Source organism: Bos mutus, chromosome 1 (genome assembly GCF_027580195.1).
Source record: "Bos mutus isolate GX-2022 chromosome 1, NWIPB_WYAK_1.1, whole genome shotgun sequence".
Taxonomy (NCBI): Eukaryota; Metazoa; Chordata; class Mammalia; order Artiodactyla; family Bovidae; genus Bos; species Bos mutus.
In genome coordinates, this window is record NC_091617.1 from 13691643 (window position 1) to 13763731 (window position 72089).

At 37.5% G+C, this 72089-nt stretch overlaps 1 protein-coding gene across 1 annotated transcript; it reads right to left on the reverse strand.

The window, feature by feature from the left end:
- Positions 1 to 24453: 24453 nt before the first annotated feature.
- On the reverse strand, positions 24454 to 54885 carry LOC102279862 (G patch domain-containing protein 8-like). The gene is made up of 3 exons (XM_005902738.3): positions 54823 to 54885; positions 53756 to 53998; positions 24454 to 26579 (listed from the first exon to the last, which is right to left on the reverse strand). The coding sequence occupies exons 1-3, from the start codon at positions 54883 to 54885 to the stop codon at positions 25374 to 25376; spliced, it is 1512 nt and encodes a 503-aa protein (XP_005902800.2). The 3' UTR covers positions 24454 to 25373.
- Between the last annotated feature and the right edge of the window lie 17204 nt (positions 54886 to 72089).

Consider the following 72089-nt stretch of genomic DNA (forward strand, 5'->3'; position numbering starts at 1 on the left):
GAGTTTTTAAATCTCCACTATGTTCAACTGGAACAAAGAATAATTATGCCAAGAGAGATAAGGTAATCTCACCGGGCTTACTAGAAGGAAAAGCCCGCACAACGGCATGACACTTACCACCGGATTTACTGTCTGTCAGCAGTTGCTCACAGAAATGAAAATGTTCCCTGAATTCATGTTGTGCCTGTTTTCCTCTACTCCCAGGTGCCTTTCCTCCTCAGGGGATAATAGGGATAAGAATCTTTCTCCCATATAACTAATGTTTAGAGCGCACAAGGCAATGTGTCTTTTGCACCTCTCTAGAAACTCATTTATCTCCTCTTGAAGCATACTTCTATTATTTTGTTTTAAAGAGCAAGGTTTGGGCACACGTAATCCATTCAGTTATCAAGGTCAGATGCAGTTGTTTCTGTCTTCCAGGTGCCTGCTTTTCCCACATGATGAGTGGCTTATAAATGCTGCTCTCTGTGATTTCTGTCTTCGCTACCTGTCCACTTAGAGATAATCATTATTCATTCAAATACATACCACATGCATTACACAAATCCAGCAAAAAATATTCTTATTGACAATATACCAATTAGATAAGCTAGAATGAAACTCATTGAAGAAACAGGGTAGAACTGGTGAATTTTGTAGTCTTCAAGCTTTTGCTGCTACATTTTGTTCAGAACTCATGTCTCAGTCTTTTGAATGTTTGATATCCCCTCTCTCTCACCATTTTGTTTATTCCCTTTTCATTGATGTACCTGTGGATTAGAAAGTGGATTAAAAGCAGAATTGCTTAAATATACTGTGTTAACAATAATATAAATACTTAATCTACTATTATTATAATATAATATTATAATACTACTGGCTTCCCAGGTAGAGTTGGTGGTAAAGAACCCATATGCTAATGCAGGAGATGTAAGAGACACAAGAGATGTGGGTTCAACCCCTGGGTTGGGAAGATTCCCTGGAGAAGGGCATGGCAACCCACTCCAGTACTCTTGCCTGGAGAATCCCATGGACAGAGGAGCTTGGCGGGTTACAGCCCATGGGGTCAGGACTGAAGCAACTTAGCACGCATAATACTATTATAATAGTACTGTTACTACTAGCAAATACTTAGTGTGTATGTGTATATATATATATATATATATATACACACACATATATATAACAAACCTGTGAGGAAGGCAGAAAGTATAGATATTCTTACCTCCAACTCACAGAAGAGAAAAACAAGATTGAAATATTTGCCCAAGGTCACAGTGTGGGAAAGAAGCAGAGATCAGATTTGACTCATTCCTTTGTAACTCAGAAAGCTTCAAAGAGGCTTCCTCCTAGAGACCACTTGCACTGACCAGAATTCCAGAGTGGACAGGAATGTATTCTTTGCCTTATATCCTGAGGTTTGTCACGGCTCTTTTTTGTATTCCCAACGTGCATATAACTTATGAAATATAATACCTAGGAGAGCACATGCTTCATGGTGGGTTCTAAATGCACATTTGTTGAATGGATTCATCAAAGGCATCAACATGCAAAACTCCTTTTGAACATATTCATGGAACATGTAGGGACAGGAGACTGTCCCACAACAGACTGTTGATTAAGGTTGCTTGACTAATTGAATGTTGGTAATCTCTAAAATATATACAGGTTGTTTTCAAAGGAAAAGAGAATGAAAGACAATAAAACATCTTGTAAATACGTTGTTTTTGTATTTCATGTTTTCCCATAGATGTGTTCTAAATTGTAGTTAAATTACCAGGCTAGAAAAGAAGATAGCTTTAAACAAAAAGTACATATTATGATATACACATTACTCTTCCAACTCAGATGTGTGTCTAGATTAATGTTTACTTATTGTGAGGGTTTTATGTGTATGTGTGTATATGTCAGATTATTTTACATTTTCTTTAAGATAAGTCTCTATTCTAAAATAAATATTACCACACAGTTCAATGTTTGGTCTCCAATTCAACTGTATAAAGGGGATGGGAGAGAGGTCCTTACTGTAACTGGATTTATTGTGAGTATTTGTTAAGATTCAGAATACTCCTACTACCTAGGATTATTCACAGAAAGCTAGCATTATTTCAGTGCAAATGTCACCAGGATGCCCTCTTGCCTGGAGGATGAATAATGTAATAATCTGTTTTGCTTATATATCAGAGAATTTGAATTGTTTGCAGAATTGCCACACTTGTACTTAGCAATGCTGACTTGATTATAATCAACCCTTTAACCAAATACTATTACAACATATGGCCCCCCATGGTTAACAGCATTTCGCCAAATGTTTCATTACAATTCTTTTATATATATATATATATATATATATATATATATATGTATACTTTGATTTATTTACCTCTTTATTGTCTGTGCTCGGTCTTCATTGCTGTTGCTGTGCGGGTTTTTCTGCAGTTGCAGTGAGCAAGGGCTATTCTCTATGTGTGGTGCATGGGCTTCTCACTGCAATGGCTTCTCTTGTTGCAGAGCCCAGGCTCTAAGGCACAGGCTCAATTGTGGCTCACCATCTTAGCTGCTTCCTGGCATGTGGGATCTTCTGGAATTAGGACACAAACATGCATCTCTTGCATTGGCAGATGGATTCTGCCACCAGGGGAACCCTTCTATCACAATCCACAGCACAGGAAAAGGTAAATAATTATAACCACACTGAAGAACTTTTTCAGCATGTATGACAGCATGAACACGTGTAGTACAGTTTTTACCATTCTGACAAAATTTTGATCATATGACACTGTTCGCCATGCCTTGTGTTACTTAGAATGCCAGACCTTTTTTAGTAAAGCCACCAATTTCTATTGATGGCCCTGTTACATTCATATGCCTCTGTCAAATCAGTCATAATATGACTTTGTTTTAAATAGTCTTTTTTCCTCAAAGCAATTTAAATTGTCAGAGAATCACACAGAGCTTAGGCAAAATTTGAAAAGAGCCACAAATGGGAATATGAAGGGCCATAAATCATTTGGCTTTCAGTTGACTAAAACTATTAAAGATTAAATATATATATATATATATATATATATATATATATAAAACAATCTTCTTCTGTTCTAGAAATAGCTCTTCAACCACCACACCTCCAACCTGAGAGAAAGTATTCTAGCGTTTTGACAGACAAGAAGTCATAAACTGTCACCAGATTGTTACAAATGTGTAACCAAGCACCACTCCCATAATTGCTGTATCTTCCTTTGTCAGGAATGCTTGAGGCAGAGGAATAATAGACAGCTAGCTACACCAACAGGACTTACAATCTGAAAAGAAAATTAAAATTTACAGATGTAATATCTCTGTTCTTTCTTGTTCTTGCAATGTCTCAGAAATCACTGCCAAAATGACAGAATTTTGTCAAACATAAAACAGTTCTTCAGGATTACCTAAAGGAAGTATAAATCTGTATGGACATCTGCAACTAGCTGTTATCTTATGTTTGTAAATGGTTGCATTTTAAAAAACTCTTTAGTATGCTAACAATTTACTCTCTGACAACATAAAAGTACCTAGATCAGAATCAATCATGTTCTTAATCTGAGTTTCATCCTGGTTCATCTGTACTCTTAAACATCTAAAGTATTTTTTTTTAATTTTAGTTTTTTTTGTTAACTCATCTAAGAAGTTCTCTAACTCAATTTGGCTATAATTTCTGCTACAAAGTTTCATTTTGTTTTGTTTCCTTTAATGACTTTGTGATCAAGGTTGAATTCTTGCAAAGTATTTGTAAAGAGCCTATGGCCTTTATCATTTCATTTCTTGGTTGCTCAATATTAATTATTTTTGTTAGGTAGCAGCTTGTTTATTGCCTGGAAATTATTAATTCTAACTTTCAGCTGAAACTATTTCTTTCTACAAAATCAGCTTAATGCCCTTCTGTTCTAATATATGAGCAAACTATAGTAGCTTCTATGTTTCTTTTTCCATCTCCTTTTCACTGATATCTTACAATGACTACTTCTCTAAAAGTCTGAAAGTTTACTACATGGTTTTCAATAAAGAAGTATGATTATTATTGTATATCACTCCCTTATAACTTGGAATGTTTAAAATACATTTAGATGTGTATTGTTCACATTGGTTATACTTGGAAATATCTAGATTAAGTTTTACACTAGGTGTGTTGATGTGTATATTTTTAATAAAAATACAATGATGGCTTAGTTTGAAAAATATTAGAGAGGGAATTCTTAGAATGTCATTTAGCCTAACAAGCTGATACAGCACAAAGTCGTCCCTACATGACGCCACACTTTTTTTCTTTCTCTGTAGCACTGTAGCTTTTTCATAGAACTGTCCTCATGTGTCCCTAAGCCCCACTCCACAGCTATTACAGTAAGCTTGTTCCCTTGTCTTCAAACCTTGTTCTTTCTCCTTGGGAAGTTAGGCTGAAGACAAAAATAAAACACATTTTTTTAAGTCATTTATACAGCAACCAAGATGTCCTTTGGTAGGTGAATGGATAAATAAACTGTGCTACATCCAGACAATGGAATGTTAGTTGGTGCTAAAAAGAAATGATCTATGAAGCCATGAAAAGTCATGGAAGAACTTTAAATGTATATTACTAAGTGAAATAAAGCAATCTAGAAAGGGTACATACTGTAGGTTCCCAACTACATGACATTCTCCAGAAGATAAAAATATGGAAACAATAAAAAGATTAGTTGTTGCCAGGGGCTGGAATTGGGTGGGGGGCAGGTACAAATGAATAGTAGGCACACAGAGGATTTTTAGGGCAGCAAACTTACTCTGTGATACTATAATGATGGTTACATGTTATAATATATTTGTCCAAATCCATAGAATGTACAACATGAAAAGCGAACCCTAATGTAAACTATGGACTTTGGGTATAATGATGTGTCAGTGTAGATTCATCAGTTACAACAAATGGATCACTCTGATGGAGGGGGTATTGACAATGGGAGAAGCTGAGCACGTGTGGAGGCATAAGGTTATATGGAGAAAAATGTGTACTTTCATTCCAGGTTTTCTGTAATCTAAAACTGCTTTAAAAATTAAATCTTTTAAACAATAACAACAACATATATCACATCAACTAGGTCATTTATACCAGAAGTTCTCAAAGTATAATCCCAGACCAGCAGGATTAAAAACACCTGGGAACTTTTTAGATAAGTAAATTCTCAGGCATCTCTCCAGGCTTACTGGAGTAATTTCTGGAAATTCTGAGAAGTGAGAACCAGTAATCACTGTTTAAGAATGCTTTCTGGGCATTCTGCTGCATGCTAAAATCTGAGCAACACACCACTTTCCATGATGGAATTCTACCTGGACCTACTTGAAAGTCTGAATTCCAAATAGTTCACTTAGTATGCTCCTGATATTGTATCCAGTGCTATGGCTCTTACTTTTTAAGGAAAAGAAATATTACCACGTTTAAAAAAAATAATAATCTTGTATATAGTCTTTGAATTGCACTTTCTTCACTTGCCAGAAAATTGAGTATTAACTCCCAGTATCCTCTCTCAAGTTCATTTAAATTTCACTGTATCAGGTTGATATTTCAAAATGTATGGGATGATGATGGGAGCCTGTCTAGCTTTACTGTAGATGAAGTTTTCATCTCTATTTTATTGTGATTTATATCACTTTTAATGTCTGTCAAACAATTTTGGAAATATGTACCAACTCTCCATCTTTCCTGGAAATCTTTCAGTGCACTGCATATTTATTAGATAGTAACACCTAATGGGATGTAACTTCTTTGCTTTAAAATATAAACTTCCTGGCAGTGTCACGGTTTCAGGTACACCTGAGAGCTATTTCAATGCATCATTATCTCCACTGAAATGGAAAAGTGATCTAGGGGTTATTTCTCTCTAACAGCAGAGAGGTATACCAATCAGGCTGGAAAGTAAAGCAGGTTGGCCCCAAGAATTGACCAACAGTAAACTGGCATTTCAGAAAAAGGCATAGCCCCACAGCATACTGGAGACCCTGAAGAATCATATATTTTTGCTATCTTGCTAAGAATTCAGGTCACATTTTAGATTTTATCAGATACTCTTAATAAGGCAACGTGTGTTAAGGAGAAGCTGGAAAAAGAATCTGCTGATAATTAGGTGAGATAAAGCAAATCCACACAAAACAGTCAGCATGCAAAACGTAAAGGGAGAGCTACCCTCAGTGTTGCAGTTTAGGAAAAACATAAGCCATGGTGGTCAGCAGCCAGCAACCCTCCTTCTTTTCTCACTTTTTTTTTGTCCTTTCCTAACAAGTTGTGCCCTTGGAGTCACTCTCACTATTCTTTGTTTGATTTTGTAAGAGTAGAGTTGATTTACAATGCTGCGTTAGTTTCAGGTGTGCAGCAAAGTGATTCAGTTATAGAAATATCCATTCTTTCAAAAATTCTTTTCTCATATAGGTTATCACAGAATATTGAGTAGAGCTCCCTGTACTATATGGTAGGTCCTTGTTGTTTATCTATCTTACATACAGTAGTGTGTTTATGTTCACACCAAGCTCCTGATTTATCCCTGCCCCCTATTGTCCTGTGCTTCCCTGGTGGCTCGGAAGGTAAAGCGTCTGCCTGCAGTGCTGGAGACCTGGGTATGATCCCTGAGTTGGGAAGATCCCTGGGAGAAGGAAATGGCAACCTACTCCAGTACTCTTCCCTGGAAATCCCGTGGAGGAGTCTGGTTGGCTACAGTTCATGGGATCACAAAGAGTCGGAGACGACTGAGTGACTTCTTCTTATTTTCCTATTTGGTAATCATGAGGTTGTTTTCAATATCTGTAGCCTGTTTGTGTTTTGCAAATAAGTCAATCTGTGTCATTTTTTAAAATTACATGCCACATATGACTGATATCCTATGATATTTGTCTTTGCCTGATTTACTTCACTTAGTATGATTTCTAGGTTCACCCATGTTACTGTTCAGTTCAGTTCAGTCACTCACTCGTGTCCAACTTTTTGCGACCCCATGGACTGCAGCATGCCAGGCCTCCCTGTCCATCATCAACTCCCATAGCTTACTCAAACTCATGTCCATCGAGTCTGTGATGCCATCCAACCATCTCATCCTCTGTTGTCCCCTTGTCCTCGTGCCTTCAATATTTCCCAGCATCAGAGTCTTTTAAACTGAGTCAGTTCTTCGCATCAGGTGGCCAAACTTTTGGAGTTTCAGCTTCAACATCAGTCCTTCCAGTGAACGCCCAGGACTGATCTCCTTTAGGACGGACTGGTTAGAACTCCTTGCAGTCCAAGGGACTCTCAAGAGTCTTCTCCAACACCACAATTCAAAAGCATCAATTATTCGGCGTTCAGCTTTCTTCACAGTCCAACTCTCACATCCATATATGACTACTGGAGAAACCATAGCCTTGACTATAATCCAGTGTAAAATTCCATTTAATGATATAAGATGATATGGTAAAATGAATATGTCCTTATAATATGGCAGAAATGGTCATAAAATTTAGTACTGTGGTTTAATTATGTGACTTCATGCATTTATCTTTCTGGTTTAGTGTTTTCACTGAATGCAAATTGTATATGTGTGTATGCATGCATGTGTGTATATGTGTGTGTGTTAAAGCATATAAAGGAGAGAGGGTTAAATTATATAACCTTTCTGAAAGCACATATGACAATATTTTTTCGTTGGCTACATACATATTTCTTTGTATAAGTTCAAAGACTATAATAAGCTATATGTTAACCACAGTGTTTTCTTATCTTAGATTTCTCCTCATTTCAAGTGTAATGGCACTATTGGCTTGAATTATCCACATGAATCTCTCCAATTTCCATTGTGATTTACATATATATACATGGTTTATATCCAAATGCATTATGCCCCTTGTTTGTCATTTTTATATTGAAAACAAAGCAGCAAACTCATGAAATAATTGGTGTCATAAAAAACAGAGGCACTTGCCATACTTTTTCACTTGAATAAGTACATTTATTTTTCATCTGTGTTAGATAGTGCTCTGCTTATATACCCTTGGGAAACAACAGAGTTATCTGTTTGTACCTAGAGAACAACTAGACTTTGATAAATGGAATGGAGCAGGGCTCATGCACTGTAGATTTGATATATCACTGTTTGCAAGAGGTTTTTCTTTTTTTTTTGGTATTTTGTATATATATATATTTTTTACTTTTTATTATTTAATGTCTTATTAAAGGTATGAATTATTGAAAAAATTTTGGAACAAGCTGATAATTTTTCAGTATAAAAATTTTTAGTTGTAGGAATTTTTCCCAATTAGAGTAAAAAATACTTTTACATGTTACAACCATGTGGCAGGCAAAATATAATAACCCCCCAAAATTCATAATCCATATATAATACTGAAACCTTGTTTTCCACAAATGAGTTACAGGTGTACACAAGTGTGCAAAAAGATTAAAAGTCTGAAAAAACATGTATCCCCTAGGTACCTACTTGGGCTTTTCTAGTGGTCAGATGCTAAAGAATCTGCCTGCAATGCAGGAGACCTAGATTCATTCCCTGGGATGGGAAGATGCCCTGAAGTAGGAAATGGGAACCTACTTCAATATTCAAACTCGGAGAATTTCAGGACAGAGAAGCCTGGTGGGCTACAGTCCATGGGTAGGCAAAGAGTTGGATATGACTGAGCGACTAATACATTCACTTTCACAAGCACCTACTTAGCTAAACAACATTTGAAATATTAGGCCAGCTACCTCCGACATTAATAACTTACTCATTTTTTTTCAATATGTCAAATAATTTTAGCATTTCCTATGGCTCCAAAATAACTGCAGATGGTGACTGCATGAAATTAAAAGATGCTTGCTCCTTGGAAGAAAAGCTATGACCAACCTAGACAGCATATTAAAAAGCAGAGACATTACTTTGCCAACTAATGTCTGTCTAGTCAAAGTTATGGTTTTTCCGTTAGTCATGTATGGATGTAAGAGCTAGACCATAAAGAAAGCTAAACACCAAAAAAATTATGCTTTTGAACTGTGGTGTTGGAGAAGATTCTTGAGAGTCCCTTGGACAGCAAAGAGATCCAACCAGTCCATCCTAAAGGAAATCAGTCCTGAATATTCATTGGAAGGACTGATGCTGAAACTGAAACTCTAGGACTTTGGCCACCTGATGTGAAAAACCAACTCAGCAGAAAAAAAAACTTGATGCTGGGAAAGATTGAAAGTGGGAGAAGGAGACGACAGAGGATGAGATGGTTGGATGGCATAACTGATGCAATGGACATGAGTCTGAGTAGGCTCCAGGAGTTGGTGATGGACAGGGTAGCCTGGCGTGCTGCAGTCCATGGGGTCGCAAAGAGTTGGACATGACTGAGTGACTGAAGTGAACTGATGCATGCAATCATATGAAATATTTGAGAAGTGATTTAATGAAAGCAGCTTTAAAATATAATTAAGCTTTCAGATATCATAGTTTAAAATAATATTTGAAATAATCTATTGATTTTACAAAAATGTAAGGTACTGTGTGAAGTCAGTAATAAAATAAAAGAATGATCCATGGATGGTAAAGAAAGCTCAAAGAGAATGATGTCCTTGTGATTTATGGCAAACCCTGGTGAAATTTAGCCCTTGTAAGTGTTAGTCACTCAGTCCTGTCCAACTCTTTATAATACCATGGGAACACCCAAAAATGTCTGAAAATTGCCCAAATTAATAAAAGCAACTCATATACATTTGGATACCAAAGGAATATACCTTAAGTTTATGTGGATATATCTGTGAAATAGAAGAGAGCCGCAAAAATAATAAAATATTGGCCAAAGTGTTCAGCTGCAATAAAATAAAAATCTTCTCAGAAAGTAAGACAAGTTAGCCCTATATAGATTTTGGACTAAATTCACTCAACTTGAAAATCTGAAAATATTAAGTGAAGAATTAAAAATATTAAGTGATTGCCTCTGGCAACAGGTAGAAACACACCTTCTATTTTAAGGGACAGTATTTTAATTCAGGCCTCAAGTAACTTCTAAAGGTAGGGTTTCAATAAAAAATATAGACAATATGAGTTTTAAAATTACTAAATAAGTAGAATTAATTACCAGAAGATGAAATAGACATCAGAATTAAGCCCATGAAGCTTTTGAATTCAGGCATATTAGAAATAAAATATGAAATAAACAGTTGATTTAAAAAATAAATATGAGGCTTGAACATATGAAGAAATAGCTATCATCCATAAGAATAATGTAACAATTAAAAATTTTAAAAAATAGTAGAATTTTTGAAAGGATAACTGTAAAAATTAAAAGCCAAAATGTAGTGTATTGGTTAATCAGCATATTAAATATTATTGAAGAAATTGTTGAGTTGAAAGATTGATCTACAAATGCAAATGTATCACAAAACCACAGATATGATCTATTTTGCTTATGGAAAATAAGATAAAATTAATTATAAGGATATTTGGGGGCTAAATAAGTTTTAAAACCATGGATAATTTGGTAGGAAGATTAATGAAACTGAATAAAGTAGACTATGTTAAGATAACTAGGTATATCAGCATACAAGATGAATAAAAAAACAAGAAGACACAAGAGCCTGTTAGAGACAAGCCCACATAGGTCACTCATTGCAATAAAATTAATAGACTAAGACTTTAAAAAATCAGAAATCATAATAAATAAACAGAATAGTCAAAGAAAAATATTTTCAGTATGTAAACAAAAAGAAAATTTAACTAAGATTGTGAAGGAAACATTCCAGAATCAAATAATTTTTAAAACCACTACAATATTGTAAAGTAATTAGCCTCCAATTAAATAAATAAATTAAAAAAATAAAATTAAAAAAAAATAAACCAAGTTTTCATGAATAAACCTAGCCTCAGTTCCAGAGAATGGGGAACATTAAACTTGATATTCTTGACATAAAATTTTCAGTTTCTTGTTTATACAAAAGGACAATCAAATACTCACTCCAAAAACTGTCCTCTAGCCAACAGTTGAGAAAGGATTTATGATATTTAGGCAGGAAATGTGAGAACTCTGAGAGCTCACAACACTGTCAGCTCCTGTCTTTACTTAAAGTTTGGATATTTCCTTCATCATAAATGTTTGTATTAATTTTGACTTTTTAAGACATATAGCATGAAAATATTGTCTATCTAGTTAAGTAATTCATCTAAATTTTTGGCACCTTAAGTTTTGCACCCTATGCTTCTGCCTCACTTGATTCACACCACCCACTGCCCTGCTTAGGGATGCAAGTTAGCCCACTCTTTCCTCTAGGCTAAAGCTGCCATAGCTGGTGGCAACATATGTGTGCTACGCAAAGCTCCCACTGTCTCAGGTAGCTTCACTGATGGGCAGAAGAGTCAAGCACATTTTTTGGTGGTGGTGGATCTGATTTGGTTGTGGTGAATGGTCTTCCTAACTCAACCTCAGAATACCAGACAGACTTAAAAGATGAATACCCAAGGTATTCCATTGCAACATATAGTCATGGGTATGCATACTGCTACTGCTGAGTCACTTTAGTCGTGTCCGACTCTGTGTGATCCCATAGATGGCAGCCCACCAGGCTCCCCCGTCCCTGGGATTCTCCAGACAAGAACACTGGAGTGGGTTGCCATTTCCTTCTCCAAGCACGAAAGTGAAAAGTGAAAATGAAGTCGCTGAGTCATGTCCTACCCTCAGCGATTCCATGGACTGTAGCCCACCAGGCTCCTCTGTCTGTGGGATTTTCCAGGCAGGAGTACTGGAGTGGGGTGTCATTGCCGCATAAGACAATGTCAAAGGCTTAGCTCACTTTTTGGCAAGAAGACTACTATATTTTGATGGAATGCCTTTTTTTTTTTTTTAGGAATCAGAAGCTGAAATTTATTTCTTTTTTTTAATTAATTAATTTATTTGGAGGCTAATTACTTTACAATATTGTAGTGGTTTTTGCCATACTTTGACATGAATCTGCCACGGGTGTACATGTGTCCCCCATCCTGAACCCCTGTCCCACTTCCCTCCCAATCCCATCCCTTTGGGTCATCCCAGTGCACCAGCCCTGAGCACCCTGTCTCATGAATCGAACCTGGACTGCTGATCTGTTTTATATATGATGATATACATGTTTCAATCTGAGAAAATAGCATGGAATGCCTTTATATAGATTCAGTTCTATAACACTTAACATTAACATGGAGTCCAGTGTTAGCCTATCAAAGAGAAAATATGCTAAAAAGATTTTGATATTTTGTGATTTCTTGAAAATAAGATATAAGGTTAAGTTGAAATTGGAAAGGGGCATCCAACTTCAGTTTAACTCTGTATGTTATTTGCACAGATTTCTCTTTTTTATTAATTTATGTATTTTTTAATTTTTGTTTGTTTGTTTTTGTTTTTGTTTTTTTCTCCTTTTTTTTAAATTTTATTTTATTTTTAAACTTTACATAATTGTATTAGTTTTGCCAAATATCAAAATGAATCCACCACATGTATACATGTGTTAATTTATGTATTTTTAATTGAAGGATAATTGCCTTACACAATGTTGTATTGATTTCTGCCATACATCAACATGAATCAGTGATAGGTAAACCTATGTCCCCTCCCTCTTAAACCTCCCCACCCACCTCCCTCCTCCCACCCCATCTAACCCCTCTAGTTTCTTACTAGTAGTGTAAGAAAGACACTGCTGGCTCTTACACGTCTGGCTGCTCATGGCTCAAAAGCCAATGAAGAGGCAAGATTGGTGGAAAGGAAACTTTGTTTTATTATGGATGCTGGCAACTGCACAGGGAAGGTAGATTCCCGTCCAAAGGCTAACTCTCCCCCTACCCCACCACTGACAATCAGTGGGTAAGGGCTTTTATAGACACAGAGAGAGGGCGGCATGAAGAAACAGTCAGCTCTGATAGTCATCTTGAAATTGGTCTTGCAGTGGTCTGACCGCATCGTACAGAATATGGCTCAGAATGTTATAGCCCTTGAGAAGGAACTAAAAGACCTTGACTCTGCTTAATGACTAAACTATTATTATTTTGTCCTGTTTGACTGTTTTTCCTTTGTTTCTACATTTTCTCACTTCTCCAATTAAACTTATTCTTTGGCTAAAGTTTTTCTATAGGCAAAAGGCAGGCAAGGGACAAAGTGGGTGGTGGGGAGGACCATAGGGTCTTGCTACATTTTAGTATCACAGAAAGGTAACTTAAATAATATGAATTTCTATTGACTATGAGAGCCACTATCCTCTCTACTATATATTACATAAAGAGCCTCACAACACATGGAAATGAAGAGAAGTTAGACATTGAACACTAAAGTAGGTTATAGCAATCAATTACCAATGTAAAAGAAAAAAAATTCAAGCATATTACTTTTCTCAGAGAGAGTCTTTAAATAATAATAAAATGTTATCAATACCTGATAAAATAATAGAATGTATATTTGTACCTTTTAAAGCTTAAACTGTATTGTTTCTCTTTAAGAGAAACACAACATCAAAATCTACATGAATCCCTAGCTGAATCATAAATCAGCTGTTTAAACCTAGCTTGATTGTGCAGGTTTTCCAGTCTCTTTTAGGTGTACTCATGTAACTCATTGTTGGCTAACTGCCAGATACTCTGTACAGTCTTGCCAGAATGTCTCAAAAAGACCAATGAGGGCATAATCTCAGAAGATGGCACAAAACAGGCAAAATTGATGAAATACTGTTCAAGTTCATGTCATGCGTGCTAAAACTCCATTGACCAAAAAAGACAAAGGCCAGAGTCAAGTGGGAGGGCACTCAGAGGCACAACAAAGAGTGTAGACTCAGAGAGAGGTGAAGATTCAAGGTTACTAATGCATCCAATCTACTATAATTATATGAAGCAACTATAAGGGAAACCAATAAATTTTCCATTATGTACAGATATGTTAACACAGTCCTTTAAGTACTTATTAGATCCAACAGAAGAAAAAATGAAAAGTGAAATATTTGAATGCCAGAGTTGTTGGATATTTATAGAACATAGAAACTCACACATTCTTACTTAGTAAGCATGAAACATGTACGCAAATTCAAATTGTGAGGTCATGAAGCAAATCTAAACAGGATTCAAATAATTGTGTCTATGATAAATTTACAATCAAATTTAAAAATTTACAAAAATAATTAACTATATCAAATAGGTTTAGAGTTTTTTTTTTTTTTTTAAATACCCTTCAACTCATTTATGGTTTAAAGAGAAAAACTCACAATGAAAACTAGACATTACTTGAAACTAGCATTTGAAAAAGTATATCATGTCCAAATGTAGGAGGTGGAGTTAACCTGTACTTAACAGAAAGTTTTATTTAAAGATTTATTTTTTTTTAACCAATTTTGATTTTTTTTTTAATGCAGCACTGATATGACAATGGCCACAATACAATCTAACAAAATTATTTTGTTTTTTTTTTTTTTTCAATTTCACTAATTTTATTTTATTTTTAAACTTTACATAATTGTATTAGTTTTGCCAAATATCAAAATGAATCCGCCACAGGTATACATGTGTTCCCCATCCTGAACCCTCCTCCCTCCTCCCTCCCCATACCATCCCTCTGGGCCTTCCCAGTGCACCAGCCCCAAGCATCTAGCATCATGCATCGAACCTGGACTGGCAACTCGTTTCCTACATGATATTTTACATGTTTCATTGCCATTCTCCCAAATCTTCCCACCCTCTCCCTCTCCCACAGAGTCCATAAGACTGTTCTATACATCAGTGTCTCTTTTGCTGTCTCGTACACCGGGATGAAACTGGAGCCTATTATACAGAGTGAAGTAAGCCAGAAGGAAAAACATAAATACAGTATACTAACGCATATATATGGAATTTAGAAAGATGGTAACAATATTTAAAGATTTAATTTAGAGATGAATCAAAATTAATTAATTGAATAAAAAATTTAAAGTTAGACAAGGATCAAAGTAAATTCTCTAAAGAAGAAAATGAACAACAGAATAAAAAATTTTAAAAAGTGAGGAAGGAAATATTAAAAGGAGAAACATAAATTAACTAACAGAAAGCAAGGAGAAATATAAAACATTAAAATTTGATTATTTGAAAAACTGACAGACTAATCTCTGGATAAATTACTACATAAAAGGAAAATAATATATACAAATAACTTAAAAGTAATATATGCAGCAGAGATTTAACATATAGTGGGCATTATGCAAATTTTATGCAAATATATTTGAAAACATAGGGGAAATACACAGATTCTTAGGAAATTAGAACTCAAAAAATCAGACTGAGTATGAAATAAGTAATGTAAACATATCTGACAACTTGAAAATTCTAAATCCTAAATCTCTAATTTCAGGTATTACCCTGAAATATATTTCAGATATTTCCATACATTTACAGATGTGTTTGCAATTGAGTTTTACTTATTATTCATAGAATTAGATTCTATTCTTAAACAAACACTTCCAGAAATTAGAACAGAGGTTATCTCTAAAACCTGGCATGAGTTGGGCATTAGAAAGGGACTAAGGAAAATTTGTATGTCTTTCCCAAAACACTAATTCAAAGAATAATATACTTTAAGTTAATTTTATTCCAAGCTGAGTGATTTTACCTGAGCATTACTTTCTATTTTTTTTTTTTTTCCAGTTTTCAAGCAAGGAGGGCCTGGTGAAGAGTCTGTCTGGGTATACTTTTCTGAGTTTTCACCATATTGTTGATTCTTTTCTTATGGCCTAGGGGAAAAAGCATAGACATTAAACTGCAATATTTATACTTTATTCTCAGTTCAGTTCAGTTCAGTTGCTCAGTCGTGTGCAGCATGCCAGGCTTCCCTGTCCATCAACAACTCCCGGAGTTCACTCAAACTCATGGCCATCGAGTCTGTGATGCCATCCAGCCATCTCATCCTCTGTCATCCCCTTCTCCTCCTGCCCCCAATCCTTCCCAGCATAACAGTCTTTTCCAATGAGTCAACTCTTATTATGAGGTGGCCAAAGTACTGGAGTTTCTGCTTTAGCATCATTCCTTCCAAAGAACACCCAGGAGTCACCTCCTTTAGAAGGGACTGATTGGAACTCCTTGCAGTTCAAGGACTCTTTAAAAAAAAAAAAAGTCTTCTCCAAAACCACAGTTCAAAAGCATCAATTCTTCGGCACTCAGCTTTCTTCACAGTCCAACTCTAATATCCATACATGACTACTGGAAAAACCATAGGCTTGATTAGATGGACCTTCATTGGCAAAGTAATGCCTCTGGTTTTTAATATGCTGTCTAGGTTGGTCATAACTTTCCTTCCAAGGAGTAAGCATCTTTAATTTCATTGCTGCAATCACCATCTGCAGTGATTTTGGAGCCCAGAAAAATAAAGTCTGACACTGTTTCCAATGTTTCCCCATCTATTTCCCATGAAGTGATGGGACCAGATGCCATGATTTTAGTTTTTTGAATGTTGAGCTTTAAGCCAAATTTTTCACTCTCCACTTTCACTTTCATCAAGAGGCTCTTTAGTTCCTCTCCACTTTCGGCCATAAGGGTGGTGTCATCTGCATATCTGAGGTCATTGATATTTCTCCCGGCAATCTTGATTCCAGTTTGTGTTTCTTCCAGTCCAGCGTTTCTCATGATGTACTCTGCATATAAGTTAAATAAGCAGGGTGACAATATACAGCCTTGATGTACTCCTTTTCCTATTTGGAACCAGTCTGTTGTTCCATGTCCAGTTCTAACTGTTGCTTCCTGACGTGCATATAGTTTTCTCAAGTGGCAGGTGGTCTGGTATGCCCATCTCTTTCAGAATTTTCCACAGTTTATTGTGATCCACACAGTCAAAGCCTTTGGCATAGTCAATAATGCAGAAATATATATTTTTCTGGAACTCTCTTGCTTTTTCCATGATCCAGCAGATGTTGGCAATTTGATCTCTGGTTCCTCTGCCTTTTCTAAAACCAGCTTGAACATCTGGAAGTTCACAGTTCTCATATTGCTGAAGCCTGGCTTGGAGAATTTTGAGCACTACTTTACTAGAATGTGAGAAGAGTGCAATTGTGTGGTAGATTGAGCATTCTTTGGCATTGCCTTTCTTTGGGATTGGAATGAAAACTGACCTTTTACAGTCCTGTTCCACTGCTGAGTTTTCCAAATTTGCTGGTATATTGAGTGCAGCACTTTCACCACATCATTTTTCAGGATTTGAAATAGCTCAACTGGAATTCCATCACCTCCACTAGCTTTGTTTGTAGTGATGCTTTCTAAGGCCCACTTGACTTCACATTCTAGGATGTCTGGCTCTAGGTGAGTGATTACACCATCATGATTATCTGGTTCGTGAAGATCTTTTTTGTACAGTTCTTCTGTGTATTCTTGCCACCTCTTCTTAATACCTTCTGCTTCTGTTAGGTCCATACCATTTCTGTCCTTTATCGATCTCATCTTTGCATGAAATGTTCCTGTGGTATCTCTAATTTTCTTGAAGACATCTCTAGTCTTTCCCATTCTGTTGTTTCCTCTATTTCTTTGCGTTGATCGCTGAGGAAGGCTTTGTTATCTCTTCCAGCTATTCTTTGGAACTCTGCATTCAGATGCTTATATCTTTCCTTTTCTCCTTTGATTTTCACTTCTCTTCTTTTCACAGCCATCTAGTAAGCTTTATATTGTATTGTCAAAATGTATCATTAAGAAGCTGGTAAGTTATCTTTATTATAGTAAGAATTTTATGTATTTTAGTTTTTAAGGTATGGTGACAAATTTTATTATTTTAAAATATATTCAGCTTACATAGTTTAAACTTTATATGTGAACATACATTTGTTTGCAGTATTTTCAGTCTTTACAAATAATTCAGATTCAGCAGTAATTTTATTTTTTAATTTCTACAGAAATGTCCCAATATGAGTAGATTGGGATGCAGTAAATACTGCTATTTTATACATTTTGTTGATTGCATTATGTTGATACTTAGTTTTTACAGTATGTTTTTATTTTTTAGTCACTTAAGTCATTTCCAACTCTACAACTCCACAGACTGCATCACACCAGGATTCCCTTTACTTCATTATCTCTCAAAGTTTGCTCAAACTCAAGTTCCTGGGTCAGTGATTCCCTCTAACTATCTCATCCTGTGCAGCCCCCTTCTTCTCCTGCACTCAATCTTTCCCAGCATCTGGGTTTCTTCTAATGAGATGGCTCTTCGCATCAGGTGGCCAAAGTATTGGAGCTTCAGCATCAGTCCTTCCAGTGAATATTCAGGGTTGATTTACTTTAGTATTTACTAGTTCAATATCCTTGAAGTCCAAGGGACTCAAGAGTCTTCTCCATCACCACTATTTGAAAGCATCAATTCTTCACCATTCAGTCTTTTTTTATAGTCCAACTCTCACATTTGTACATGACTACTAGAAGAACCATAGCTGGAATAATTCTATTTAAATAAAGAGATAATGCAAAGAAATAGATGAAAAACAACAGAATGGGAAAGACTAGAGATCCCATCAAGAAAATAAGAGGTACCAAGAGAACATTTCATGCAAAGATGGTCTCAGTAAAGGACAGAAATGTAATGGACTTAACAGAAGCAGAAGATATTAAGAAGAGGTGGCAAGAATACACAGAAGAACTGTATGAAAAATATCTTCATGACCCAGATAATCACTATGGTGTGATGACTCACCTAGAGCCAGACATCCTGGAATGTGAAGTCAAGTGGACCTTAGAAAGCATCACTATGAACAAAGCTAGTGGAGGTGATGGAATTCCAATTGATCTATTTCAAATCCTGAAAAATGATGCTGTGAAAGTGCTGCACTCAATATGCCAGCAAATTTGGAAAACTCAGCAGTGGCCACAGGACTGGAAAAGGTCAGTTTTCATTCCAATCCCAAAGAAAGGCAATGCCAAAGAATGTTCAAACTACCACACAATTGCACTCATCTCACACGCTAGTAAAGTAGTGCTCAAAATTCTCCAAGCCAGGCTTCAGCAATATGTGAACCATGAACTTCCAGATGTTCAAGCTGGTTTTAGAAAAGGCAGAGGAACCAGAGATCAAATTGCCAACATCTGCTGCATGATGTAAAAGCAAGAGAGTTCAAGAAAAATATCTATTTCTGCATTATTGACTGCCAAAGCCTTTGACTGTGTGAATCACAATAAACTGTGGAAGATCCTGAAAGAAATGAGAATACCAGACCATCTGACCTGCCTCTTGAGAAACCTGGATGCAGGTCAGGAAGCAAAAGTTAGAACTGGACGTGGAACAACAGACTGGCTCCAAATAGCAAAAGGAGTACGTCAAGGCTGTATATTGTCACCCTGCTTATTTAACTTACATGCAGAATACATGATGAGAAACGCTGGGCTGGAAGAAGCACAAGCTGGAATCAAGATTGCCAGGAGAAATATCAATAACCTCAGATATGCAGATGACACCACCCTTATGGCAGAAAGTGAAGAGGAACTAAAGAGCCTCTTCATTAAAGTGAAAGAGGAGAGTGAAAAATTTGGCTTAAAGCTCAACATTCAGAAAACAAAGATCATGGCATCTGGTCCCATCACTTCATGGGAAATAGATGGGGAAACAGTGGAAACAAGTGTCAGACTTTATTTTTTGGGGGGGCTCCAAAATCACTGATGGTGATTGCAGCCACGAAATTAAAAGACACTTACTCCTTGGAAGGAAAGTTATGACCAACCTAGATAGCATATTAAAAAGCAAAGATATTATTTTGCCAACAAAGGTTCATCTAGTCAAGGCTATGGTTTTTCTAGTGATCATGTATAGATGTGAGAGTTGGACTGTGAACAAAGCTGAACGCTGAAGAATTGATGCTTTTGAACTGTGGTGTTGGAGAGGACTCTTGAGAGTCCCTTGGACTGCAAGAAAATCCAACCAGTCCATCGTGAAGGAGATCAGTCCTGGGTGTTCATTGGAAGGACTGACGATAAAGCTAAAATTCCAATACTTTGGACACCTCATGGGAAGAGTTGACTCATTCGAAAAGACTCTGATGCTGGGAGGGATTGAAGGCAGGAGGAGTAGGGGATTACGGAGAATGATATGGCTGGATGGCATAACCAACTCTTTGGACATGAGTTTGGGTAAGCTCCAGGAGTTGGTGATGGACAGTGAGGCCTGGTGTGCTGGGATTCTTGGAGCTGCAAAGAGTCGGATACAACTGAGCAACTGAACTGAACTTAACTGAAAGAGATAATCAGAATGTTTAAACTGATGATAGTCTGCCTATTTGCAATTTGTTAGGTACATCTTTTATTCATTTTAAATAAGTGAAGGTTGCCACTAGGATTATGATTACTCAATAGATACAAAAGTGGGGCTTCCTAATTGTTTGGTTAGCTGACAATCAATAGGCGATTACAAGCACTGAAGTGAATTGAGGGTTAAGGTGATGCTCAATTGTCTGGTTATGGATATTGATCAAGTAAATAACAAAACTGCAGAATCCCTATTTCTTCTCTAGTATACATTCAATTCCAAATGCTTTAGTTCATTTTCTCCTTCAAGAAATGTAAAAAGGCTTATAATGATCACTTTCTCTTCAAAAATATTTGTACGAATCTACTTGTTAAGAGAGACATTATATTTGTTCTGTCCATTGTATCTTTACTTGATTAATTACACTTTGTTCAACACGGCCCCATTTTCCTACTTTTGATTTACTAATTCCTTCTTTGATTCCTTAACCTTGTTTAATTTGATTTCTGTAGTCCTGTCCTCACCATTTTCCTATACCTGAGGTTGGTTTTTATGCCCAGATAATTCCAGATTGGTGGATTTCATCAAGAAAGAAAGGGCCATAAATGTTTTGGCTACTACTAAGACCTGCCACATGGCTTGACTGTCCGTTAAGGGCAATGTTAGCTATTTCTTTGAAGATACAGGTCTCTTCACTTTTGCTATGTTCTTCTCCATTTGTAACATGAAAAGTCAGAAATTCCTTAATATTTTATTAAAATGAAACTCAGTTTCCCAGTGAAAAGAAAACTTCTATGTGACTCATGATTGAATAACTTACTTAACACATGACTTCTGCTATATTATACTCTCTATCTGCTCCATGACTGTGATTTTCAACTCTTTTATGACATTCTTGTTTTCAGATTTTCCCTTTCTGCTTCCCAAACAACCAAGAACAGAAAAGCTTCAGATTTCCTCTGTTTTCTTCATTTTTTTCTTAGAATGTTGATGAATATAATCTTGGGGATATAAAAGCACAGTAAATAGCAAACTCCCTTGGTATGCTTTTGACTTCAGAAGTGTTAATATTTAATGAAATCTTTCCTTTATTCCTACCCCACCAGGTTTAATAGCTGATGTTTCATGTTTACCCACTTGGAATTAGAGCTTAAAATGTTTTAAGAACCTTATACTCTATTTACAGATGTTATGTCAAAACAAGGAAAAGATCTTGCATCTGGTTCATGAGTACATACCTTCTTTTAAAGCAAATTTTAAACATGTGTATTACAATATAAATGACATGTAAATCACACAATTAAGAGAATATGGTGAGTTTTTTTTTTTTTTCATAGAATGACATTCTCGGTCATCTAATCTAACAATGGTATACAGATCTCTAAATCTTCTGGATAGAGTATTCTATTCAAAATGATATATTTAAAAAATCTTTAGATTTTGTTTGTATTAAGGACTTAACTAGTAAAAGCAATATATTAGAGCTTATCTGAACAAATCTTAGCACTTCATAAGATACTTTTCTTGAAGAGAAAGCATAGCAGTGCACAGAATTGGAGATTCTTGAGTTCATTTTTTCCCTTTATATCTTGAAGATGTTATCTTTCTTATGGATTCCATTATAATTCATACATAAATGTATGAGGTTCCCTAAATCCTTATCCACAGCTCTGTTATATGCAATTCTGGTTTTTGCTGCATTAAAACTAGAAAGAAGAAACTGTATCTCTTGGTCTAATTAAAGCCTTGATCATAGTAAGCTGTTAATGTTGCTGCTGCTAAGTTGCTTCAGTCGGGTCCGACTGTGCGACCCCATAGACGGCAGCCTACCAGGCTCCTCCAATACTTTAGTGAAAATTGGCTTCTCCAGTGTCAAGTGTCATTTAACCTTAAAAATGAATTACTTTGTCACTTGCTCCCCAAATTTGCAGTTTCTGATGATGAATGCAACAACTCTTCTCAAGTTGAATCAACTGACAATTGCTGTGGCTTCTTCTATATATCTTTACAGATCCTTCCTTTTACATCATTAAGTAGAGCACAGACATAAACATCCATGGTTTCAAATCACAGTTACTATACTTTTTAGTTATGCTAGCCTGAGAAGTTGACATTTCTTTGACTTCTGTCAGTTTTACAAGTTTAGATATTCTGCAGGAAAAGACAAAATCAACATGATGAAAAATATTTCAATATTCTAAATTTATTCTTTCATTTCTGCAAAGGTTTTACACATGGCCCAAGACTTACCAATCTAAAAGATAATCATGTTCATAGATATCACTTTGTTAAAAATAAAACAAATGAGATACAAGTAATCTCACATTTGGATTCTGATATTTTTCTTAATAATTTTGGAACAAATATCCTTTACAACAATGAGTTCTTATTCTTTGATCTAAGTACATTTTTACTGTCCTGTTGAATCTAGCCTGGCAGCCTTTGTTGATGAAGATGATATATTGTAAATAGTAACAAATACCACAACATACAATGTTCTCCTGGCTTTCTGAAACTGTGTGACATTATGCAAGTTATTCATTCTCTCTAAATCTCAGATTCCACCTAATTAAAAAGAGTATAAAAATTTTACTGATTTTAATAAGATCTTGTGAAGTTGAAATATGATAACACCTGAAAGGTACTTACATGCTGGTGAACAGTAAAACTAAAAGGAGAGGAGGTTAAGAAAGGTTAGCCATTATCCATTACTATTGTGTGTGTGTGTGTGTGTGTGTGTGTGTGTGTGTGTGCAATGACCACTCACTCATGTCCAACTCTTTGTGACCCTTTGGACTATAACACACCAGGCCCCTCTGCCCATGAAGTTTTCCAGGCAAGAATACTAGAGTAGAGGCACCGTTTCCTCCTCTGGGGATCTTCTGGACCCAGGGATCAAACCACATCTCCTGCATCTCTTGCATTAGCTGGTGAATTCTTTTACCACTGGTGCCATCTGGGAGTTATATGAACTCTATACTTATTATTAAAAATGTGGAATGATTAAATTTACAAAACCTAAGTGTTCTTACTCGTGAAGAACTTTTACTTGCCTGTCATAATTTTAATTTATACATTTCAGAGAAGAGACTAGCTTCTTCCAAAAGTACTCCATGGATAACCAGCATCTTTGATTATGAGGACTCATTGCTTCCAAGATAGTTTTGTCATATCTAGGTTTATCTGTTAATGTGAAAGTTACATGCTCTTAATATGAATAGCATTGCAATCAAATTGTGAAAAAATATGTATATATACAGATAGTTTTTTTCATCTCAGTGCATTACTTTAAACTCCTTGAGGGAAGGGAATAAACAAATCGCTAAAAATTTTAAACATGTTACCAGTAAATATAAAGATATGGACCCTTTGGGCAAGTTGATTTTCAGCTGATTCTTGTAAAACAACTTTCACTGTTTGTTCTATTAGCAAGAGAAGCTGAGTCACTGAGACCTAATGGGCTATAACCAGTCAGACTCCTCTGTCCATGGAATTCTCCAGGAAAGAATACTGGAGTGGATGGCCATTCACTTCTACAGGGAACTTTCTCAACCCAGGGATCTAAGACCTCTCAATGGGACATAGAAGAATGAGTCAGATTCCTCTTTACAAACCATCCATGTTACCAGATTCAACAGACCAATCATCTTTCTAATGGGAAAATCAACATGTGAAAACTTGGCAATGTTTGAAATTTGAAAAAAATTATTTTACACTTTATATCCTGAAAACATAACATGAGTACTTTTAATCAGAGAGAACATATAATTTTGTGCTTTGCTTTACTCTGCCTGAAGTTGTACTTAAACATATTTCATATGATATATTACTCAGTTATAATCTTAAATGCCATATAATATTCTATCAGTTTACAAATAGTCATTTAAATAAAGCTATTTTTTCCCAGCATTTCACTATTTCTGAAATGATGGTGATTAGTACATTTGTTCATGTAATTTTTTCTTTCTTAAAATGTCCTTAGGATAACATCTCAGAATTGTAAATGTTAAGGTAGTATAATTTTTAATACTCTTATTAAAATATATTTTCCAAAGTTGATGGGGACTTTCATCACATATTTTATTGTTTGAAAATATTTGTTAATGTTACCAAGTCCTGGAATAAACATATCTCTAGGATTTTATTTTATTCAACCCCAAAGAAGTCCTTAGGCCAGTTGATGCTATTTAAAATTGTCATGTTTGATAGAATTTAGTGGTGACAAAGAACATTTGGGAGGATTACACATCAACCTAGAAAGAAGATTTCTTTTTTTTTTTTTTTTTTTTTAGAAAACAAATACTTTATTTTTTGTTTTGTTTTCATTTGATAACCTTTAAAGTTTCTTAATTCAACTAGGGCAAACATATTTACACAAAGCCACCAGAACAAGGATCACTTAAAGAGCTGGATGTAAAAAATATTATTGCAGTATACTACAAATATGGAACCTTTTTTATATGAGCTACAAAAAGCAGCATTTACGTTTATAGAGTTCAGTGCAATTTTTTACATTAAAAAAATCCTATAAATTAAGAAGGAAACATCAACATGACAGAAGAAAATACACCCTTCGGACACATGAGCTCCTCTCTGTTCCGCAGCTTCTATTCATGATACGATCTTCTTTTCTGGGATATGCAGATGTCTCTTCTGGGATGAGGGACACAAGGACAACAGTGCCAAACGTGTGGCTCTGTTTGTGTGGGAAGTGGATCAAATGACAGCCTGAGTGGCATCTGGTTCCAGGTCAGACTCCCTTTCCACCTCACTCGGGATAAATAAGGTCACCAAGGTCAAAGACACTGAGAAGGCAGGACCGGATGGACAACCCGCCAACCAGAGAGGAGGAAAATGTTTTAAAATTTATACACAGAAGTGCAGAGGATAAAAAGGGAGGGAGGAGGGGAGTATCTAAACTCGACAGTTTGGGGATGTTGCCGAAGAGGGGTGGGTAGCACTTACTGGTGTTCCCTAGCCTAGAAACACAGGAGAGGGAGGGACAAACAGAAAAGGAAAAAGGGAAAAAAAATCCCTGATAGTAAACCCAAAGCAAACCTCAAATCTAAAACCACCCCTGCAAGCCAAAACTCACTTCTTTGGCTGTCAGACACTGCCCATTCCAGCTTCTACTTGCTGGTATTAATGGCTCGACACCCCAAAAGAAGATGCATGGGTTACCTTCCCTGGCCCTGTCTGGGCTCCTGTCCCCTAACTCATGTGCCATGGCTGGGGGGGTGCTGCATGTCCTGACCTGAGAAGATGGGGTGAAGTAGTGGGTGAAGGTGGAGGGCAGTGGCAGCTGCTGCAGCAGGCCAGGGAGCCAGCAGGGTAGGGTAGAGGGCAGCGTGTGGAACAGGGTGGAAGGTAAAGGGCCCGGGATGGATGGCTGAGGCAGGAATGATGTGGATGGGGTGGCTAGCCAGAAAGGTGGCGGGATGACCAGGGATGATGGAGTGAGTGAGGTGGGACAAGGAGATGGGGGTCAGGTGGGGCTGGGGGATATGATGCACTTGGGCTAGTGGCTGGGGGTGAGGGTGGGGGTGAATGCCAATGGCAGCGGCAGCTGCTGCGGCATGATGCTGTAGGATGGCATGCTGCACAGTTGTGATGGAGGTGGCAGAGGCCGTGGCCGGCTGCTGAATGTGGATAGGCTGCAAGGCTGGAGTGGCTGGGGCCAGGGCGGCTGAAGCGGGGAAGGCTTTCACCTGCTTGGCCAGAAGCTGCTGCTGGATGTGCTGCTGTGCGGCCTGCTGGAGCTTGCTGTACTTCTCCATCTCCTCGGGAGTGAAGGTGATGGGCTGGCTCTCCAGGGGGGCGAGGGATGCATCCTCGGCTCCATCAACTGACTCAATACTGGGTTCCCCACTGGGCGGTGTGTAACCGGGGAAGGGCTCGAGGTCTGATGCTATAGGCAGCAAGCTGGACTTCACAGGGCCTGGCTGACTGCCGCTATCCAGGGACTCAAGGGTGTCCCCGTCGCTGGGGTCAGGGAGGTAGTTATGGGAGATGGATGGGTCCCCAGGATAGCAGTCAGAGTGCACTGGGGTGCCTAGCGGAGCCACAGGGTGATCAGCAGTAGCTTCTTCAGACTTTGGCTCTTCTGGGGGTGGGTCTGATAAGGGGCCAGCTGTCTCCTCTGAGGGGAACTGATGTCCAAATGGAGCATCACTATTCCCTGGAGGCCCTTCTTCTGTCTCTGACTGTTCTTGCTCTTCTCCCCTTTCTAAGCCAGACTCTTCACATTTCTTGGCGTTGGGCTTTCGGGTAGCTGGGAGCTTCCCTATCAGAGGAAGGACAGGCTTGTTGCCAAGAGAACGGGGGAGCTTGGGTCCAAAATAACCTTGTGGGGGGTCCTTGAGCTTGAGACCGGCTTTATTAGGGGTGGCCAGCACCTCCTCACTCACACTGGATTTCTTTATCTAAGTTACAAGATAAGAAATTGAATTGAACTGAATTCCTATTGCAAATGGAGCATTGTGCTAAGGGATTTCCCAGGTGACACTAGTGGTAAAGAACCTGCCTGCCAATGCAGGAGAAGTAATAGATGCATGCTCGATCCCTGGATCTGGAAGATCCCAGCAGGAGGGCATGGCAACCTACTCCAGTATTCTTGCCTGGAGAGTCCCATGGACAGAGGAGCCTGGCAGGCTGCAGTCATAGAATTGCAAAGAGCTGGACATGACTGAAGCAACTTAGCACACATATGCACACTGTGCTAAGACTATAATAAAGTTTCAGTACTTATGCTTACTCCTTGGAAGGAAAGTTATGACCAACCTAGATAGCATATTCAAAAGCAGAGACATTACCAACAAAGGTCCATCTAGTCAAGGCTATGGTTTTTCCAGTGGTCATGTATGGATGTGAGAGTTGGACTGTGAAGAAAGCTGAGCACTGAAGAATTGATGCTTTTGAACCATGGTGATGGAGAAGACTCTTGAGAGTCCTTTGGACTGCAAGGAGATCCAACTAGTCCGTTCTGAGGAGATCAGTCCTGGGTGTTCATTGGAAGGACTGATGCTAAAGATGAAACTCCAATACTTTGGCCACCTCATGCAAAGAGGTGACTCATTGGAAAAGACCCTGATGCTGGGAGGGATTGGGGGCAGGAGGAGAAGGGGACAACAGAGGATAAGATGGCTGGATGACATCACCGACTCGATGGACATGAGTTTGAGTAAACTCTGGGAATTGATGACGGACAGGGAGGACTGGTGTGCTGCAATTCATAAGGTTGCAAAGAGTCGGAAATGACCGATCGACTGAACTGAACTGAACTGAATTTATGATACTGTGACTATAGAAGAGTCTCAACTTAGTTTAATTTAAATATTGTGTCAATTAACTGGCAGGTTTGATTTATAAAGGCATATCCACCAGGGTCTCCTTGGTGGCTCAGACAGTAAAGAATCAGTTTGCAATGAAGAAGACCCAGTTTCGATTCCTTGGTTGGAAAGATCCCTTGGAGAAGGGAATGGCTACCCACTCCAGGGTTTTTGCTTGGAGCATTCCATGGACAGAGGATCCTGGCAGGGTACAAATAGTTGGACATGACTGAGTCCTTATATATAAGATATAAATATCTTATATCTAGAAAAAGTTATCCCCCAGCATATTATATGTACATTATTTTCTCTGTACAGTATTGATTGAGAGTTCAGGACTAGGAAAGGGGAAGTTTTAGTTGTTTAGTAGCTCTAAAATTTAAAAAAATAGTAATTTTTATTTAATATATATTTATTATCTATTATTTGCCCAATAATATTCTGCACACTAAATTTATTACAAAAAAGAAATGGAAAACAGCCAGTGATAGTATTAACGTTTAAGAACTAAATGATAGTATTGTAGAATATACTGTGATGGGAGGTATGTATATTTACTCAAAGTGGAGTTGCTTAAATACTGAATTTGACTTGAATCTTAAACATGTTACGCTGTAATATCATTGCGAATATTGAAACGGAAATGGAAAGAAGTGATAGCAAGGACAAAGTCTCAGAAGTGAGGTTCAGGCTCGTGGGTGGAAAGTTCGACACAGAAATAAGCACTTTTTAGATTGAATTTTTATATATCCAGATGTATATAGAAACAAGCTGGTAAATAATAATAACAATAGACAACATTTTTGAATTCAGTTCATATTCTGTAACAAGTGCTACCCTAAATATTTCATGAGTCATTTCACTGATTCTCACAACACTATTATGAGTGTGGTATTTTTAAGCCTATTTTATAAATAAGAAAACTGAAGCTCAGATAGTGAACTACTTGTGCTGAGATTCTATTGTGGGCAAATGACAAGACTGAGCTTCAAACACACTCCTAATACTCGGGCTCACATTCTGAGGGTCATGACATGGCCATGACCAACCTTCTCGGACGAGCTGCTGCTGGTGAAGTAGACTCATCTGTGAGTGGTGGAAGGAAGTCCATTCTCTTCAAGAGATAAAACACTGAAGGCTAAGGAAATGGAGACTCCCCTTACACCTTGAGTGAAATCTTTAGAAAATATGCTTGTAGTATAATTAAACTTATTTTTGCTTTAAACATATAATTATTTTTCTGAATTTCTAAATTGTCAATATCTTCAAAATAATGTATCATTTGGTGTATGAGGAAGATTTGGAATCCTCATTGTATTTGTTTATTTGCCATAATTTTGTGCAAGATGCAGTTAAATAAAAAAAGAAAATGGAAGCAGGCTATGATAGTTTAGGCATGACTGAACTATAATTAAACACATTTATTCTGCTTTATGTTTTCCCTGAGGAGATAAGTCCTTTAGGGATATTACTTAATTATTTAGGTCATAATTTTCTCTTTCCATTTAAAAGTAAGAAAATTAAGCCAAAGTCATGTGCAATAGCAGAACTGTTATTCTTAGAAAGACTGAACAATTGCCCAAAAACTCTACCAGAGTTGATTCTCTACTATTACTACAATGATAGAATCCTATCATTGAATCTCTACTGAGATGGGAAAATCAAAGCAATGCTTCTGCTGTGTTCAACTAGGAAGGTCTTTATGGATCACATAAGTCACAGAAAGGAACAGATGCACTTGAACTTGCTTGGGAATTGACTAGCACTTTCTGCTTTGGCTTTCAATTTAAAATTTGAAAAAAAAATTAGGTTGTATATATGAAGTATTTGATTACATGGCAAATACTATGTGATTAAGTTTGTGAAATATGATATTTTTCTCTTAATTTTCTCTTAATGTCTTTTTTCCTTAAATCAAAATTGAAATATAAGGTTATAAATTCCCTTAGTATGAAATGTATGATGAATACCCTTGGATCACAGATAAAATCTATTTTTAGTGATCTGATCTCCTTGTGAGCTGGTCCATGAGACAAAATTTACCTTAATTTCAGGAAATGTGCTTGTAATTCATGCATAATTGTGTCAATTACTATTAATATTGCATCCATTAATATTAACATGATATCTGTAATAGCATAGTAAAAAGACAGTTTATTTCATCAAGTGTATTTGCCATTGATACCTACAGTTTTATATTTATAATAATTGGCAACTTGGAGAGTGTTTTATTCAGTGAGGTTATAAAAACCTAAGTGTGGAAGATTCTATGCCACAGGGAAAGCTAGAGTGCTCCACATTATATAAGGCAGAATAAAAGATTTTAATAGAGTAATAAAGCTACAGTTTTAGAAGCCAACACTAATGGTTGTGGTAAAAAGGATGTCTACATGACTCAGAAATACCATAACTTTTACTTTGTATTAAGTTAATGAATATCAGTGAGAAAATGTAACCTCTTACCATTTACTAAAACATATTGCATTTATAATTTGAAATAATTGATACATTTCTGCTCTACTAAATTTAAGGTGATTAGCAAAAAATAAAATGAAGATTGAAGGATAAATGTGAATTTCATACCACCAGTATTTTTAGTCTGTATTATTTTGGCTTTATACGATATTAGAAGACCTATGCAATTTTTTTATTGTATACTTTCACAATCATCTTGATTTTATCATGGGATATGACAACATCTAATGTTTATTTTCTCTTCCACCTGGGAGTAGACATATACAAGACACAGTTTCACAATAACCATTCTAAACTAGTGTATTTTAAAAAGAGACAGCTATTTTATAATCTAGTGCTAATAACATACCATGACAATTTCTTTAACTTCTATTTATACTTACTGAAAATTTAACTCAAAGAAAATGATAATGGACTAAACTATTTAAACTTGCCATCTACTTGTTTATTTGAGGCTGGTAAGCTTTTTACTCACTTTTACATGCATAAGAACACTCTTTTCTTTCCTATTATAAAATGGTTTTAGAATTTTCTTTATGTTTTTTTAATTTTTTATATCTGTTTTTCTCTTGATGAGAGGTGACTCTATGTAGAGGAAGAGGCATGGGTTTTGGGGACAGGAAACGTATTAATACAGATTATTACTCTGTAGCATTTGGCTTTATGTAAATCTTATAAATAAGACAGGGAAATCCAGGATCTTTCTAAATATTAAATGAGATAACAGAGTAGTAGTTTATAAAATTCAAAGACATTACAAAATTTTATTATTAAATTGAGAAAGAAATATGTCTACTTCTTTAGGGTTAGAAAAAAGTAAGTTAAGTAAAATAGCTTAATATTCACCATTAACTTATATTCCCAACCATCTACACTAAGTATTACCAGTGCTTTGATGTATTAGCCAGTTAGATTTTTGTCTTTTAGCACTAGTCAACTAAGAACTGGGCTTCCTTCATGGCTCAGCTGGTAAAGAATCCTCCTGCAATGTGGGAGACCTGGGTTCAATCCCTGGGTTGGGAGGATCCCCTGGAGAAGGGAAATGCTACCTAATCCAGTATTCTGGCCCGGAAAATTCCATGGACTGCATAGTCTAAAGGGTTGCAAGGAGTCGGACACAACTGAGAGCCTTTCACTTTCACTTTCAACTAAGAACTCTGCCATATTTAATGAAGGGTGATTTAGGTGTATTGATATAATTCTTATATTTGTAAAATTATTGCAATCAAGTGTCAGTGTGGAAATTAACAGACCCAAGTCTCTATATCAACTTGCAACCTAGTTGTTAAGTTTGGTAAACTTTCTGCTTAGTGCCAAAGATAAATATCTTAGGTTGTAAAGAATGTTCATAATATATGCAAAAATAGTAAGTATCCTTGCTCTTACATATTTTCTGTCACATAGTCTTCTTAATAATTATGTGTTTATTTATTTGCTTATTTATTTTTTGTAACTGTTTAAAATGTAATGAAACAAAGCAACTTAATGCAAGATAAATTGAAAAAAATGTGAGCTGGTTTTGGTCCAGGGGTCATAGTGTGCCAATCCCCAGTCTGGTAGAACGAATGCCATTTGAAGCTGCTGCTGCTAGCTGCTAAGTCACTTCAGTCATATCCAACTCTGTGCGACACCATAGACGGCAGCCCACCAGGCTCCTCCGTTCCTGGGATTCTCCAGGCAAGAACACTGGAGTGGGTTGCCATTTCCTTCTCCAATGCATGAAAGTGAAAAGTGAAAGTGAAGACACTCAGTCATATCCGAACTTTTAGCGACCCCATGGACTGCAGCCTACCAGGCTCCTCTGCCCATGAGATTTTCCAGGCAAAAGTACTGGAGTGGAGTGCCATTGCCTTCTCTGCCATTTGAAGCTACACTATCTTAAATTCACAGGGGAGAAACTGTATTATACTTAAGCAAAGCTGATCTGCTTATCCAAGGGCAAAACATAATTTAAAACATTAGTCTAGTCCACTTCTCTGGATGTACACCTATTTTGGAAAATCATTCCTTGCTTTTTTAATTTGAAAATGATATATAAAACATTTCAGGTGCTAGTGAAGATGAAATCAAAGCAATGTTAATTGTTGAAAGTATATAATAATAGGTTTCAAAAAAATGAGCTAAAATTTGTATAAAAATCAATACTACAAAGAATATATACAAAAGTGTTTTCTCATTTCAACTTGGAGTACTTTTAACAATATTGTCTTGTCAGAAGGCAGGTATCTTATTTCTGCATGCACGTGGAAAATAACTGAAATCATGCCATGCACTATCACCAAAGAGAAAAATAGCAGAAGTTGGAGAAGAACACATTGTGAAATCCAGATTATATCTGGATTTAACTGCCCATAGATGCTAATTTTCATCTATATCCCAGATGGTGGTAAAATTAATAAAACCTTTCATGTGTATTTCAGAACATCACAGAAGCCATCTGGCTATTGACTGTCACCTTAATTTTTAGTGTCTTTATTGTGAATTTTACAGTCCAGCATACCATGTTAATGTCAGGGAATGTTTTATCATCCATATTTAATTATTAAGTACTTAGAAGCATTGACATTTTGAAAGCAGGTATGATAAGACTGATTAAGATCATGCCCATACTCACCAAACAGTATGTTGGAAAATTCTTTGCAATTCAAGCCAAAAGACTATTGACCCGAAATAGGCAGGTTTCTTAGTTGAAAGTATTATGCAATTTGCATTATATCTGGTGTGACAATTCCCCAATTCACTGAGTTCATATAGACTCAGTTATAATATATTGTTAAGTTGCTTTCATAAAAATTCATAAGCAATAATTTTTGTATGGAAAGTATAATAGATAAACTCAGAGCCAAGAATTAAGAAAATTTCCTGACTTGAATACATGTTTGTTATTTGAGTAAGTTAGAGATAATGAAGAATTCATCTGATGCTAGTACTATTCTCAAAAAGTTAAGGATGCTCTATGCTTTGGATACTAATTAAAATGTAAAGTCTGTCCTTTGCTGTAGCTTAGGATTCCTATTATTATTCTACAAATGAGCAGAATATTTAAAAAGAGTGTGTCCCCCATGTAAACGCAAGGTAAGAAGCATAATTCTTTAATCAATATCTAGAAGGAGAATCAGCAGTTTGAAATTTTATGGACCTGTTTTTAATTTCCATTTGACTATTTAAAAACACACCTCTTCTTGTGGCTTTTAATGTTTGCAAAAAAAAAAACCTGATGATTGGATTGATTTTTTTATGTGAAGACAGCATGTCAAAAAGAAACTTGATAGATGTAGAGAGAGCAAGGTCTGTTTTAGCATTTAGAGCCTAATAATGTCCACTTGCCAGCACAAAAGAGCATGCTGTCAATACTTTGTAGCATTTACAATAGGGAAGCAGTCCTAGATGAAAAACTGATAATCTGCCGGAGAGATCAAAATACAGGACCTATTTTTAGTAACTTACAAAACATTCCAAAAGTCTCTGCAGGGTTCACAATGGTTCTCTGTAGGTTACCCAGCAGCAAAGGACAGTGCTGGAGCAGGCTGGAGTAAAAACAGTGATGAAATCATCACTACTATTAAGGAGCACTAGCATTGATTTGCAATCCCCTTCCCTCTGCCCAGCCAAATGAATATTTCCTTGAGGGCTGGAATATTGTCTTACTTTTCCCTGTTTTCCCTACATTTAACACGATGTTGGGTAGTGTTCTAATAACTTAGGACTATTTGGTGAACTGGTGCAGTGGTAAAGAATCCACCTGCCCATTAGAAATAATACTGCAATAAACCTCCTTGATGAAAATCTCAAAAAAAAAAAAAAAAAAAAAAATCCACCTGCTAATGCAAGAGATACAGAAACAGGAGTTTGATTCCTGGGTTAGGAAGATCCCCTGGCAGAGGAAATGGAAATCCACTTTAACACTCTTGCCTGGAAAATTCCATGGACAAAGGAGCTTGGCAAGCTACAGTCCATGTGGTGTCAAAGAGTCTAACACAACTGAAGCGACTGAGCTCTCTCTCTCTCTCTCTCTCTCTCTCTCTCACACACACACACACACACACACACACACATCACACACTAACCTAAGAAGCTCTAACCCGCATATGGCATAGAATTCTCTATAAAGAGCTGTATACTATCAGAGAATAGAGATCATATCCGGAGAAAGAGCCAATGCAGAGGAAATAATCAAACCAGAGCTCCACCACCATTTATATCAGAATAAGGGGACCAAAATTCACAACTGTGGTGTCAGATATAAGAATAGAAGCAGCACTGTTGATATTAAGTAACCCAGATATGTGGTAACAGCAAAGGATGTGGAACCAAAACAAGCTCCTGTGGAAATGGCATTTACAGCTGCCCCTGAAAAAAGTCAGAATAAAAATGAATACCAGCATCAGCCATATCACAGTGGAGAATTAGACTGGAATAGCTAATAGAAGCATTGACTCTACGAATCCATTACTCAAGACGGGGTTGGAAGCTTCCCTAAAAGTTATAAATAGGAGGGGGTTTAGTCGCTAAGTCGTGTCGGACCCTTGCAACCTCATGCATTATAACCAGGCAAGAATATTGGAGTGGGCTGCCATTTGCTTCTCCAGGGCATTTTCCCATCACGGGGATTGAACCCTGGTCTCCTGTATTGCAAGCAGATACTTTACCGACTGAGCTACCATAAATAGGAGGAAGTGGAGTCAAATTGGGACAAAACTGCCTCAGGACAAGAACATGTTTAGAACATTATACAAAAACTCAAGATTACCTCACTTTGGCCCAATTAAACCAGTAGGCAAGACAAAGAGAGGATACCACAAAACATCACAGGGAAGACTGAAACCTGGAAAAGAACAGACATTACCTTTTCTCAAGGCCAGGAACTGGGAACATTCTGACTCCAATGCATTTTTATCACTTTGTGGCTGAAAGATAAATGCCAACATGAGACCTGGAAATCCAGAAATGTAGGCAGAGATTGAACCAAAACATATAAAATTATTTTCTAGAAATATATGTGCCCCCAGAATATGAGGATAAGTGCAAAGATTCTATATTTCTTCTTATATATAACAGATATTCAGTTTTCCCATCTACATGATGACAGTCTTTCATAAAAATGCAGGTAATTACAGATTCAACAATTTACTTTTCCTATGAATGATATTCAAATACTGTGTTCACATGTGACTTGTCTGTGGAAAAAGTTAAATCAGTCTTTCCATTCCCATTCTCTCAGTCCATGCCTCAACCACTTATTTCTGTCTGCTACAAAGGTGGAGATTCATGTAGTACAAAGTAACTTAATAATAGCTCAAGTAAAATATAATTAGGGCCATAGAGCTGCTGTAGCAAAAAAAAAAAAATACACACTATGCCTTTCAAATTCAAGTAAAAATTATTTTTAAAATGTACTCATAAAATGTCTAAAAGAATATTTATGAGATAGGACTGAAACTCAGGTTACTTTCCAGGTAACCTGTGTCTATTTCTCTGTATTTTTTACTTTACCCACATGAATTTTGTTTCCTTAACATTTTTAATAAGCAAAATCTATATGTAACCATAATGTCAAAGTCAATATTAGCTTAAAGTTTTAATCAGTAAGCCTCAGTTTGTATGGGGGCTTTCTTGGTGGCTCAGATGGCAAAGAATGCAATGCAGAAGACATGGATTCAATTTTGGTCAGGAAGATACCCTGGAAAAAAGAATGACTACCCACTCCAGTAATCTTGCCTGAAGAATGCCATGGACAGAGGAGACTGGTGGACTACAGTCCATATCATCGTGTAGAGTTGGAATGACTGAGCAACTGACACTTTCACTTTAGTTTGTGTTGTGCATTTGTGTGTATACATGTTATCTAAAAATCTAGCTGAAAAAGAGAATGATGCAAGAGGTTAGGAAACAATGTTATAAAGGAGTCATATCTATCAATTAATAATAGAGATTCAGTAGACATAGTTTGTTGAGGTTAGAGTATGAGTAAAATACAGCTAAGCTTTCCTATTTTTAAAGATGGAATTTATCATCTTCATCATTGGGAGTCTTGGTGCCCTCCTCCTGTCACCGTTATTGTTATAACAGCTGCAGTTGATTTATTTCCATTGTGTTCTGTGCTTCCTATTGATATTATCCTGATTCTGTTGCCCCCATAATACAGAGCAAATTCTATACACCAGAGGACCTTTCCTAAAACCAGTTTAAAGTTTTCTATCTTAAACTTTTTGGGAATCACTAGATCCCTTCAATGCAACCTTTTTTTATCGTTTTTGTTGAGGGAAGGAATTTTTTAGAATCTTTGTACACAAATGAATAACTAACAAATATTTTGAAAGCTGAAAGTAATACTTCTGTGTTGTGATGGCTACAACATCCCAAAATGAAGCATTTATGAATGTGACAGAGTAGACAGCTGGCAAGCCATTAAAGTTCTTAGGAAGTTAGTTAGTGTTACATGGAAGATATAAGTATGTATTTATAGGGATATATTTGCTGTGAATTGGCTATTAAGTGGGGAATAAACTGATTAATTTGTATAAAGAGATCAACAAGTATTTCCACAGATAGAAGTTAATTTTCCCAAATGCTGTCTCAGTTAGAGGATATCTGAAGTTCCAGGAGTATTATCTTTCTTCCTTTCACAGAGTTCAATTGTTTATTTTATATATAACCTCTATGTTAAGACATATACAACTTAGTAAATAAATTACATCCTGTTTTGGCTATTTCTAATATTCTGCTCCTCTAAGAAAGTGTTCTGTGTTGATGAAGCAAAATGTTTGGATGGCTACTTGTCTTTTTCTTCTCCAGTGTCAGTCAGTTCAGTCGCTCAGTCGTGTCTGACTCTTTGCGACTCCATGGACTGCAACACGCCAGGCTTCCCTGTCCATCACCAACTCCCAGAGCTTGCTCAAACTCATGTCCATAGAGTTGGTGATGCCATCCAATCATCTCATCCTCTGTTGTCCCTTTCTCTTCCCACATTCAAGCTTCTCCAGCATAGACACACCCTAAGTCCCTAACAGGTTAAGATCCTTTGCCTAGACAATTAGAAGAATTAGGAGGGAAGTTATAACTCTTAAGATGGCCTGATGAATATATGCAAATGAAGAAGGATGTGGAGATGTGATCTTAGACGTAAAATATGTGTTACATTTCAACAAGGGGAAGAATTTATTGAAAGGTAAAAACTGTAATGAGTCAACAGCCTCATTCAGAGTCATTGTTGTTCAGTTACTAAGTCATGTCTGACTCTCTGCGACTCCATGGACCGCAGTAAGCTGGCTTCCCTGTCCTTCGCTGTCTCCCAGAGATTGCTCAAACTCATGTCCATTGACTCAGTGATGCCATCCAACCATCTCATCCTCCGTTTCCTCTTCTCCTCCTGCTCTCAGTTTTTCCTGGTATCCAGGGGTTTTTCCAGTGAGTCAGCTCTTCGAATGAGGTGGCCAAAGTATTGGAGCTTCAGCTTAAGTCCTTCCAATGAGTATTCAGGGTTGATTTCCTTTAAGAGTGACTGGTTTGATCACCTTGCGCTCCAAGAAAATTTCAAGAGTCTTCTACAGCACCACATTTTGAAAGCATCAATTATTTGGTGCCCAGCCTTCTTTATGTTCCAATTCTCACATCTGTACATGACTACTGGAGAAACTATAGCTTTGACTAGATTGACCTTTGTTGCAAGATGTTTTTGTTGCAAAGTATTGCTCTCCTTTTAATATACTGTTTAGGTTTTTGCTGCTTTTCTTCCAAGGATCAAGTGTCTTTTAATTTCATGATTGCAGTCACCATCTGCAGTGACTTTGGAGCCCAAGAAAATAAAGTCTGTTAATGTTTCCATTTTTTCCTATCCCCATGAATTGATGGGACTGGATGCTTCAATCTTAGTTTTTTGAAAGTTGAGTTTTAAGCCAGCTTTTTCACTCTCCTCTTTCACTTTCATCAGGAAGCTCATTTACAGTATCCTTAATATAATTGGGATGTCTATGTAACCTACACTTGTCTTTGTGATACTTTATTTTGCATATTAAAAGTAATATATTGAAGAATAGCAAATTCTTTAAAAGTAAATATTGTTTAAATATCATGTGAGGAATCAGAAGTCCCAAATTCAATGCCTTCAGTAACATAACACACACAAAATTTTACTGAGTTACATTTCTGAAATTCACACATATATATTTGTACTTATTTATATACCCTTACTTAACCTTGAACAGCAGTGGCCACAGGACTGGAAAAGGTCAGTTTTCATTCCAATCCCAAAGAAAGGCAATGACAAAGAATGCTCAAACTACCACACAATTGCCCTCATCTCACACGCTAGTAAAGTAATGCTCAAAATTCTCCAAGCCAGGCTTGAGCAATATGTGAACCGTGAACTTCCTGATGTTCAAGCTAGTTTTAGAAAAGGCAGAAGAACCAGAGATCAATTTGCCAACATCCGCTGGATCATAGAAAAAGCAAGAGAGTTCCAGAAAAACATCTATTTCTGCTTTATTGACTATGCCAAAGCCTTTGACTGTGTGGATCACAATAAACTGTGCAAAATTCTGAAAGAGATGGGAATACCAGACCACCTGATCTGCCTCTTGAGAAATTTATATGCAGGTCAGGAAGCAACAGTTAGAACTGGACATGGAACAACAGACTGGTTCCAAATAGGAAAAGGAGAACGTCAAGGCTGTATATTGTCACCCTGTTTATTTAACTTATATGCAGAGTACATCATGAGAAATGCTGGCCTGGAAGAAGCACAAGCTGGAATCAAGATTTCTAGGAGAAATATCAATAACCTCAGATATGCAGATGACACCACCCTTATGGCAGAAAGTGAAGAGGAACTCAAAAGCCTCTTGATGAAAGTTAAAGTGGAGAGTGAAAAATTTGCCTTAAAGCTCAACATTCAGAAAATGAAGATCATGGCATCCGGTCTCATCACTTCATGGGAAATAGATGGGGAAACAGTGGAAACAGTGTCAGACTTTATTTTGGGGGGCTCCAAAATCACTACAGATGATGACTGCAGCCATAAAAGTAAAAGATGTTTACTCCTTGGAAGGAAAGTTATAACCAACCTAGATAGCATATTCAAAAGCAGAGACATTACTTTGCCAACAAAGGTTCGTCTAGTCAAGGCTATGGTTTTTCCTGTGGCCATGTATGGATGTGAGAGTTGGACTGTGAAGAAGGCTGAGCACTGAAGAATTGATGCTTTTGAACTGTGGTGTTGGAAAAGACTCTTGAGAGTCCCTTGGACTGCAAGGAGATCCAACCAGTCCATTCTGAAGGAGATCAGCCCTGGGATTTCTTTGGAAGAAATGATGCTACAGCTGAAACTCCAGTACTTTGGCCACCTCTTGTGAAGAGTTGACTCACTGGAAAAGACTCTGATGCTGGGAGGGTTTGGGGACAGGAGGAGAAGGGAAGTCAGAGGATGAGATGGCTGGATGGCATCACTGACTCGATGGATGTGAGTCTGAGTGAACTCCGGGAGTTGGTGATGGACAGGGAGGCCTGGCGTGCTGCAATTCATGGGGTCGCAAAGAGTCGGACAGGACTGAGCGACCGATCTGATCTGATCTGAACCTTGAACATTCTCATTTTTCTCTGAAGAGGGAAACATCTACTAAGTAGAGTGGTAGAGTACTTGCTGTAGGGACAAAATGAGAAAAGAATGGGCATTCTTCATTTTCAATATAATATTAATATTAGGATAGAGGACAGTGTTCAGTCTTTTAAAATACTCCCATACTTGTTTGTGACCACTACCTCCTCATAATCATCTCCTCCCATCTCAAGCCATCTGTCAGTTCCCAATTCCAGTAACTGTCGCACCATCATACATGCAGAAATCTAGTAATATTTTTACATAATTTCAAGACCATTCATTTTGATCCTCATTGTCTGAACCTCAAGGTATTTTCCTAACAAAAGAATAGTCTTTAGGGCCAAAAGATACAGTAACTATATCTATACTAAGGTATGTAAGCATGGATGACTGCAAACCATTAACAAACACCTGGAGTTTTCTCTGCCAGGTAAATATGTTAAAATGTCCCATGCTCATAAACCTGTGTTTGGCAATGGGCTGGTAGAACTATGGTGTTTGATAAAATAAAATAAAATCTCTCATTTGTAGCATTTCCCAATTTTCATTTTGCCAGTAATCCCATTATGGCTGATTCATCAATGAATATCAAAGGGTTTGTAAAATTCTCAAAATTGAATAATTAGCTCTGGTGATCCAGTGAAAGCTAGGACTAGGGCACCCATGGCTGGGTTAAGTTCAAGGAATACTGAGTGTATGCTTATGAGGCAATTAATTTCAGGAGGAAAAGCAAATAGACCCAAATATATTTTGCTCAAAGCATTTATAGATGATTCTAATTTCTGTGTAAAATTAAAGCTAGGACCTGAATTATTACTCTTTCAACTCTTTGATGGAAAAATTCTAAGTATTAAGACCATAAATTATGGCTGAAAGAGGAGAGTCAAGATCATTGACATCTTTGTTATTTCTCAAATTTAACAGAAAGAATGAGCATTTATTCTTTGGTAATAAGTAAAATAAGTATACTTTGAGATATCCATCGTTGTCCATCACCAACTCCTGGAGTGAACTCAAACTCATATCCATCAAGTCAGTGATGCCATCCAGCCATCCCATCCTCTGTCATCCCCTTCTTTTCCTGCCTCAAATCCCTCAGAGCATCAGAGTCTTTTCCAATGAATCAACACTTCGCATCAGGTGGCCAAAGTATTGGAGTTTCAGCTTTAGCATCAGTCCTTCCAATGAACACCCAGGACTGATTTCCTTTAGAATGGATCTCTGGTTGTATCTCCTTTGCAGTTCAAGGGACTCTCAAGAGTCTTCTCCAACACCAAAGTTCAAAAGCATCAATTCTTTGGCACTCAGCTTTCTTCACAGTTCAACTCCCACATCCATACATGACCACTGGAAAAACCATAGCCTTGACCAAATGGAAATTTGTTGGCAATTAACATCTCTGCTTTAATATGCTATCTAGGTTAGACATAACTTTCCTTCCAGGAGTAAGCATTATTTAATTTCATGGCCATAATCACCATCTACAGTGATTTTGGAGCCCCAAAAATAAAGTCCACCACTGTTTCCACTGTTTCCCCATCTATTTCCCATGAAGTGATGGGACCGGATGCCATGATCTTCATTTTCTGAATGTTGAGCTTTAAGCCAACTTTTTCAATCTCTTCTTTCACTTCATCAAGACGCTTTTTAGTTCCTCTTCACATCTGCCATAAGGGTGGTGTCATCTGCATATCTGAGGTTATTGATATTTCTCCCAGAAATCTTGATTCCAGCTTGGGCTTCTTCCAGCCCAGCATTTCTCATGATGTATTCTGCATATAAGTTAAATAAGCAGGGTGACAATATACAGCCTTGATGTACTCCTTTTCCTATTTGAAACCTGTCTGTTGTTCCATGTCCAGTTCTAACTGTTGCTTCCTGACCTGCATATAGGTTTCTCAAGAGGCAGATCAGGTGGTCTAGTATTCCCATCTCTTTCAGAATTTTCAACAGTTTATTGTGATCCACACAGTCAAAGGCTTTGGTATAGTCAATAAAGAAGAAATAGATGTTTTCTGGAACTCTCTTGCTTTTTCCATGATCCAGCGGATGTTGGCAGTTTGATCTCTGGTTCCTCTGTTTCTAAAACCAGCTTGTTATCTGGAAGTTCATGGTTCACATATTGCTGAAGCCTGGCTTGGAGAATTTTGAGCATTACTTTACTAGCACGTGAGATGAGTGTAATTGTGTGGTAGTTTGAACATTCTTTGGCATTGCCTTTCTTTGGGATTGGAATGAAAACTGATATTTTCCAGTCCTGTGGCCACTGCCGAGTTTTCTAAATTTGCTGGCATATTGAGTGCAGCACTTCACAGCATTCAGGATTTGAAATAGCTCAACTGAAATTCCATCACCTCCACTAGCTTTGTTCGTAGTGATGCTTTCTAAGGCCCATTTGACTTCACATTCCAGGGTGTCTGGCTCTAGGTCAGTGATCACACCATCGTGATTATCTGGGTCATGAAGTTCTTTTTTATACAGTTTTTTCTGTGTATTCCTGCCACCTCTTAATATCTTCTGCTTCTGTTAGGTCCATACCATTTCTGTCCTTTATCGAGTACATCTTTGCAGGAAATTTTCCATTGGTACCTCTAATTTTCTTGAAGAGATCTCTAGTCTTTCCCATTCTGTTTCTTTCCTCTATTTCTTTGCATTGATTGCTGAGGAAGGCTTTCTTCTCTCTCCTTGCTATTCTTTGGAACTCTGCATTCAGATGCTTATATTGTTCTTTTTCTCCCTTGCTTTTCACTTCTTTTCTTATCACAGGTATTTGTAAGGCCTCCCCAGATAGCCATTTTACTTTTTTGCATTCCTTTTCCATGGGGATGATCTTGATCCCTGTCTCTTGTAAAATGTCATGAATCTCCAATCATAGTTCATCAGGCACTCTATCTATCAGATCTAGTCCCTTAAATCTATTTCTCACTTCCACTTTATAATCATAGGGGATTTGATTTAGGTCATACCTGAATGGTCTCGTGGTTTCCCCTACTTTCTTGAATTTAAGTCTGAATTCGGCAATAAGGAGTTCATGATCTGAGACACAGTCAGCTCCCAGTTTTGTTTTTGCTGACTGTATAGAGCTTCTCCATCTTTGGCTGCAAAGAATATAATCAATCTGATTTCAGTGTTGACCATCTAGTGATGTTCATGTGTAGAGTCTTCTTTTGTGTTGTTGGAATTGGATGTTTGCTATGACCAGTGCATTTTCTTCGCAAAACTCTATTAGCCTTTGTCCTACTTCATTCCGTATTCCAAGGCCAAATTTGCCTGTTACCCCAAGTCTTTCTTGAATTATTACTTTTTCATTCTAGTCCCCTATAATGAAAAGGACATCTTTTGGGGGTGTTAGTTCTAAAAGGTCTTGTAGGTCTTTGTAGAACCATTCGACTTCAGCTTCTTCAGAGTTACTGGTTGGGGGATAGACTTGGATTACTGTGATATTGAATGGTTTGCCTTGGAAACAAACAGAGATCATTCTGTAGTTTTTGAGACTTCATCCAAGTACTGCATTTCGGACTCTTTTGTTGACTATGATGGCTACTCCATTTCTTCTAAGGGATTCCTGCCTGCAGTAGTAGATATAATGGTCACCTGATTTAAATTCACCCATTCCAGTCCATTTTAGTTTGCTGATTCCTAGAATGTCAACATTCACTCTTGCCATCTCCTGTTTGACCACTCTCATTTTGCCTTGATTCATGGACCTAACATTCCGGGTCCTATGCAGTATTCCTCTCTATAGCATTGGACATTTCTTTTATGACCAATCACATCCACAACTGGGTATTGTCTTTGCTTTGGCTCCATCCCTTCATTCTTTCTGGAGTTATTTTCCACTGATCTCCAGTAGCATATTGGGCACCTACCAACCTAAGGAGTCCTCTTTCAGTATCCTATCATTTTGCTTTTTCTTACTGTTCATGGGGTTCTCAAGGCAAGAATACTGAAGTGGTTTCCCATTCCCTTCTCCAGTGGACCACATTCTGTCAGACCTCTCCACCATGACCAGCCCATCTTGGGTGTCCCACACAGCATGGCTTAGTTTCATTGAGTTAGGCACGGGTGTGGTCCTAGTGTGATTAGATTGACTAGTGTTCTGTGATTATGGTTTCAGTGTGTCTGTTCTCTGATGCCCTCATGCAACACCTATCGTCTTACTTGAGTTTCTCTCTCTTTTTTAATAATTATCATTAAATATTATTCAGCCATAAAAGAATAATTATATCTTGCACTATGCAAAAAAGATGGACCTTAAGGGCAGTATACTAAGATAAATTAGTGAAACAGAATAAGACAAATTCCACATGACCTCTTTTATATGCTGATTAAAAAAAAAAATCCAAGATCATAGATACAGAGAACAGACTGTTGGTTGATGGGGTGGCAAAGATAGAAAAATAGGTGAAAGGGTATGAGATAATATTTTCAGAAAAAGAAGGCATGCAAGATAGCATATGTTGTATGGTATATTTTTTAAGAATGAAGCAAAAATCAGACAATAAACATATGCTGAGCTATGGAAATTTATAAGAAACATTTATATTTGATCTTTATTCCCAGTCCCCTATATAAGGCTCTTAAAACCTTTGTAAATTCCTATGTGGTAGGGCAATGAGGGCATCTTTTGTTTTAATGAGGTGACTCTGGGAGGGCACCTGGAAAGCTTCTAGATGGGGGCTGATAAAAATAAAGCCCCACTCATGATTAGAAGCATGGGATCTTCCCCCACAACTTCTCTAGGGAGGAAAATGGGGCTGGAAATGGAGTTAATAACTGATCATAATAAATAAATGAATAAATATTGATTGAATGTTTACAACTTATAAACTCATAAAATCCTGCAAGTGGGTGCAGAATAGGTTCTGGAAACCCAGGAAAAGAAGCATCTTACATATCTCTGCTTGAACCACCTCAAAGAAATAATGGCTGGATCCCCATTTATTAGTCTTCGCTTTTCACTCTCAAAAATAATACTTAGGTTTCATTCACCATAGATTATTTGATAATCTTATACTTTAAAAGCCATACAATTTCCACATATCATAGTCCAGAGGTGAAAGGAACTGGCACCTGCCCCTTAACTTCATCCTTTTTAGGGTATTTGGTAGAATTTTGAACTAAATTTAATTTCCAATGGTAACTGATTAAGTCAGAAAGCACTTGAAGAACAGCATGTTTTCTATGTCCTGGAATAATAAAGGTAAAGAAGCTGTTATCCTTCCTATTTCACATCAGTGAAAAACAGGGGTTATTTATTTATTTATTTCAATTTTAAAATAAAGACTGATCCTCTTTATTTTTAAAACTTAGAGTGAAAAATGCCTCTTTCTTTGACTAGGCCCATGTGGTATATGGGGGAATCTAAACATCAGTATAATATGGATTGCTATAAGTTTTTATTGAATAAAAATTAAACATCTTCTAAATAGGTTTTAAAGATATTTTAAATATAAATTTGCATATTCCAAATTGATACACGAGGCTCTATAATAATCCATGTGCAATTTATCTTGCTATTGTATGATTATTTATAATCCCTATCATGTTATTTCTAAAATAATTTTCACTAAGCTATTGAAACTAAATAAATATCTTAACAGAAAATTCTACAGGTTGTTATTTATAAAATGAAAAAGTAGTAAATAAACACAAATTTCAAGACCATAATTGTTTTCATTTGTCAGCATATCTAATTTAAACTGAATTATTACTGATTGTATTATATAATATGGATGTATTACATAATATGGATTACAAAATGCATATCATCAGGGAAATGTATTTATTGCACATTAAATTAGACTTTCTCTCATTGTCTTAATAAAGCACTAGCTGGAATCAATTATGGAAAATATCTACAGAAAATATGTAACAATGTATACAGGATTAGGTCTACAAGTCAAATCACTATATTATGTTGTATTATATTTTTTAAACTATGTTGTTGACAGAATGTGGTCCACTGGAGAAAGGAATGGCAAACCACTTCAGTATTCTTGCCTTGAGAACCCCATAAACAGTATGAAAAGGCAAAATGAGAGGATATTGAAAGAGAAACTCCCCAGGTCAGTAGGTGCCCAATATGCTACTGGAGATCAGTGGAGAAATAACTCCAGAAAGAATGAAGGGATGGAGCCAAAGCAAAAACAATACCCAGCTGTGGATGTGACTGGTGATAGAAGCAAGGTCCGATGCTGTAAAGAGCAATATTGCATAGGAACCTGGAGTGTCAGGTCCATGAATCAAGGCAAATTGGAAGTGGTCAAACAAGAGATGGCAAGAGTGAATGTTGACATTCTAGGAATCAGTGAACTGAAATGGACGGGAATGGGTGAATTTAACTCAGATGACCATTATATCTACTACTGCGGGCAGGAATCCCTCAGAAGAAATGGAGTGGCCATCACGGTCAACAAAAGAGTCTGAAATGCAGTACTTGGATGCAATGTCAAAAACAACAGAATGATCTCTGTTCGTTTCCAAAGCAAACCATTCAATATCACAGAAATCCAAGTCTATGCCCCAACCAGTAATGCTGAAGAAGCTGAAGTTGAACGGTTCTATGAAGACCTACAAGACTTTTAGAACTAACTCCCAAAAAAGATGTCCTTTTCATTATAGGGGACTGGAATGCAAAAGTAGGAAGTAAAGGGCAAAACTAATACAATTTGTAAAGTTTTAAAAAAAAAAAAAAAAACACCTGGAGTAACAGGCAAATTTGGCCTTGGAATATGGAATGAAGCAGGGCAAAGACTGATAGAGTTTTGCCAAGAAAATGCACTGGTCATAACAAACACCCTCTTCCAACAACACAAGAGAAGACTCTATGCATGGACATCACCAGATGGTCAACACCAAAATCAGATTGATTATATTCTTTGCAGCCAAAGATGGAGAAGCTCTATACAGTCAGCAAAAACAAAGCAAGGAGCTGACTGTGGCTCAGACCATGAACTCCTTATTGCCAAATTCAGACTTAAATTGAAGAAAGTAGGAAAACCACTAGACCATTCAGGTATGACCTAAATCAAATCCCTTAGGATTATACAGTGGAAGTGAGAAATAGATTTAAGGACCTAGGTCTGATAGATAGAGTGCCTGATGAACTATGGAATGAGGTTTGTGACATTGTACAGAAGACAGGGATCAAGACCATCCCCATGGAAAAGAAATGCAAAAAAGCAAAATGGCTGTCTGGGGAGGCCTTACAAACAGCTGTGAAAAGAAGAGAAGTGAAAAGCAAAGGAGAAAAGGAAAGATACAAACATCTGAATGCAGAGTTCCAAAGAATAGCAAGAAGGGATAAGAAACCCTTCTTCAGTGATCAATGCAAAGAAATAGAGGAAAACAACAGAATGGGAAAGACTAGGGATGTCTTCAAGAAAATTCCAGATACCAAAGGAACATTTCATGCAAAGATGAGCTCGATAAAAGACAGAAATGGTATGGACCTAACAGAAGCAGAAGATATTAAGAAGAGATGGCAAGAATACACAGAAGAACTGTACAAAAAAGATCTTCTCCACCCAGATAAGCATGGTGGTGTGATCATTGACCTAGAGCCAGACATCCTGGAATGTGAAGTCAAGTGGGCCTTAGAAAGCATCACTAGGAACAAAGCTAGTGGAGATGATGGAATTCCAGTTGAGCTATTCCAAATCCTGAAAGATGGTGCTGTGAAGGTGCTGCACTCAATATGCCAGCAAATTTGGAAAACTCAGCAGTGGCCACAGGACTGGAAAAGGTCAGTTTTCATTCCAATCCCAAAGAAAGGCAATGCCAAAGAATGCTCAAACTACAGCACAATTGCACTCATCTCACACGCTAGTGAAGTAATGCTCAAAATTCTCCAAGCCAGGCTTCAGCAATATGTGAACCGTGGACTTCTTGTTGTTCAAGCTGGTTTTAGAAAAGGCAGAGGAACCAGAGATCCCTTTGCCAACATCTGCTGGATCATGGAAAAAGCAAGAGAGTTCTAGAAAAACATATATTTCTGCTTTATTGACTATGCCAAAGCCTTTGTGTGAATCACAATAAACTGTGGAAAATTCTTCAAGAGATGGGAATACCAGACCACCTGATCTGCCTCTTGAGAAATTTGTATGCAGGTCAGGAAGCAACAGTTAGGACTGGACATGGAACAACAGACTGGTTCCAAATAGGAAAAGGAGTACGTCAAGGCTGTATATTGTCACCCTGTTTATTTAACTTACATGCAGACTATATCATGAGAAACGCTGGACTGGAAGAAATACAAACTGGAATCAAGATTTCTGGGAGAAATATCAATAACCTGAGATATGCAGATGACACCACCCTTATGGCAGAAAGTGAAGAGGAACTCAAAAGCCTCTTGATGAAAGTGAAAGTGGAGAGTGAAAAACTTGCCTTAAAGCTCAACATTCAGAAAATGAAGATCCTCGCATCCGGTCCCACCACTTCATGGGAAATAAATGGGGAAACAGTGGAAACAGTGTCAGAGTTTATTTTGGGGGGCTCCAAAATCACTACAGATGGTGACTGCAGCCATGAAAGTAAAAGACGCTTACTCCTTGGAAGGAAAGTTATGACCAACCTAGATACCATATTCAAAAGCAGAGATATTACTTTGCCAACAAAGGTTCGCTAATCAAGACTATGGTTTTTCCTGTGGTCATGTATGGATGTGAGAGTTGGACTGTGAAGAAGGCTGAGCACTGAAGAATTGATGCTTTTGAACTGTGGTGTTGGAGAAGACTCTTGAGAGTCCCTTGGACTGCAAAGAGATCCAACCAGTCCTTTCTGAATGAGATCAGCCCTGGGATTTCTTTGGAAGGACTAATGCTAAAGCTGAAACTCCAGTACTTTGGCCACCTCATGCGAAGAGTTGACTCACTGGAAAAGACTCTGATGCTGGGACGGATTGTGGGCAGGAGGAGAAGGGGACGAGAGAGGATGAGATGGCTGGATGGCATCACTGACTCGATGGACGTGAGTCTGAGTGAACTCCGGGAGTTGGTGATGGACAGGGAATCCTGGCATGCTGCGATTCATGGGGTCGCAAAGAGTCGGACACGACTGAGGGACTGATCGGATCTGATGTTGTTGCAGATTTCTCAATAGGGAAATCTCATATCGTGAAGATCATTAAGCACGGGGCCTGTCTGCTGTATTGTACAGTACAAATACCATTTAGACATGTTCAAAATATTTAGACATGCTTCTTAGGTTGGTGAAACTGAATGTATTGGGAGTCTATCCTTCTGCAAGGTATATGTTCATTAGCAAGGTTTTGTATCAGGATGTGTTTAACTATGTCACATGAGCCCTTAAACAATCAGAAATTTAGCTCAAGCCTTGCATTAATTAAACTAGTTAAGTAGGTGGGTTTAGTTGCCAAGATATGTCTGACTCTTACAACCCCACGGACTGTAGCCTGCCAGGCTCCTCTCTCCATGGGATTTCCCAGGCAAGAATACTGGAATGGGTTGCCATTTCCTTCTCCAAGGAATTTTCCTGACCCTGGAATCAAACTCTGGTCTCCTGCATTGCAGGTGGATTCTTTACAGACTGAACCACCAGAGAACTAGAGACACCAAGAAATGGCAGCTCCTGAGGGAGGCAATGGAAAGAGAGCTTCTATCTAGCGTCTATGACAAAAAACTGAGCTGTTTCTGCCCAGCAACAAAAGTGGTGGATTAGAAAACTGCTTCTCCCATGTGATTTGAGTGTAATCTCTGGTTGTATCAACTTCAGAAATTTTTCCCCAGTTCTTTCTGACATATCAAATATTATTTACTACATTAGTGTACTCTCTAAACCAGGTATTTGTTGTTGTTTTTTTAAATTACCAAACAGTGAAATAAAATAGTGTTAAACTGGTTTAGAACAGTGTTCTTCAAGCTGACAGATCATGAAATCAATTTATTAAGTCATGGCCATGATTTACTTTTAATGAACAGTAATACCATAGTCAGCTTTATGACATAAACTGTATGTAACATTATAGCTTCACAAAACATTTGTTTAATGCATGCCAGTTTAGGTATAATATATATATATATATATATATATATATGCATGTGCTAAGTCACTTCAGTCATGTTCAACTCTTTGGGACCCCACGGACTGGAGCCAGGGCTCCAGTGTCCATGGGAATTTCCAGGCAAGAATACTGGAGTGGGTTGCCTTTTCCTTCTACAATGTGTGTGTGTGTGTGTGTATGCATATATATGCATACATATATTAATGTATTTGTGTATACACAAACACACATATACATGCACACATTATATGTGTCATGTGTATGTGTGTGCTGGTTACTCAGTTATGTCCAACTCTGTACGACCCCATGGACTGTAGCCCTCCAGGCTGCTCTGTCCCTAGGATTGTCCAGGCAAGAATACTGGAGTAGGCTGCCTTTTCTTTCTCCAGTATTTATCTTGGATCCCGCATAAAACAGTTTTTACTGAAGTTGAGAGAAAAAATGGCCACTGGTTAAATGTACTTTGGTCGAGTATTTTGGGTATATAACACACTTTTTAAAGAAACTCTGAGATGAACTATTATATAATTGGTATATACTAATTAATCACCAGATGAAGCTTTTATACCTCCACCCTATTCCCAACCAGTATTGAACTATACATAAATTATAGAGCAAAACAAAGCATTCCAGCAAACACCACTCCCCATACCCAAATAATTCAGGCTTTCTCTTGTTTTAATGACTTTTCCCCTTTCCACTAGGATCTAAAAATATGTAATTGTGCTCCTATTTTAAAACATGATTTCATCCCCTGCTATGATCTTGGCTGTTACTTTATCTTAGAGATAAAAAGCTTTTAGAATTCTCTCTTAGAATGATAAGAAACTATTGTACACCTTTGTATAAAAATATCAAGAGATTCCTTCAGTGGAAAGGTCATATCTGACTTGTTTGAGCTATTTCATTTTATAGAATTCAATAGTTTATTTTGTTTGTTGGATTCTGCGGTTCTTTCTGTTTGTGAATAATCTCTTGACAATGATGAATACATGACAATATTTCTGGGCAGACAAAGTGCCAAAGATCTTCATAGCTAGGGATGATATTGTCTCGTGGGATGTGAATACAAGTTAATAGCATCAAAATAATAATATCAACCACTGCAGAAAAATAAAAACAAACTATACTTCCATTAACTCACTCAGTCTAAATGGAACATGTATGGTTGAAATATAATTTGTCTTAATATGTTGATTTGAGTTTTAGACTAAGAGGTAATTATGAGCTAGAAGTGAATTTGCAATGAGGGAGATTGGTATTGCTGATTTTGACTTTGGGGGGATGATTTTATTTGTAGAAAGGAAGAAAAAACTAGCTTACTGAAAAAAAATATTTGAAAATGAAATGTGTTATTGGTTCACATTTATTTATTTCCTCTCGATTCCTATCATGCTTCATTGGGGAATATTTTCTCTGCCCCATTGACTCTGGATTTGGTCAAATAAAACTTGATTTGCTCAATGGAATGTGGATGTACATGACATAAGTCACATTCTAATTAGAGCTGTAAATGCCCCTGTGTTGTTCAAATCTGTTCCCCGCACTTCCCCTTCAGGCCCCTGTTATCAATCAGAATAGTTTACTCAATGCAGAAACTGCTCCTGCATCTGGGGTCCTAGAAAGAGAAGACACAAACCTGGGCACAGTCCTACACATAGCTGCAGATTAAGCATTTCTCTCACTTTAAATAAGTAAGAATGTAATGAAATCTACTGCGTTTCCAAGGTAGTTTACTGTTGAATCAAAAGCTTATTAGTTAGGTACTTCAGTTGCTCAGTCGTGTCCAATTCCTTGCGACCCCATGAATCCCTGAACACCAGGCCTCCCTGTCCATCACCAACTCCCGGAGTTCACTCAGACTCACATCCATCGAATCAGTGATGCCATCCAGCCATCTCATCCTCTCTCGTCCCCTTCTCCTCATACCCCTAATCCCTCCCAGCATCAGAGTCTTTTCCAATGAGTCAACTCTTTGCATGAGGTGGCCAAAGTACTGGAGTTTCAGCTTCAGCATCGGTCCTTCCAAAGAATACCCAGGGTGGATCTCATTCAGAAAGAACTGGTTGGATCTCCTTGCAGTCCAAGGGACTCTCAAGAGTCTTCTCCAACACCCCAGTTCAAAAGCATCAATTCTTTGGCACTCAGCCTTCTTCACAGTCCAATTCTCACATCCATACATGACCACTGGTAAAACCATAGCCTTGACTAGATAGACCTTAGTTGGCAAAGTACTGTCTCTGATTTTCAATATGCTATCTAGGTTGATCATAACTTTTCTTACAAGATGTAAGCGTCTTTTAATTTCATGGCTGCAGTCACCATCTACAGTGATTTTGGAGCCCAAAAAATAAAGGCTGACGCTGTTTCCACTCTTTTGCCATCTATTTCCCATGAAGTGATGGGACCAGATTCCATGATCTTCCTTGTCTGAATGTTGAACTTTAAGCCAACTTTTTCACTGTCCACTTTCACTTTCACTGAGAAGTTTTTTAGTTCCTCTTCACTTTCTGCCACAAGGGTGGTGTCATCTGCATATCTTAGGTTATTGATATTTCTCCTGGAAATATCAATCAATCTTGATTCCAGCTTGTGTTTCTTCCAGTCCAGCGTTTCTCATGATGTATTCTGTATGTAAGTTAAATAAGCAGGGTGACAATATACAGCCTTGATGTACTCCTTTTCCTATTTGGAACCAGTCTGTTGTTACATGTCCAGTTCTACTTGTTGCTTCCTGACCTACACATAGGTTTCTCAAGAGGCAGATCAGGTGGTCTGGTATTCCCATCTCTTTCAGAATTTTCCACAGTTTATTGTGATCAAAACAGTCAAAGGCTTTGGCATAGTCAATAAAGCAGAAATAGATGTTTTTCTGGAACTCTCCTGCTTTTACCATGATCCAGCAGATGTTGGCAATTTGATTTCTGGTTCCTCTGCCTTTTCTAAAACCAGCTTGAACATCTGGAAGTTCATGGTTCACATATGGCTAAAGCCTGGCTTGGAGAATTTTGAGCATTACTTTACTAGCATGTGAGATGAGTGCAATTGTGTGGTAGTTTGAGCATTCTTTGGCATTGCCTTTCTTTGGGACCAACCTAGTTATGACCAACCTAGAAAGCATATTCAAAAGCAGAGACATTACTTTGCTAACAAAGGTTCATCCAGTCAAGGCTATAGTTTTTCCTGTGGTCATGTATGGATGTGAGAGTTGGACTGTGAAGAAGGCTGAGTGCCAAAGAATTGATGTTTTTGAACTGTGGTGCTGGAGAAGACTCTTGAGAGTCCCTTGGACTGCAAGGAGATCTAACCAGTCCATTCTGAAGGAGATCAGCCCTGGGATTTCTTTGGAAGGAATGATGCTAAAGCTGAAACTCCAGTACTTTGGCCACCTCATGAGAAGAGTTGACTCATTGGAAAAGACTGATGCTGGGAGGGATTGGGGGCAGGAGGAGAAGGGGACGAGAGAGGATGAGATGGCTGGATGGCATCACTGACTTGATGAACGTGAGTCTGAGTGAACTCCGGGAGTTGGTAATGGACAGGGAGGCCTGGTGTGCTGCGATTCATGGGGTTGCAAAGAGTTGGACACGACTAAGCGACTGAACTGAACTGAACTTCATTCTTTCTGGAGTTATTTCTCCACTGATCTCATGTAGCATATTGGACACCTACTCACCTGAGGATTTCCTTTTTCAGTATCCTATCCTTTTGCCTTTTCATACTGTTCATGGGGTTCTCAAGGCAAGAATAGGGAAGTGGTTTGTCATTCCCTTCTCCAGTGGACCACATTTTGTCAGACCTCTCCACCATGACCCACCCGTCTTGGGTGGCCTCACAGGCATGGCTTAATTTCATTGAGTTTGACAAGGCTGTGGTTCTAGTGTGATTAGATTAACTAGTTTTCTGTGATTATGGTTTCAGTTTTTCTGCCCTCTGATTCCTTCTTGCAACACATATTGTCATACTTGGGTTTCTCTTACCTTGGACATGGGGTATCTCTTCACGGCTGTTCCAGCAAAGCACAGCCACTGCTCCTTACCTTGGACGAGGGGTATCTCCTCACCACTGCCCCCTCTTGACCTTGATGTGGAATAGCTCCTCTAGGCCCTCCTGTGCCTGCGCAGCCACCACTCCTTGGATGTGGGGTAGCTCCTCCCAGCCACCGCCCCTGACCCGGGACAGGGGGTTCCTCCTCTCCGCCATTCCTGCATCATCGCCGCCTGGCACTGTCGGCCGCTGTCCCTGACCTCGGATGTGCGGTAACTCCTCTTGGCTGCTGCCCCTCGGGCATGGGGTCCTCCTGGCTTCTGCCCCTGACCTCAGACGTGGGGTAGATCCTCTAGGCTGCACTATGTGTGCCATCACAGACGCCCACACTGTGTGTGCCGTTGCATCCGCCCGCTCTATGTGCGAGTACTTAGAGCAGTAAAGATGTTCTTAGGTGCTTGTCTTGTCTGTAAAAGAAAAAATTTTTAAGTATAATTCATAAGAAAGAATATAAATCAAAAAATTAAAACATCTTTAATATGGGAGCCACTGTTGAATTCGTGTTTTGCTGCATATAAAATAAAATGTCTGTTTTTTTTAGAAATATAGAGCCACATGTTATCCAGATTAAAAATAATCTTAATAAAGAGAGAATTTTAAACATGAATTTTTCTCTTCCAAAGTTTTTTTGACCCATGAAATGGCATGTTGCCCTAACTATCACTTCGATGTTAACTGTTAATGCTATAAATAAAAGACATAGGGCAAGCAGTTTAATCTGTATCCTGAAAGGAATAAATAACTCCAAAATCTTAGAGTCTCCTTATCCTGAACTGGTAAATTGGAAAAATACTCTCAGTCTAAGAATTTCTTTTAGTTTAGGACCAAACGAGAAAATGCACATGAAACAAGATTGTGTTAGTACATTTATGACCGTTGTTCTATGTTTTGGTTGTGGTACAGAAAATTAATAATATTTGGTAAAGAGCATTTGCGATGCTGAATTATTCCCTGACTTCCAGACTCATATATTTAACACCTTCCTTAATACCTATAGATAAGTACACAATCTGAATTTCAAACATTACAGGTTCCCTATGACTCCTACCCAGGAAGCCTGCTCCTACAGTCTGTAAGATCTCAAGTACTGCTTACCGCAATATTCTAATTGCTGAAGACATAGATCTTGGTTTATCCTTAACCCTTTTCTTTCTCACGCGTGTCAAGTTTTCAGTGAATCAGGTGAATTTTACCTTTAAAACATACCCCAAAGTTGACAAATGCTCATCAACTCCATCATCACCATCCTGGTACATGTTGCTACATTATCACTCACCAACAAGAGTCTAATAACTATTCTCCCTTTTCTGGTCCTTGTCCTTTTCAGAGTAGTCCCAACCCAGAAATTATAGCGACCATATTAAAGTATAAACAAAATCCTTTCCATCTTTTGCTCAAAATCTTCCAGAGACCTCTTGTCTCACTCAGGGTAAAAACCCAAGAGTCTTTCTTGGAGCCTATACTAGTGGCATAGGTAACTCTCCCCCCTCACCACGTTACTTCTGTCCACCTTCCTAACCCAACGCATTCTACTCCATTGATGCTGGCTCCTGCAAAGTTCGTTGACCATCCAAGGATGTTCTCACCTCACTTTGAACTTGATGATTATTCTGTCTGGAAAATCTTCTCCCATATCACTCAGACTCATCCTTTCTCCTTTTTGGGTCACAAGTAGTCAAAAGTAATGCTCTCAGGATGGAGGCCTGCCCTGAAGAACTCTGTCTGAAATTTCAACTCTACCCACTCATGCAAATATAGTTCATACCTTCTTTCCTGCTTACATTCCCTCCTCAGAACTTATCACCATATTGCACACTATATATTTAGTTTTTATTTTTGTCCTTTCTAGTTCAAAGAGGGGAGATTTTGTTTATTTTATTTTATTTTTTTTGTCTGAAATATATTCCCAGTGCCCAGAGTTATCAGGCACTCAGTGAAATTTATTGTCTAAGGAATGAGCCTATATAGGACTTGCCAAGAAGTGTGGAAAGCTAGCGTTGTCTGTCTTATCCCATTGTGATAGCAAAAATAAATAAGGAACAAGAAGCTTAAAGGGAGAGGAGGATGGTTTGGAGTGATGGGCTCTATCAGTGAGTTGTATCAGAGGGACTATTGGTAGAAGGAGGACGGTAAATACTCGGGCTTGGGGGGAAAAAAATCTTCCTTATCCAGAGGTTATTAGTTGAAATCTTGGGAGATGAGAAGTCTGAGGAAGCTACAAAAGGGTCTAAGAAAGAAAGAACCAGCTATCATTACCTGTCAAGCCAACATCAGCTCCTACATGACCTGCCATATAAAAATGTGTAATTCCTTTGAATGCAGCCAACACTTGGAAAGGTGGGAACACTGGTAAATGTGTGTGTGTGTGGTTATTTTTATTTCGGGAGCGGGAGTTGCTAAGGCTAGTAGACTTAAAATGGAGGTCAGAAGCTGACCACACCCACTGTTTCATTTCAGCAAAAGAAAGTGAAAGTAAAAGGACTTCCCTCATAGCTAAGTTAGTAAAGAATCTGCCTTCAATGCAGGAGACCCCAGTTTAATTCCTGGGTCGGGAAGATTCCCTGGAAAAGGTATAGGCTACCCACTGCAGTATTCTTGGTCTTCCCTTGTGGCTCAGCTTGTAAAGAATCCGCCTGCAATGTGGGAGACCTGGGTTCGATCCCTGGGTTGTGAAGATCCCCTGGCGAAGGGAAAGGCTATCCACTCCAGTATTCCAGCCTGGAAAATTCCGTGGACTATATAATCCATGGGGTTGCAAAGAGTCCGACAAGACTGAGCGACTTTCACTTTCAGCCTAGGCTAAAGCAGTAGTAGCTAATTATGGGAAATGATCTGAAATCTGACTCAGAGCAGGTGCTTAGTTCTATTTCTCACAGAGTTGTTAATACCAGTGAGAATATAGATTTTGTCTCAAAAGGAGTGGTGCAATCAATACGTACTATAGTTAATGGAGGGGAGGAACACACACACACACACACACACACATCATCATCATCATCATCATCATCATCATTAGCCACCTAGAGTATGAAAGAGGTTTAATGGCGATAGAGACACTATTGTTGCTGATACCTAGAGAGAGAAGTCCAGGTTTGGGGGGAGAAAAATAGGCACTGAGAGGACTGGACAGTTGTATAGAGTACATGCACAAAAGGATGGAAAAATGTGTTTGTGGTGGATCAAGAATTTGATGCATTTGCTCTGAATTTCTGACAACAGTATTCAACTGCCCCATAAATTGGAAACACAACTGATTGTAGTTGTTACATTTGAAACAAACAAAGAAAAAAAAATGTAAATCAATGTTAAATTCACACCTCCAACAACTGTTAGTGGTCCTGGTAAAAATAGTCTATGTTGATTTCTAAGGTGATTTGTGTACTGAAACTGACTGTTTTATGCATCTTATGTCAAACTTTTGATGTGTAAAAATTATGATTTAATCTCAATTTACTCATCAATTGCACTAAAACTTGTTTTTAATAACAATTCCAGTTCCAGTGCAGTTGCTCAGTCGTGTCTGACTCTTTGCGACCCCATGAATTACAGCACTTCAGGCCTCCCTGTCCATCACCAACTCCTGGAGTCCACTCAAATCATGTCCATCAAGTCGGTGATGCAATCTAACCATCTCATCCTCTGTCATCCCCTTCTCTTGCCTCCAATCCCTCCCAGCATCAAGGTCTTTTCCAATGAGCCAACTCTTCGCATGAGGTGGCCAAAGTACTGGAGTTTCAGCTTTACCATCAGTCCTTCCAATGAACACACAGGACTGATCTCCTTTAGAATGGACTGGTTGGATCTCCTTGCAGTCTAAGGGACTCTCAAGAGTATTCTCCAACACCAAAGTTCAAAAGCATCAGTACTTCGGTGCTCAGCTTTCTTCACAGTCCAACTTTCACAACCATACATGAACACCGGAAAAACCATAGCCATGACTAGACGAACCTTTGTTGACAAAGTAATGTCTCGGCTTTTCAATATGCTATCTAGGTTGGTCATAACTTTCCTTCCAAGGAGTAAGCCTCTTTTAATTTCATGGCTGCAATCACCATCTGTAGTGATTTTGGAGCCCAGAAAAATAAAGTCTGACACTGTTTCCACTGTTTCCACATCTATTTCCCATGAAGTGATGGGACCAGATGCCATGATTTTAGTTTTCTGAATATTGAGCCAACTTTTTCACTCTCCACTTTCACTTTCATCAAGAGGCTCTTTAGTTCCTCTTCACTTTCTGCCATAAGGGTGGTGTCATCTGCACATCTCAGGTTATTGATATTACCCCTGGCACTCTGGATTCCAGCTTGTGCTTCTTCCAGCCCAGAATTTCTAATGATGTAGTCTGCATATAAGTTAAATAAGCAGCGTGACAATATACAGCCTTGATGTACTCCTTTTCCTATTTGGAACCTGTCTGTTGTTCCATGTCCAGTTGTAATTGTTGCTTCCTGACCTGCATATAGGTTTTGCAAGAGGCAGATCAGGTGGTCTGGTATGCCCATCTCTTTCAGAAATTTCCACAGTTTATTGTGATCCACACAGTCAAAGGCTTTGGCATAGTCAATAAAGCAGAAATAGATGTTTTTCTGGAACTCTCTTGCTTTTTCCATGATTCAGCAGATGTTGGCAATTTGATTTCTGGTTCCTCTGCCTTTTTTAAAACCAGCTTGAACATCTGGAAGTTCACGGTTCACGTATTGCTGAAGCCTGGCTTGGAGAATTTTGAGCATTACTTCACTAGCGTGTGAGATGAGTGCAATTGTGCGGTAGTTTGAGCGTTCTTTGGCATTGCCTTTGTTTGGGATCGGAATGAAAACTGACCTTTTCCAATCCTGTGGCCACTGCTGAGTTTTCTAAATTTGCTGGTATAGTATGTACAGCACATTCACAGCATCATCTTTCAGGATTTGGAATAGCTCAACTGGAATTCCATCACCTCCACTAGCTTTGTTCGTAGTGATGCTTTCTAAGGCCCACTTGACTTCACATTTCAGGATGTATGGCTCTATGTGAATGATCACACCTTCGTGATTATCTGGGTCATGAAGTTCTTTTTTGTACAGTTCTTCTGTGTACTCTTGCCAAGTCTTCTTAATATCTTCTTCTTCTTCTGTTAGGTCTATACCATTTCTGTCCTTTTTTGAGCCCGTCTTTGTATGAAATGTTCCTTTGGTATCTCTAATTTTCTTGAAGAAATATAGTCTTTTAATAACAGGAGTTATCTTAATGCCTTTTTTTTTTTTTTTTTTTGCTTATAACACTAGCCTCTGAGTTGAAGCAATAAAAGGAATCTCTGAGTATCATTAAACCATACACTGGAACTAGAGTCTAAGGTCAATTGTGATCATTCACAAAACAATCCATTTTTCAAGAACGTTTTCTTTTTTATGCTTTTGTGTAGCATTATATGCCATAATGTAACTAGTCTCTGTAAGTTTACCCATAAAATATGTACCAGTTTACTATAAAGAGAAAGAATAATCTCTATTTAGTATATGAGAAAAATAAGTATATGAGAAAATAAGTATCTCTAATTAGAAATATATTAAATCTCTTAGTTTCATATTTTCATTAAAAATCCTACAATACTATCCCATTTTAAAGTGCTAATAATTGGAAAACTCATCTTGCAGAACAACAGAATAAGAGCTAGTTTCCTAACTTTATGAAGCTTGCCTTAAATAAATTACTAATGTACCCTGAAATAGGTTGAACACATTTATATTTATGTTTATGATAAAATGTCCTTTTCCAATTATTACTTATTTCTATGCGTTGTTAAGCACATATTATACACAAATAATCCTGATAAAATGTTTTAAGATAAACTTATATCGTGTGCTAGTGATTGAACAGAAAGGTGGCTGCTTCAATCATGTCCCATAAGAACAGTTTTATCTACGCCAGGGAAGAAGCCTTGAAAGAGTATTAGTTTACCTGCAGAAAATTGCTCTCACATCTATATATTAATAATAAAAAGTAGAAACACTATAATGGCAGTTGTTCAGATTCTCTCTACAGTTGTATCTCTGAGGAATACACATAAATTCTCATGTTTACACTGAGAGCAGTGAGTTACTTTCTGTACCCAACTCTTTTCTATTCATCTGACAGCAGGTAGATGATGAAGCTCAGTTGTGAGTCCTGACTCCCAAGGAGAAAGCACACATCTATGGCCATTGCTGAATCTGACAAATATTTTCATTAAAAACAAAACAAAACAAAACAAAACAAACAAATAAAAAAACACACAACACTGTGGATTTCTTTCTGCGATTAGTTTTGGGAGGCAGAAGAGGCAACAACACAGAGATTAATACTTCCTCCATAAATTAACCATCCTTAAATTGATCCTTTCATGCTTATATAATAGACTTGTACATCCTTTGGGAACTGTATTATTGATCTCAATTCTAACAATCTAAATACTATTTTAAAATGTTGAATGTCAGTTATCTATTACAAAGATAGTACACATTCTGTTTGGAACTTTTGAAGAGAATATCCTAACTTGATTAAGTCAGTTAAAATTAAATTTAACAAATTCTTAGAAACTGGTGCTGCTGATTGTGGTTATGTTAGAGCTTTAATGTATGAGACATATCTTTGGGACTGCAGGGAACTAATTTTTGCAGACTTACTTAGTTTTAAAATAAGATTTTAAAGTTTTTGAAATAATCATGACAATATTCAGCTATGAACTTCTTTTTTTTAATGAAGAAGATGCAAAGGTGTCCAGTTTTTTAACTACTCAAAACATTGAGTAGTTAAAATGTATCTACCACATCTACCATCAATGTATCTACCATTGTGTCTCAAATAACTAAGGACAATTCAAATTCTTTCAATTAAAAAATCTTGATCATTAACTTTCAGTATACTGATGCAGTACAGTTTATCAGGAATCCATAGGACTCAGGAATCTCTATTTTCAACCTACGTTAATTAGCATTCAGATGATCACACTTTAAAAATTCCAATGTGGATTTATACTCCAGAACATTTTTTATATCTCTCTTAAAAACTGTGGAAAATTATGAAAGAGATGGGAATACCAGATGACCTAACCTGTCTCTTGAGAAACCCGTATGCAGATCAGGAAGCAACAGTTAGAACTGGACATGAAACAACAGACTGGTTCCAAATAGGAAAAGGAGTATGTCAAGGCTATATATTGTCACCCTGCTTATTTAACTTAGATGCAGAGTACATCATGACTAACAGTGGGCTTGATGAAGCACAAACTGGAATCAGCATTGCTGGGAGAAATATCAATAACCTCAGATATCCAGATGACACCACCCTTATGGCAGAAAGTGAAGAAGAACTAAAGAGTCTCTTGCTGAAAGTGAAAGAGGACAGTGAAAAAGTTGGCTTAAAGCTCAACATTCAGAAAACGAAGATCATGGCATCTGGTCCCATCACTTCATGGGAAATAGATGGGGAAACAGTGGAAAAGTGGCTGCCTTTATTTTGGGGGCTCCAAAATCACTGCAGATCACCATCTGCAGCCATGTAATTGCACCCATGAAATTAAAAGACATTTACTCCTTGGAAGGAAAGTTATGACCAACCTAGACAGCATAATGAAAAGCAGAGACATTATTTGTCAACAAACGTCCATATAGTGAAGGCTCTGGTTTTCCCAGTAGTCATGTATGGATGTGAGAATTGGACTATGAAGAAAGCTGAGCACCGAAGAACTGATGCTTTTGAACTGTGGTTATGGAGAAGACTCTTGAGAGTCCCTTGGACTGCAAGGAGATCCAACCAGTCCATCCTAAAGGAAATCAGTCCTGAATATTCATTGGAAGGACTGATGCTGAATCTGAAACTCCAATACTTTGGCCACCTCATGCGAACAGTTGACTCATTTGAAAAGATCCTGATGTTGAAAGAATGAAGGCAGGAGGAGAAGGGGATGACAGAGGATGAAATGGTTAGATGGCATCACCAATTCAATGGACATAAGTTTGGGTAAACTCCAAGAGTTGGTGATGGACAGGGAGGCCTAATATGCTGTGCTTCATGGGGTTGCAAAGAGTTGGACATGACTGAGCAACTGAACTGAACTGAACTATGTTCATAGAAAGTGAAAAGTACATTTGAATACATTAAAAATTAGAAAATCATAAACAGTAAATTTATAATCCTACTAGGCATGCTAGGTTTTCTTAGCATTTCTTAGGATAGGTATCAATTGGTATTTATTTGCTCACGTGCTTCTATCAGCATACTCTTTGCTACAAGAAACAGAAAACCCAGATTGTCTGGTTTAAAACATAAGAAATACGTTTTCCTGCTGTAAAACAAGAGGCTGGAGATAAAAGACTCCAGGATTACAAATTTAGCTGCTAAGAGGTTTCATTAAGGACCAATGGACCTTTAAAAATCTGTGCTGCCACCCTTAGCATGTTGGCTTGTTCACAGGCTAACTCTTTATGAGGCCAAAGGAAACCTACAGCCGTTCCAGCCAACACACCCAGAAATGAAAAAGGCCAGTGAATGTGAAGGGAAGATGTTTTCCTTTTAAGATGATAGAAAACCTCTTCTAGGGGATCCTGGGAAACAGGCCTTTTTTAATCTAATTGCCTAGAATTTCTTCACAAGCCAATGCCCAAATCCATGACTAAAAATAAGAATGGGGTCTGAATGGCTGGTTCAACCTGATCAAGTATGAAACCTGTAGCTGGAGATGGGTGATTATTTATTGACTTGGTGAAGGCTGAAAACAAAAATTTGACTCAGTCAGAAAAGAAGTAAATATTTATTGGTCAAGCAACCATAAGTTTCCACTTCTGGTTTTTAAACATTTCTTCAAATATTTTCTTAAAATTCTTTTATTCACCTAGATCCTGTAAAGTATTGATAAACCAGCTGTCCACTTTGTTTTGCTTGGGTTTTTGGATAGATAAGACAAATATGATTTCAGTGTGAGTAGCATTCCTGTGTCCAATTGAAATATTTCTGTAATTTCCTCATTTGCAAAGTGTAACTTGAGTAATTTTAGATATGTGTTAGGAGGAAAAGTTGCATTTATCCTAAGAGCATGTAATATAAACCCAACTTGGACTTTTTTTTTTTTTTTAAAGGCATCACTGTTTATTGTGCTGGGAGAGGGGAAGATAACTGATGAAGGCAACAATGATGAATTACATAAGATAAAGTAATAAGGCTTTCTACTTCTAATATAATATTTCTTAGTCTCACTAGATTTCCCATATGTCAGTATTTTCTTTATGCATTTGATCTCAAAGGATATAAAACACTAGTTAATCACATTGCTTTTTATCATCCCTTAATAGATCAGCGTGCATTTCACACTGCAGTAGGCCAGCATGATACGAATATGGAATCAAGGAACTTTCAGATATAATGCTTTCTTAGCTGGTACCTATGATTGATGCTGTGGTTGCTAACATGAATTCATGCTTGCTCCTCTCAAGAAAAGACAATTGGAACAGAAAGGTGAAATAATTTTAAAGTGATAAATAAGCCTGTCTTCTAAAAGCCACACCTTTCATTAAAATCTATTCCTACTTTAACACACATTGTTAAGCCACATTGATAATGAGATTTAGATTGTACACTAAGACTTCTTTCCCTTAAAAGGTACACATTGCCCAAGATGATATTAAATATGCAAATTCAGTTTAACTAAGATTCTATTAAAAACACATTGAATTAATTTTATGAATTAAAGACTAGCATTTGGGTAAGAGAAGCAATGAACTCCAAAATAATGGTTTAAATAAATTATCTTTTTTTTTTTCTTTGTAAGAACTTGAAAATCTAGGACTGATGCTGTGGCTCCAACATGTTTTCAAAGCACACATGTCTATTCTGACATCATTTGTTTCCTTGCTTTTGTTATGATTCCCTTTTTACACTTGCAAGAGGGCTGCCAGAGCTCCAGCCATTAAGCTGACATCTTGGGGCACAACAAGGTAAAACACAAATAAGGTTCAATGGCTTCCCAGTAACTTCTGATAAAAAGTCCATTACCTGACAACAAGTGCTGCAAAGGAAGTTGGAGAACCTTTTGGGAAGACCAAGGAGAAGCTTAAAGCCACAGTTAAGTTCCACACTTAGGAAATAGGAGGGAATGGCTACTGGGAGAACCTAGCTGTTTTGCCCCATTTATCAGAGCAAGAGAAGCCTGCCTTTAGCAACTTAGTTAATCGTTCAAAAAGGAAATAATCATATAGGTAAATGAAATAAAGGTCACAATCAAGCATATTTTTGCCTGGGATGCTGATAACAGTATAGCCCAGAAAAGGGCAAAGGAGTATAAAACATATTCCAACCTGTCCCCTTCAGGCCCACCAGAATTTCATATGGTTCCACAGTTTCAACTATTTTTTTCAGTACCGATAACTCTCAAATATGCACATCAAATCTCTCTCCCCTCATCTGCGATCTTATGTGCACAGACACACAAGACCCAGTGTTGACTAATTCATTTCAATGTGTCCAAAACTGAGTCTGATGTTTTTTCTCATTTCTTTTTTTTTCTTTACTAGGTTTAAAATTTTTATTTTTAATTGGAGGATAATTGCTTTACAATATTGTGTTGATTTCTTTTTTTTTTTAAGTTTTGCTATATAACAGGATTTTTTTTTTTAATTTTTTAACTTTACAATATTGTATTGGTTTTGCCATCTATCAACATAGAGCGTGAATCAGCTATGAGTATGCATATATTCCCTCCCTTTTAGGCCTCCCTCCCACCCTCTACCTTCCCATGTCATCCCAGAGCACCAGGCTGAGCTCTGTGTGTTATATCAAACTATCAGCTAATTATTTATTTTACACATGGTAATGTATATATGTCAATACTACTGTCACAATTCGTCCCACCATCTCCTTCCCCTGATGAGTCCATAAGTCTGTTCTCTACCTCTGTACCTCTATTCCTGTCTTGAAAATAGGTTGATTTCTTAATTTCTATTAATAACTTGCCCATTTTACCTCAAGGATTAAAACTCTATAGTGAACTTTTATTATATATTCCCCTTCACTTCTCTTATACAACTAGCTCCCAGTCCTCTATATCATATCTCCAAAATTTCTTCAAATAAGCCTTCTATCTATCCTTACTCCATCGTCTTCATTTATATTCTGGATTTTTCAAGGACAAACTGTTTTCTCACCTTTTCTCTTCATATATATATATACACACATACAAACACATCTGCAAACTAGAGTTCCAAGAAAGCCACTGGTGTGAGTCCCTTAGAATCTGAAGACTTGGGAATCAAGGGAACAGATGGTGTAAATTCTAGTTCAAGGGCAGGAGAGGGATCAATGTTGCAGCCCAAATAGGCAGGCAAGATACAAAAGGGGCAAGTTCCTTTCTCTTCCTTGTTTTGTTCTATTCAGGACCTCAACAGCCTGAACAATGCCCACCCTCACTGAGGAAGGCAATCTACATTACCTAGTCCACCAATTCAAATGCTAATCTTATCCTCCAGAAACACCATTATGGACAAACCAAAAAGATCTTTAACCTGGGCACAAGGTGCTACATAATATTAAATGTCACACATTTTACACTCACACTGGTCCCTTAAAGAAAGTCATTCAAACATCACAATATGATATAAAGTAAAAACATCTCAAGATAGATTTCTAATCTCTTAACATCAGCCCAATTCACTTTGACTATTTCAGTTTTTACCCTCTTATCATTTAGTATATTTCAAGTCACAACGACTGACTACTTTTGTTGCTTTTAGTTGCTACGATGCGGCCAACTCTTTCATGATTCCATGGACTGTAGCCGACTAGACTCCTCTGTCCATGAGATTTCCCAGGCAAGAATATTGGAGTAGGTTGCTATTTCCCTCTTCAGAATATCTTCCTGACCTAGCGATCGAAACCACATCTCCTGCTTGGCGGGTAGATTCTTTACTGCTGAGCCACCAGGAAGCCTGACTGACTGCTTATTCACCAAAATATCCTACTCTTGTACAGCTGAACTAATATAATATAACTTGTCTTGAGGAAACAAGTTCCTAGCTATATGTGTTGACATTTTATTCTTCTTCAAGTTTAAATGAAACTTTCTCCAGAACGGTTTTTATTTTTCAGTTGGTTGGAATTTTTTTTTAACTTTTAATTTATTTTATAAATTAAAGTATAATTTTTTTTTTGTCTTTTTGGGGCATTTAACTTGGTATCCCCATTATTCAAGTGATTAGATAACATTTTGTAGTCTCTTCTGGATTGTAGAATTCAGAATACATAATTATTAATAATACTAATTAATTATATGTCTCCTGATATATGCAAAAATATATAGCCTGCCAGGCTCCTCTGTCCATGGAAATCTCTAGGCATGCTAAAGTGGGTTGCCACTCCCTTCTCCAGGGTATCTTCCTGACCCAGGGATCAAACCCAGGTCTCCTGCATTGTAGACAGATATTCTTTACTGTCTGAGCCACCAGGGAAGTCCAGACTGAGGGACTTCCACAACTCCTGATATATTCTCCACAGTATAGAAATGTGACATTTATTTGCCCACAATATGTATAGATATTTCTGGATTGTGAATCAGGTTACTGGCATGGTTCATAGGAACTCGGTTCAATAGGGGAGATCAATATTTATCTTCAGACTGTAATACGATTGCTTCTACTACAACATGAAGGTAGTCTATGGCAGTGCTATTCCAACTCTAATGTCAATATGAGTTATTTTTGTATTATATTAAAAAGTGAGATTCTAATTCAATAACTCTCTGATAGGACCCAAAATTACAAGCTTCCCAGGAATGATGATGACCCTATGAACTCTCTAACCACACTGAATAGCAAAGGCAATGAATAAAGAGAGCTTAGAAGAAGGACACTTTGAAAACTGTATGTGTGTCTAAGTCTACACAGCCATAAATGGTACAGTGATAAAAAGTTCCATATCAACCTTGTGCTGTTGATGTATGTAATGAATTAGATTATAGCTAAGAAAATATTTTAGAAACATCATTGAGCTACTCCTTTAATCAAAAATCAATGTGAACACAGGTATACATTTTTTTTAGAGATCTGAAATGACATATGTTAAAAATGTACACGTGGAAGTTGTTGATAAATCATGTATCTCTTTAATAGCAACCATTTCAAATATATATATATATATATATATATATATATATATATATATATATATTCCACTGTTGCTTTTAAGGCCTCCTAAAGATATTTCCCCTTTGACTTTCTGATTCATTTCTTTGCACCTGAAGTCCCTGCTGCTGCTGCTGCTAAGTCACTTCAGTCGTGTCCAACTCTGTGCGACCCCATAGACGGCAGCCCACCAGGCTCCCCCGTCCCTGGGATTCTCCAGGCAAGAACACTGGAGCAGGTTGCCATTTCCTTCTCCAATGCATGAAAGTGAAAAGTGAAAGTGAAGTCATTCAGTCGTGTCCAACTCTTAGCGACCCCATGGACTGCAGCCTACCAGGCTCCTCCATCCATGAGATTTTCCAGGCAAGAGTACTGGAGTGGGATGCCATTGCCTTCTCCACCTGAAGTCCCTAAAAGGTATAATTGAATCAATTTAGAACTATGGATCCTAGATGCAAAGTTCCTAAAACTATTCTTAATTACTCAGTAAATTTATATTTTGATGAAATTTTGGAAAAACTTGGAAAACTCACACACAATAGAGGAAGATATTTGTAGCTAAAAAGAGGATTTCTATTTACATGGAAGCATTGTCAGTACAGCAAACCAGCTAAGCCATTTAACAGCACCCATAGTTACAAAATGCCATTTAAATCCAGAAGCAGGTTCCTCTCATCAAACAGTCCAGTTGTTTATTCTGAATCAGGGTTTAGTCATAGGCCAGGTGCTCTGAGCTTTAAATACGAATCCATTTTCTGAAATTAAATCTGAAAACCTAATGGAAAAACTGACTGTAATTGCACATTACACATTACATCATGACAATCACCAGTTGTAACTGTTTCCAACAGAAATTGAGTATTCCTCTAACTTGTTTGACATAGACAAAGAGAAGAATTTATTTTAGCTCACTTTACTTTTAGTTCTTTACAGATGCATTTCTCAGTAATATGGAACCTATTTCTGAAACTAAAAGGCTGAAAGATTTTCCCTGCGTAACACTCCATTGCAAGGCTTAACCCCAGCAGGGATAAGCATTTATCCTATTTAAAAATAAAACTTTTGAAAAACCTCCCAAACATTATAATGAAAATGGCAATAAATTTTTGGTAAAGATGATTTCTGTTTTGCTTTTTCACTAAATCAGACATTTATTTGTAGCCCAGCATGGTGGCATTTGTAACGTTTTCAAGGTAAAATAAGAGGTTTACTGTTTACTAGTGTGTTTCTTTTTTAAGATAAATGAATTCAATTGATTTAATTGTGGTCAGTGATGAATTCAACCAAATAAATTAATTTGTCCTGTTTTATATCTCAAAGGGATTTTGTCTTTTAAAAAGTGTTTTATTTATATTATTTGAAATAAATGAAGCCATATATAACACTGGTCTATTTAATTATGAAATGACATATTTACCAATAACTTGATGAATAAGAAAATGTTATAATCTAGCCCTAAGTTTACCCACTCCAGTACTCTTGCCTGGAAAATCCGATGGATGGAGGAGCCTGGTAAGCTTCAGTCCATGGGGTCACGAAGAGTCGGACACGACTGAGCAACTTCACTTTCACTTTTCATTTTCATGCATTGAAGGAAATGGCAACCCACTCCAGTGTTCTTGCCTGGAGAATCCCAGGGACGGGGAAGCCTGGTGGGCTGCCGTCTCTGGGGTCGCACAGAGTCGGACACGACTGAAACGACTTAGCAGCAGCAGCAGCAGCCCTAAGTTTAAGTTGGTTTGTTAATGTTGAGGGAAAAATCCAAAGTAAGGGATTATAAAATGATTACATACTGTTACTTTATCATAGTTTTGAAATTCTTAAGAATAATTCACTGATCTGAATTTTTCACACACTTACACAGATATACACAAACCCATTAAGCCATTTTCTTCTTAAAAGTTTGCTAGATGTTTCAAGTAAAACTACCAACTTACTTTCCCATGTAAATACCAGGATGTATTTGTAAAAAAATTGATCAATTAGATAGATTATTTTTGACCCTAAATGTTAAATGCAAATTATATATTTTAAAACAAAACTGATTATGATTTAACACTCTATAATCAGCAGATATGGTCCTAAAACATTTAATGTTACATTGATAAAATCAGCATTTAATCCAAAATTCTATTATTACACAAGCTAAGAAATTCTTTAGTGGCTAGGATACAATATTTTTGTTACCTAACTTTATTATCAATATTCTGTAAGATGTGCTAAACAATGATTAACTGTGATTTTTTGTGATTATAAGATCTTAAAAGCAAAGATACACGTTGTGTGTATTTTTTGTTATCTGAAACAGCAAGAGGGCTGCTTAAACCTTTCCAGAACTTGCGCCCTACAATCTGAACAGCTAGTTCAATGTAGCAATGAGTTTAGAAAGAACAATTCAACTTTCTCAACAAGCTTTATTATTTTTTAAAACTTTTTATTATACCTGTGCTTTGGGGTCTCAATGGCAGTCAACAATTAAGATTACGTTATGAATATGTGTGTGCTTAGTCGCTTAGTCATGTCTGTCTCTTTGATATCTTATGAAGTGTAGTTGACCAGGCTCTTCTGTCCATTGAATTTTCCAGGTAAGAATACTGGAATGGGGTGCCATTTCCTACTCCAGGAGATCTTCCTCACCCAGGGATTGAACACATATCTCTTACATCTCCTGCATTGGCAGGTGTGTTTTTTTACCACTAGTGCCACCTGGGAAGCCCATTATGAACATATATGTGAAAAAACAGGAAAATTAGCAATCATGCAAACTATTACAAAAAATAGCATTCAACTTTATGTTTGCATTTATTCCAGTCACTATAAAATTTATTTAATGAAGAGTAGGTAATTTTTTTAACTTAGAAAAACAATACTCAGCAATAGTAAACTTGGAGGTCAACTGACTCCAGGAACAACTGAAAGTTTCCTAGGGAGACTACAGGAAAATATGAATGATAGTGGAGTCAGCATGCCTTGAGGAGAACATTCAACTCCCACACTTACCAATTTGAAATTGCTTGACATTGGAGTCAGTACTATTAAAAAAATGAGTTTGTGTAAAAATCATAATTCCTAACAGAATTAAAATCATAGCAGTGAGGACAGGAAAATCACCTGAGTTGGACATAGAATATTGTGAGGACAAAATGATGGAAGCAATTGCAAGTTGCCAGAACAAGAGTCAAAAAATAAACAAGATACCAATATTTACTAAATACCTATTATGTGCTAGGAATCTTGATGAGATAGAAACAAGGACAAAGGAGATGTTACTTTGCTGTGAAAACTAGGGCAAGAGATTCATTGAAAATGCAATAAAAAGGAAAGGATTTTGAAGGATAGAATCTAATAAATCAAAAATTTGAATCAGTTTCTATCTTAACTCTGTTTCTTAAAACAAAATACCATATACTGGGTGGCTTAAGCATCAGGTATTTATGTTTCACAGTAAAGTCCAAGATCTAGGTGCCAGTAGATTTGATTCATGGTGAGAACCTTATTCATGACTTTTGATTGGCCAACTTCTTACCATGTCTTCACAGAGAAAAAAAGCTGTAGTATCTTCCTGTTTCTGAAAGTGAAAGTGTTAATCTCTCAGTCACTAGCCCTTGGATTGTAGCCCACCATGATCCTCTGTCCATGGAATTCTACAAGCAAGAATACTGGAGTGCGTTGCCATACCTTTCTTCAGGGTATCTTCCCAACCCAGGTATCAAACCTGGGTCTCCCACATTGTAGGCAGATTCTTTACCATCTGAACCACCAGGGAAGTCCTTTCCTGTTCCAATAAGGACACAAATCCCATCATGGGGGCTGCATCCTATGACTTCATCAAACCTAACTACCTCCCAAAAGTCCACTGCAAATGCCATCATATTTGTGGTTAGGGCTTTAACCTATGAACTTCCAGAGGAGGGGCACAGATCAGTTCAATTCAGTTCAGTCACTCAGTCGTATCCCACTCTTTGCGACCCCATGGACCTCAGCACACCAGGCCTCCCTGTCCATCACCAACTCCTGGAGTTTACCTAAACTCATGTGCATTGAGTTGGTGACACTCAGTGCATAAAAATATCCTAAATTATTGAAATTTGCTGTCTCTCTGAATCTATATCAACTTTTGAGTAACAGAGACTTCTTTTGTCTTGAACCTTGGAAGCTCAATCAGACTAAATCTAAGGAGATGAGAAAAAGCATGTGCATTTAAGCCATCATTGTTGTTCACAAGCTCAATCCTTTCCAACTCTTTGCAATCCCATGGACTGCAGCATGCTAGGCTCTCCCATCTTTCACTATTTTCTAGTTTGCTAAAACTAATGTCCATTGAATCAGTGATGTCATCCAGCCATCTCATCCCTTGTAATCCCCTTTTCCTCCTGCCTTCAATCTTTCCCAGAATCGGGGTCTTTTCTACTGAGTCAGCTCTTCACATCAGGTGATCAGAGCATTGCAGTTTCAGCTTCATCATCAGTCCTTCCAATGAATATTCAAGGTTGATTCCTTTATGATTAACTGATGTGATCTCTCTACAGTCCAAGGGACTCTCAAGAGTCTTCTCCAGCCCCTCAGTTCAAAAGCATCCTTTCTTAGGTGCTCAGCCTTTTTTTATGGTCCAACTTTCACATCCATACATGACTACTGGAAAAGCCATAAATTTGACTATATGGACCTGTCAGCAAAGTGATGTCTCTGCTTTTAATAAGTTGTCTAGGTGTGTCATTGATTTTCTTCCAAGGAGTTCAGTTCAGTCACTCAGCCATGTCTGACTTTGCAACTCCATGTACTGCAGCGTTCCAGCCTTCCCTGTCCATCACCAACTCCCAGAGTTCACCCAAACTCATGTCCATTGAGTCAGTGATGCCATCCAACCATCTCATCTGTAGCCCCCTTCTCCTCCTGCCCTCAATCTTTCCCAGCATCAGGGTCTAAACATCTTTTAATTTTGTGATTTAGGAGTCCACGAAAATAATGTCTGTCATGGTTTAGATATTCTTCCCATATATTTGCCATGAAATGAAGGGATTGGATGCCATGATCTCAATTTTTGAATGTTTAATTTTAAGCCAGCCTTTTCACTCTCTTCTTTCATTTTCATCAAGAGGATTTTTAGTTCATCTTCAATTTTTGCCATTAGGATGTTGTCATTGGCATATTTGAGGTATTTTTGAGATATTTGAGATATTTCTTCTGGCAATCTTAATTCCAGTTTGTGCTGCATCCAAACTGGCATTTCACATGATGTGCTCTTCAAAGAAGTTAAATATGCAGGGTGACAGTATACTTGACGTACTCCTTTCCCAATTTTGAACTGGTCCATTCTCCCAGGTACAGTTCTAACT

Coding starts and splice junctions, on each gene's coding strand:
- LOC102279862 (XM_005902738.3), bottom strand. CDS start 54,885: ATGTACCAGGATGGTGATGATGGAGTTGATGAGCATTTGTCAACTTTG. Junction 53,999..54,822: donor CTTTGGGGTATGTTTTAAAG/GTAAAATTCACC, acceptor TACTGCTCTAAG/TACTCGCACATAGAGCGGGC. Junction 26,580..53,755: donor GGAGGAACCCCCTGTCCCGG/GTCAGGGGCGGT, acceptor CTTGTAACTTAG/ATAAAGAAATCCAGTGTGAG.